The sequence below is a fragment of the Hyla sarda genome, chromosome 7 (genome assembly GCF_029499605.1).
Source record: "Hyla sarda isolate aHylSar1 chromosome 7, aHylSar1.hap1, whole genome shotgun sequence".
Lineage (NCBI taxonomy): Eukaryota > Metazoa > Chordata > Amphibia > Anura > Hylidae > Hyla > Hyla sarda.
This window is the reverse complement of record NC_079195.1, coordinates 105,116,192-105,183,788: the sequence shown is the minus strand read 5'-3', so window position 1 is coordinate 105,183,788 and position 67,597 is coordinate 105,116,192. Positions and strand designations below refer to the sequence as shown.

The following is a 67,597-nucleotide window of genomic DNA, read 5'->3' as shown; positions in this document are numbered from 1 at the left end:
GTATGTCCCCCTTTAGCCCGTACAGTATGTCCCCCTTTAGCCCGTACAGTATGTCCCCCTTTAGCCCGTACACTATGTCCCCCTTTAGCCCGTACACTATGTCCCCCTTTAGCCCGTACAGTATGTCCCTCTTTACACATAGAGCTCATTGGGAGCTTTAGCCCATGCAGCATGTCCCCCATTAGCCCGTACAGTATGTCCCCCTTTAGCCCGTACAGTATGTCCCCCTTTAGCCCGTGCAGCATATCCCCCTTTAGCCCGTACAGTATGTCCCCCTTTAGCCCGTACAGTATGTCCCCCTTTAGCCCGTGCAGTATGTGCCCCTTTAGACCGTACAGCATGTCCCCCTTTAGCCCGTGCAGTATGTCCCCCTTTAGCCCGTACAGTATGTCCCCCTTTACACATAGAGCTCATTGGGAGCTTTAGCCCGTACAGTATGTCCCCCTTTAGCCCGTACAGTATGTCACCCTTTAGCCCGTACACTATGTCCCCCTTTAGCCCGTACAGTATGTCCCCCTTTAGCCCGTACACTATGTCCCCCTTGAGCCCCTACAGTATGTCCCCCTTTAGCCCGTACAGTATGTCCCCCTTTACACATAGAGCTCATTGGGGGCTTTAGCCCGTACAGTATGTCCCCCTTTACCCCGTACAGTATGTCCCCCTTTACCCCGTACAGTATGTCCCCCTTTAGCCCGTGCAGTATGTCCCCCTTTAGCCCGTGCAGTATGTCCCCCTTTAGCCCGTACATTATGTCCCCCTTTACACATAGAGCTCATTGGGAGCTTTAGCCCGTGCAGCATGTCCCCCTTTAGCCCGTACAGTATGTCCCCCTTTAGCCCGTACACTATGTCCCCCTTTAGCCCGTACAGTATTTCCCCTTTTAGCCCGTACACTATGTCCCCCTTGAGCCACTACAGTATGTCCCCCTTTAGCCCGTACAGTATGTCCCCCTTTACACATAGAGCTCATTGGGAGCTTTAGCCCGTACAGTATGTCCCCCTTTAGCCCCTGCAGTATGTCCCCCTTTAGCCCGTGCAGCATGTCCCCCTTTAGCCCGTACAGTATGTCCCCCTTTAGCCCGTACACTATGTCCCCCTTTAGCCCGTACAGTATGTCTCCTTTTAGCCTGTACACTATGTCCCCCTTGAGCCCCTACAGTATGTCCCCCTTTAGCCCGTACAGTATGTCCCCCTTTACACATAGAGCTCATTGGGAGCTTTAGCCCGTACAGTATGTCCCCCTTTAGCCCGTACAGTATGTCCCCCTTTAGCCCGTGCAGTATGTGCCCCGTTAGCCCGTACAGTATGTCCCCCTTTAGCCCGTGCAGTATGTCCCCCTTTAGCCCGTACAGTATGTCCCCCTTTACACATAGAGCTCATTGGGAGCTTTAGCCCATGCAGCATGTCCCCCTTTAGCCCGTACAGTATGTCCCCCTTTAGCCCGTACAGTATGTCCCCCTTTAGCCCGTGCAGTATGTGCCCCTTTAGCCCGTGCAGCATGTCCCCCTTTAGCCCGTGCAGTATGTCCCCCTTTAGCCTGTACAGTATGTCCCCCTTTACACATAGAGCTTATTGGGAGCTTTAGCCCATACAGTATGTCCCCCTTTAGCCCGTGCAGCATGTCCCCCTTTAGCCCGTACAGTATGTCCCCCTTTAGCCCGTACACTATGTCCCCCTTTATCCCGTACAGTATGTCCCCCTTTAGCCCGTACACTATGTCCCCCTTTAGCCCGTACAGTATGTCCCCCTTTAGCCCGTACAGTATGTCCCCCTTTAGCCCGTACAGTATGTCCCCCTTTAGCCCGTACACTGTCCCCCTTTAGCCCGTACAGTATGTCCCCCTTTAGCCCGTACAGTATGTCCCCCTTTAGCCCGTACAGTATGTCCCCCTCTAGCCCGTACACTATGTCCCCCTTTAGCCCGTACAGTATGTCCCCCTCTAGCCTGAACAGTATGTCCCCCTTTAGCCCGTACAGTATGTCCCCCTTTAGCCCATACAGTATGTCCCCCTCTAGCCCGTACACTATGTCCCCCTTTAGCCCGTACAGTATGTCCACCTTTAGCCCGTACAGTATGTCCCCCTTTAGCCCGTGCAGTATTTGCCCCTTTAGCCCGTGCAGCATGTCCCCCTTTAGCCCGTGCAGTATGTCCCCCTTTAGCCCGTACAGTATGTCCCCCTTTACACATAGAGCTCATTGGGAGCTTTAGCCCGTACAGTATGTCCCCCTTTAGCCCATGCAGCATGTCCCCCTTTAGCCCGTACAGTATGTCCCCCTTTAGCCCGTACAGTATGTCCCCCTTTAGCCCGTACAGTATGTCCCCCTTTAGCCCGTACACTATGTCCCCCTTTAGCCCGTACAGTATGTCCCCCTTTAGCCCGTACAGTATGTCCCCCTTTAGCCCATACACTGTACCCCTTTAGCCCGTACAGTATGTCCCCCTTTAGCCCGTACACTATGTCCCCCTTTAGCCCGTACAGTATGTCCCCCTTTAGCCCGTACAGTATGTCCCCCTTTAGCCTATACAGTATGTCCCCCTCTAGCCCGTACACTATGTCCCCCTTTAGCCCGTACAGTATGTCCCCCTCTAGCCCGTACACTATGTCCCCCTTTAGCCCGTACAGTATGTCCCCCTTTAGCCCGTACTGTATGTCCCCCTTTACCCCGTACAGTATGTCCCCCTTTACCCCGTACAGTATGTCCCCCTTTAGCCCGTACAGTATGTCCCCCTTTAGCCCGTGCAGTATGTCCCCCTTTAGCCCGTTCAGTATGTCCCCCTTTACACATAGAGCTCATTGGGAGCTTTAGCCCGTGCAGCATGTCCCCCTTTAGCCCGTACAGTATGTCCCCCTTTAGCCCGTACACTATGTCCCCCTTTAGCCCGTACAGTATTTCCCCTTTTAGCCCGTACACTATGTCCCCCTTGAGCCACTACAGTATGTCCCCCTTTAGCCCGTACAGTATGTCCCCCTTTACACATAGAGCTCATTGGGAGCTTTAGCCCGTACAGTATGTCCCCCTTTAGCCCCTGCAGTATGTCCCCCTTTAGCCCGTGCAGCATGTCCCCCTTTAGCCCGTACAGTATGTCCCCCTTTAGCCCGTACACTATGTCCCCCTTTAGCCCGTACAGTATGTCTCCTTTTAGCCTGTACACTATGTCCCCCTTGAGCCCCTACAGTATGTCCCCCTTTAGCCCGTACAGTATGTCCCCCTTTACACATAGAGCTCATTGGGAGCTTTAGCCCGTACAGTATGTCCCCCTTTAGCCCGTACAGTATGTCCCCCTTTAGCCCGTGCAGTATGTGCCCCGTTAGCCCGTACAGTATGTCCCCCTTTAGCCCGTGCAGTATGTCCCCCTTTAGCCCGTACAGTATGTCCCCCTTTACACATAGAGCTCATTGGGAGCTTTAGCCCATGCAGCATGTCCCCCTTTAGCCCGTACAGTATGTCCCCCTTTAGCCCGTACAGTATGTCCCCCTTTAGCCCGTGCAGTATGTGCCCCTTTAGCCCGTGCAGCATGTCCCCCTTTAGCCCGTGCAGTATGTCCCCCTTTAGCCTGTACAGTATGTCCCCCTTTACACATAGAGCTTATTGGGAGCTTTAGCCCATACAGTATGTCCCCCTTTAGCCCGTGCAGCATGTCCCCCTTTAGCCCGTACAGTATGTCCCCCTTTAGCCCGTACACTATGTCCCCCTTTATCCCGTACAGTATGTCCCCCTTTAGCCCGTACACTATGTCCCCCTTTAGCCCGTACAGTATGTCCCCCTTTAGCCCGTACAGTATGTCCCCCTTTAGCCCGTACACTGTCCCCCTTTAGCCCGTACAGTATGTCCCCCTTTAGCCCGTACAGTATGTCCCCCTTTAGCCCGTACAGTATGTCCCCCTCTAGCCCGTACACTATGTCCCCCTTTAGCCCGTACAGTATGTCCCCCTCTAGCCTGAACAGTATGTCCCCCTTTAGCCCGTACAGTATGTCCCCCTTTAGCCCATACAGTATGTCCCCCTCTAGCCCGTACACTATGTCCCCCTTTAGCCCGTACAGTATGTCCACCTTTAGCCCGTACAGTATGTCCCCCTTTAGCCCGTGCAGTATTTGCCCCTTTAGCCCGTGCAGCATGTCCCCCTTTAGCCCGTGCAGTATGTCCCCCTTTAGCCCGTACAGTATGTCCCCCTTTACACATAGAGCTCATTGGGAGCTTTAGCCCGTACAGTATGTCCCCCTTTAGCCCATGCAGCATGTCCCCCTTTAGCCCGTACAGTATGTCCCCCTTTAGCCCGTACAGTATGTCCCCCTTTAGCCCGTACAGTATGTCCCCCTTTAGCCCGTACACTATGTCCCCCTTTAGCCCGTACAGTATGTCCCCCTTTAGCCCGTACAGTATGTCCCCCTTTAGCCCATACACTGTACCCCTTTAGCCCGTACAGTATGTCCCCCTTTAGCCCGTACACTATGTCCCCCTTTAGCCCGTACAGTATGTCCCCCTTTAGCCCGTACAGTATGTCCCCCTTTAGCCTATACAGTATGTCCCCCTCTAGCCCGTACACTATGTCCCCCTTTAGCCCGTACAGTATGTCCCCCTCTAGCCCGTACACTATGTCCCCCTTTAGCCCGTACAGTATGTCCCCCTTTAGCCCGTACTGTATGTCCCCCTTTACCCCGTACAGTATGTCCCCCTTTACCCCGTACAGTATGTCCCCCTTTAGCCCGTACAGTATGTCCCCCTTTAGCCCGTGCAGTATGTCCCCCTTTAGCCCGTACAGTATGTCCCCCTTTACACATAGAGCTCATTGGGAGCTTTAGCCCGTGCAGCATGTCCCCCTTTAGCCCGTACAGTATGTCCCCCTTTAGCCCGTACACTATGTCCCCCTTTAGCCCGTACAGTATTTCCCCTTTTAGCCCGTACACTATGTCCCCCTTGAGCCACTACAGTATGTCCCCCTTTAGCCCGTACAGTATGTCCCCCTTTACACATAGAGCTCATTGGGAGCTTTAGCCCGTACAGTATGTCCCCCTTTAGCCCCTGCAGTATGTCCCCCTTTAGCCCGTGCAGCATGTCCCCCTTTAGCCCGTACAGTATGTCCCCCTTTAGCCCGTACACTATGTCCCCCTTTAGCCCGTACAGTATGTCTCCTTTTAGCCTGTACACTATGTCCCCCTTGAGCCCCTACAGTATGTCCCCCTTTAGCCCGTACAGTATGTCCCCCTTTACACATAGAGCTCATTGGGAGCTTTAGCCCGTACAGTATGTCCCCCTTTAGCCCGTACAGTATGTCCCCCTTTAGCCCGTGCAGTATGTGCCCCGTTAGCCCGTACAGTATGTCCCCCTTTAGCCCGTGCAGTATGTCCCCCTTTAGCCCGTACAGTATGTCCCCCTTTACACATAGAGCTCATTGGGAGCTTTAGCCCATGCAGCATGTCCCCCTTTAGCCCGTACAGTATGTCCACCTTTAGCCCGTACAGTATGTCCCCCTTTAGCCCGTGCAGTATGTGCCCCTTTAGCCCGTGCAGCATGTCCCCCTTTAGCCCGTGCAGTATGTCCCCCTTTAGCCTGTACAGTATGTCCCCCTTTACACATAGAGCTTATTGGGAGCTTTAGCCCATACAGTATGTCCCCCTTTAGCCCGTGCAGCATGTCCCCCTTTAGCCCGTACAGTATGTCCCCCTTTAGCCCGTACACTATGTCCCCCTTTATCCCGTACAGTATGTCCCCCTTTAGCCCGTACACTATGTCCCCCTTTAGCCCGTACAGTATGTCCCCCTTTAGCCCGTACAGTATGTCCCCCTTTAGCCCGTACAGTATGTCCCCCTTTAGCCCGTACACTGTCCCCCTTTAGCCCGTACAGTATGTCCCCCTTTAGCCCGTACAGTATGTCCCCCTTTAGCCCGTACAGTATGTCCCCCTCTAGCCCGTACACTATGTCCCCCTTTAGCCCGTACAGTATGTCCCCCTCTAGCCTGAACAGTATGTCCCCCTTTAGCCCGTACAGTATGTCCCCCTTTAGCCCATACAGTATGTCCCCCTCTAGCCCGTACACTATGTCCCCCTTTAGCCCGTACAGTATGTCCACCTTTAGCCCGTACAGTATGTCCCCCTTTAGCCCGTGCAGTATTTGCCCCTTTAGCCCGTGCAGCATGTCCCCCTTTAGCCCGTGCAGTATGTCCCCCTTTAGCCCGTACAGTATGTCCCCCTTTACACATAGAGCTCATTGGGAGCTTTAGCCCGTACAGTATGTCCCCCTTTAGCCCATGCAGTATGTCCCCCTTTAGCCCGTACAGTATGTCCCCCTTTAGCCCGTACACTATGTCCCCCTTTAGCCCGTACAGTATGTCCCCCTTTAGCCCGTACAGTATGTCCCCCTTTAGCCCATACACTGTACCCCTTTAGCCCGTACAGTATGTCCCCCTTTAGCCCGTACACTATGTCCCCCTTTAGCCCGTACAGTATGTCCCCCTTTAGCCCGTACAGTATGTCCCCCTTTAGCCTATACAGTATGTCCCCCTCTAGCCCGTACACTATGTCCCCCTTTAGCCCGTACAGTATGTCCCCCTCTAGCCTGTACAGTATGTCCCCCTCTAGCCCGTACGCTATGTCCCCCTCTAGCCCGTACAGTATGTCCCCATTTAGCCCATACAGTATGTCCCCCTTTAGCCCGTACAGTATGTCCCCCTTTACACATATAGTTCATTGGGAGCCCTGCCCTACGTCCTCAGGGAGGGGAGATGAGGGAGGGGACCTGCCGTGGAGATCTATGTCCTCAGGGAGGGGAGATGAGGGAGGGGACCTGCCGTGGAGATCTATGTCCTCAGGGAGGGGGCGTGCGGTAGAGATCTGTGTCCAGCCGAGCTCAGGGAGTGGAGATGAGGGAGGGGGCGTGAACCTCCTCCCTCCCCTTGCTCTGCCCTCCCCCAGCTCTAGCGTCGGAAATCTTCGGAGAGCTGGGGGAGGAGCGGACGCATGGATCTACGGGGGCGCAAAAAACCACCTCACACAGGACGTCTTGCATCTTGCTGAGAGAGGTGAGGAGCATCCGTGCATAGATCCGGGGCTATAGGGCAGTGTTTACCAACCAGGGTGCCTCGCACTGTTGCAAAACTACAAGTCCCAGCATGCCCGGACAGCCAAAGGCTGTCCGGGCATGCTGGGAGTTGTAGTTTTGCAACAGCTGGAGGCACCCTGGTTCAAAAACACTGCTATACGGTGTAGCAGGGCCTGTCACATATCACGTAGGAGCATGGACGTCAGGTTACTCCCGCAGAGCTTCTATATTCTTCATATCTGTTTTGTATGTGAAGATTATATGTCGGATTGGAGCTATTTTTTTTTTGTTAGTGTTTTAATACAAGATTATGTCAAGGTTGGATGAGGGATTGTGAAGAAGGACATTATACTTGTGCCGAGAAAATCCATTATCATTGGCAACAACAACCAATATAATATATTGTATAATAGATCATTGGCCATAACAACCAAAATAAATTATTTTGGTTGTTATGGCCAATGATCTATTATACAATATATTATTTTAAATAATACATTGTATAATGGATCATTGGCCTTAACAACCAATATAATATATTGTATAATAGATAAGTGGCCATAACAACCAAAATAATATATTGTATAATAGATAATTGGCTATAACAACCAATATAATATATTGTATAATAATAGATCAATGGGCATACAAACCAATATAATATATTTTATAATAGATCATTGACCATAGCAACCAATATAATATATTGTATAATAGATCATTGGCCATAACAACCAATATAATATATTGTATAATAGATAATTGGCCATAACAACCAATATAATATATTGTATAATAGATCATTGGCCATAACAACCAATATAATATATTGTATAATAGATCATTGGCCATAACAACCAAAATAATATATTGTATAATAGATAATTGGCCATAACAACCAATATAATATATTGTATAATAGATCATTGGCCATAACAACCAATATAATATATTGTATAATAGATCATTGGCCATAACAACCAATATAATATATAGTATAATAGATCATTGGCTATAAAAAACAATATAATATATTTTATAATAGATCATTGACCATAGCAACCAATGTAATATATTGTATAATAGATCATTGGCCATAACAACCAATATAATATATTGTATAATAGATCATTGGCTATAAAAACCAATATAATATATTATATAAAGATCATTGGCCATAACAACCAATATAATATATTGTATAATAGATCATTGGCCATAACAACCAATATTATATATTGTATAATAATAGATAATTTTCTATAAAAACTAATATAATATATTTTATAATAGATCATTACCATAGCAACCAATGTAATATATTGTATAATAGATTATTGGCTATAAAAACAAATATAATATACTATATAATAGATCATTGGCCATAACAACCAATATAATATATTGTATAATAATAGATCATTGGCCATAACAACCAATATAATATATTGTATAATAGATCATTGGCCATAATAACCAATATAATATATTGTATAATAGATCATTGGCCATAACAACCAATATAATATATTGTATAATAGATAATTGGCTATAAAAAACAATATAATATATTTTATAATAGATCATTGACCATAGCAACCAATTTAATATATTGTATAATAGATCATTGACCATAGCAACCAATGTAATATATTGTATAATAGATCATTGGCTATAAAAACCAATATAATATATTGTATAATAGATCATTGGCCATAACAACCAATATAATATATTGTATAATAGATCATTGGCCATAACAACCAATATAATATATTGTATAATAATAGATCATTGGCCATAACAACCAATGTAATATATTGTATAATAGATCATTGGCCATAATAACCAATATAATATATTGTATAATAATAGATCATTGGCCATAACAACCAATATAATATATTGTATAATAGATCATTGGCTATAAAAGCCAATATAATATATTGTATAATAGATCATTGGCCATAACAACCAATATAATATATTGTATAATAGATCATTGGCCATAACAACCAATATAATAAATTGTATAATAAATCATTGGCCATAACAACCAATATAATAAATTGTATAATAAATCATTGGCCATAACAACCAATATAATATATTGTAAAATAGATCATTGGCTATAAAAACCAATATAATATATTGTATGAAAAATAAAGAATTGGGTAGCTCTAAAACCAAAATAATGACTTATGGGTGCCAGGCGAGTACTAACGCGGAGGTTGTGTATTCCGTACAACCTAAACAATAATATAGGTAGGTATATACACAATCATGTGTATATAGACTACGTATTCCTCAAGGCTGGACTTGATTATAGTATATTTTTAAAAGCTTGTATATAAAAAATGAATATTTAAAGAAATGTGTGTATATATATATATATATATATATATATATATATACAATATGTATATGTGAAAATGTAAAAATAATAATAATAATACAATAGGATTTGGTCTGTATATATTGATTAGTTTTCATTTATAAAAATATTGGTTATTAGCTTGCTGCACCCTCTGCAGGGCCCTTGCTCGGGGCAGTATAGGCTATTTATTATAAAATAATGTAAAATATTGAGATAACAATTAAAAGAATAGGCCAAAACTGCCAACTGGTACTGGTATCTTCTTAGTACAATAGTGTATCGATATACAGTTAGTATACTAAAGTTCCTTTTGGCATAATGCAACAAAGTATAAAGTTAGTATAAAGCAACAAAGTTCCTTAGACACTCGTTGGTGATACAGTTGTAGTTTCTGTATCTTTTATGCATGTATGAGAAACGTTTTCCAAAATGGTAAAATAGTCTTGTATATTGTTGGTGCACAGCACCACTCACCGCCCTGTTCCTGTGAGGTCCCGATAGCTTGTAGACGGAGCTGGCACGGAAGCACTGGCCTTGGGGAAAAAGGCCCGCACGTTGCGTTCCGCTGTTCCCGATACTCTGACTGGCACGGCAAGGTTGCAAAAGTACAAGGTGTCATAGACATGGTCCCTATCTTACTGAAGTATTTTATTTTTTCAAATCTCATTTTATTGATTTTTTTTTAACATTTAGATAACAGATACAAGTGAGCTGCATGATACCATAGTCAAAGAAAGCAAAGTATGCAGCGGAATAAAACAGCCCGGCATGCAGGTCGCAATACACATATAACCTATAAGCAGATAATAGGCACACAATTCAGGAGCATGAAGAAAAAGGAGATCATGTGTTCACTTGGTGTAGGAAAGGGAACAGTAGAAGAAAAATAGTAGCAATGAAAGGGACAAAAAGGGGCAAGGAAAGTATTTTAAAATGTAGGGTTATCTTTATAAACTCTAATATTCTCTAATATTGTGGTTCTATAGAACACTGCTCTATATCATTAATATCCTGTAATTTTTAAGTCGATTCCAAACTGTTCTAAAACAGCCTATGGCTGCATTCACACTTCGTTTTCACTGTACGGGTGCCAGATCCGGCTGGGGGAGGGGAAAACCGTGCGCTTCCGTACCCCAGCCGGACCAGCGCTTAAATCCATTTACTTTAATGAGCCGACCAGAGTCAAACAGTAACTCCGGTCAGCTCATTTTTGATATGTATCCGGTTTCCTGACCGGACTTAAAACCGTAGTATACCGTACAGTGAAAATGACGTGTGGAGGCAGCCTATATCTGTTGGTGTCCTGTACTTGCTAGTAGTCTGTATTTCCTGGTAGCCTGTATCTGATGGTATCTGTTGGTAGCCTGTATCTGGTGGTATCTGTTGGTAGCCTGTATCTGGTGGTATCTGTTGGTAGCCTGTATCTGATGGTATCTGTTGGTAGCCTGTATCTGAGGTTATCTGTTGGTAGCCTGTATCTGATGGTATCTGTTGGTAGCCTGTGTCTGAGGTTATCTGTTGGTAGCCTGTATCTGATGGTATCTGTTGGTAGCCTGTATCTACTGTTATCTGCTGGTAGACTGTATCTGGTTGTATTTGTTGGTAGCCTGTATCTGAGGTTATCTGTTGGTAGCCTGTATCTGGTGTTATCTGTTGCCAGCCTGTATCTGATGGTATCTGTTGGCAGCCTGTATCTGGTGGTATCTGTTGGTAGCCTGTATCTGGTGTTATTTGTTGCCAGCCTGTATCTGGTGGTATCTGTTGGTATCCTGTATCTGATGGTATCTGTTGGCAGCCTGTATCTGGTTGTATCTGTTGGTAGCCTGTATCTGATGGTATCTGTTGGTAGCCTGTATCTAATGGTATCTGTTGGTAGCCTGTATCTGGTGGTATCTGTTGGTAGTCTGTATCTGTTGTATTCTGTTGGTAGTCTGTATTTGTTGGTAGCCTGTATCTGGTGGTAACTGTTGGTAGCCTGTATCTGGTTGTATCTGTTGGTAGCCTGTATCTGTTGGTAGTCTGTATCTGGTGGTATCTGTTGGTAGACTGTATCTGGTGTTATCTGTTGCCAGCCTGTATCTGTTGGTATCCTGTATCTGGTGTTATCTGTTGGTAGCCTGTATCTGGTTGTATCTGTTCGTAGCCTGTATCTGATGGTATCTGTTGGCAGCCTGTATCTGGTTGTATTTGTTGGTAGCCTGTATCTGATGGTATCTGTTTGCAGCCTGTATCTGATGGTATCTGTTGGTAGCCTGTATCTAATGGTATCTGTTGGTAGCCTGTATCTGGTGGTATCTGTTGGTAGCCTGTATCTGGTGGTATCTGTTGGTAGCCTGTATCTGGTGGTATCTGTTAGTAGTCTGTATCTGTTGGTAGCCTGTATCTGGTGGTATCTGTTGGTAGCCTGTATCTGGTTGTATCTGTTGGTAGCCTGTATCTGGGTGTATCTGTTGGTAGCCTGTATCTGGTGGTATCTGTTGGTAGCATGTATCTGGTGTTATCTGTTGGTAGCCTGTATCTGGTGGTATCTGTTGGCAGCCTGTATCTGATGTTATCTGTTGGTAGCCTGTATTTGGTTGTATCTCTTGGTAGCCTGTATCTGATGGTATCTGTTGGCAGCCTGTATCTGGTTGTATCTGTTGGTAGCCTGTATCTGATGGTATCTGTTGGTAGCCTGTATCTAATGATATCTGTTGGTAGCCTGTATCTGGTGGTATCTGTTGGTAGTCTGTATCTGTTGTATTCTGTTGGTAGTCTGTATCTGTTGGTAGCCTGTATCTGGTGGTAACTGTTGGTAGCCTGTATCTGGTTGTATCTGGTAGCCTGTATCTGTTGGTAGTCTGTATCTGGTGGTATCTGTTGGTAGACTGTATCTGGTGTTATCTGTTGCCAGCCTGTATCTGTTGGTATCCTGTATCTGGTGTTATCTGTTGGTAGCCTGTATCTGGTTGTATCTGTTGGTATCCTGTATCTGATGGTATCTGTTGGCAGCCTGTATCTGGTTGTATTTGTTGGTAGCCTGTATCTGATGGTATCTGTTTGCAGCCTGTATCTGATGGTATCTGTTGGTAGCCTGTATCTAATGGTATCTGTTGGTAGCCTGTATCTGGTGGTATCTGTTGGTAGCCTGTATCTGTTGGTAGCCTGTATCTGGTGGTATCTGTTGGTAGTCTGGATCTGTTGGTAGCCTGTATCTGGTGGTATCTGTTGGTAGCCTGTATCTGGTGGTATCTGTTGGTAGCATGTATCTGGTGTTATCTGTTGGTAGCCTGTATCTGGTTGTATCTGTTGGTAGCCTGTATCTGGTGGTATCTGTTGGCAGCCTGTATCTGGTTGTATCTGTTGGTAGCCTGTATCTGGTGGTATCTGTTGGCAGCCTGTATCTGGTTGTATCTGTTGGCAGTCTGTATCTGATGGTATCTGTTTGTAGCCTGTATCTGGTGGTATCTGTTGGTAGCATGTATCTGATGGTATCTGTTGGTAGCCTGTATCTGATGGTATCTGTTGGTATCCTGTATCTGGTGTTATCTGTTGGTAGCCTGTATCTGGTGGTATCTGTTGGTAGCCTGTATCTGGTTGTATCTGTTGGTAGCCTGTATCTGATGGTATCTGTTGGTAGCCTGTATCTGATGGTATCTGTTGGTAGTCTGTATCTGTTGTATTCTGTTGGTAGTCTGTATCTGTTGGTAGCCTGTATCTGGTGGTAACTGTTGGTAGCCTGTATCTGGTTGTATCTGTTGGTAGCCTGTATCTGTTGGTAGTCTGTATCTGGTGGTATCTGTTGGTAGACTGTATCTGGTGTTATCTGTTGCCAGCCTGTATCTGTTGGTATCCTGTATCTGGTGTTATCTGTTGGTAGCCTGTATCTGGTTGTATCTGTTGGTATCCTGTATCTGATGGTATCTGTTGGCAGCCTGTATCTGGTTGTATTTGTTGGTAGCCTGTATCTGATGGTATCTGTTTGCAGCCTGTATCTGATGGTATCTTTTGGTAGCCTGTATCTAATGGTATCTGTTGGTAGCCTGTATCTGGTGGTATCTGTTGGTAGCCTGTATCTGGTGGTATCTGTTGGTAGCCTGTATCTGGTGGTATCTGTTTGTAGCCTGTATCTGGTGGTATCTGTTGGTAGTCTGTATCTGTTGGTAGCCTGTATCTGGTGGTATCTGTTGGTAGCCTGTATCTGGTGGTATCTGTTGGTAGCATGTATCTGGTGTTATCTGTTGGTAGCCTGTATCTGATTGTATCTGTTGGTAGCCTGTATCTGGTGGTATCTGTTGGCAGCCTGTATCTGGTTGTATCTGTTGGTAGCCTGTATCTGGTGGTATCTGTTGGCAGCCTGTATCTGGTTGTATCTGTTGGCAGTCTGTATCTGATGGTATCTGTTTGTAGCCTGTATCTGGTGGTATCTGTTGGGAGCATGTATCTGATGGTATTTGTTGGTAGCCTGTATCTGATGGTATCTGTTGGTATCCTGTATCTGGTGGTATCTGTTGGTAGCCTGTATCTGATGGTATCTGTTGGTATCCTGTATCTGGTGGTATCTGTTGGTAGCCTGTATCTGGTGGTATCTGTTGGTAGCCTGTATCTGGTTGTATCTGTTGGTAGCCTGTATCTGATGGTATCTGTTGGTAGCCTGTATCTGATGGTATCTGTTGGTAGCCTGTATCTGATGGTATCTGTTGGTAGCCTGTATCTGGTGTTATCTGTTGGTAGCCTGTATCTGGTGTTATCTGTTGGTAGCCTGTATCTGGTTGTATCTGTTGGTAGCCTGTATCTGATGGTATCTGTTGGTAGCCTGTATCTGATGGTATCTGTTGGTAGCCTGTATCTGATGGTATCTGTTGGTATCCTGTATCTGGTTGTATCTGTTGGTAGCCTGTATCTACTATTATCTGCTGGTAGACTGTAGCTGCTGTAAAGGGATTGTCGGGCTCACCTAATAATTCCTCCACTGTTCCATTCAGAAACAATGGTCTAAAGAAAAGTAGTAACACATGACTACAGGATCTGGCTACACACGCCTTTCTAGCCATTCCAGTACAAGTTTCAATAATTGTGCCTTTTGCCTGCACACTATACTATAATAGGGAATATCAGTAGAGTACTAAGCATTGCTGATAATGCAGTATTAAAATGTATTATGGCAGTGTTTTCCAAACAGTGTGCTTCCAACTGTTGCAAAACTACATCTCCCAGCATGCCCAGACAGCCAAAGGCTGTTCAGGCATGCTGGAAGTTGTAGTTTTGGAACAGCTGGAGGCACATTGTTTAGAATATGCTTCCAGCAGTTTATGGTTTTTCATTGTATACTGAAAAGCTCTACCGATTTCCAGGATACTTTTTGCCTGAATTCCTTAGGGGTTTCAAGACCTCTGTATTCTGTCAATGAAGAAGAATCTTCACTGTATAAGAATAACATTTATTTGTTGAAAACCACTCAAATTATCCGAAACTTTCTTCATTATCACCACCGCCAAAAAAGGTTTAATCTTTGTTATTTTCAGGGAAGCAGAATACCTACAATGACTTTACATTACTTTTTCACAGGTCGCTGTAAAAGAAACAGAGTGACCACACTTTCCCATCATGACTCAGTACGGTGCACCAAGAAATCCTGTCAACTGGGTTTCCCACATCACAGCAGCTGTGGTATCCCAGCCAGGTTTGTCATTTTTGTTTTTCTAACATTAAACTTTTCCCGTCACATTACATAACATCATGGCGTCTCCCGCTCAGGACCATACTCCCTGACCCAGAGCGGGAAACCAGGAGGGGAATTTAAGATGCGAGGTGAAAGTCACAAGAAAACGTACCCTGTTGCCATATAAAAAAAACTGTGGTTAGATAACACGTATCTCCCAAAACATGTAAATATATATTGTAGTGGTCCACAAAAAATAAATATGAATAATGATAAAACAATTTTACACACTTCCACTACTACTAATAATAATAATAACAATAATTACACATAATTTATGAGATAGAGTCCATCAACATAATTGCATCATAATATACAACAAGTTCCCCATACAATAATATAGCGTAAATAGTAGTAACACATTCTAATACACTGACTGTAGAGGGGAACAGCCCATGCATTGCTTGTACATTAAAGTGTAAAGTACAGGAGCATTCAGGTGTAGTTGTTGAGGCATGGGCTGTGGTAAGCTACTCTGCCCAACATGTATCGCCAGACCACTTCCAGCTTTTTCAGAGGTTCATAGATAAAAGCTTAAAGAATTCCATTTATAGCATGTACAATCAATACAAAGTGATTAGATACACATAAATAATAGCCTGTAGTTAATGGGAGTGGCCTGCACATATTTATCATATTTCTGCACAAAGAAACAATATATTTGCATTCTGTAAGTATGTGAGTATACCGTAATTAAAAACCAATATATTTCATGAAAGGGAATAAAAAATGTTAGAGACCAAAAATGTAATAAATTGAATAAAAATGACACAAAACATTTTGTTTACAGCTTGTTTTAAAACATATATATATACAACAATATAACTCCACATTTGTGGCCTTTCCATAATCATTTCAACATGCACTATAAATGCAGAAGAACATTGTAAAAAAAAAAAAAAATACAGAATGGTGTTTTTTGCTATCCCCCTCAACCCTCCCAAAAACTGTATTAAAAAAAATACAAACACATAGGTACTGAAATCTAAAGACTGTACATGGTTTGGTCCTACAAGCGGACCTGTAAGCAGGAATTTTAGGCATACATTTTTTCTATATAGTCCATTTCCAGCCCTGATATTGAAATGTTTTAGTTTTTACACAAATGAAGCTCAAAAGGCCAGGGGACGTTTCCCAACATGGCAAGAGCCCAGGTAAGTCCATCCCATGTTCTCTTTATCTAGTGACTGTCGGTCAAATGGGATAAATCGATGAAAGAAGGCAAGTGGGCAGTAGTAAAGAGGACATGGGCTGGACTTACCTGGGCCCTACTGCCCTATTGCAACATCACAATGCTTGATTGTGACATCACAGTGCCCCGTTGTGACATTAAATGTTTGAATGTGACATCACTGTGCCCTATTTTTACATCACCTGATTGTGACGTTACAACAAGACATCACAATTGTGACATCACAATGTGACAATGCCAATTGTGACATCACAAAGACTAAATAAAAATTCATATTTTGTCTCAGTTTGTTGTGTGTTTGTCTTTGTGCCCCCTTTGTTTGTACCCCCACCCCTCCCCTTCCCGTGTTTGTGGCCCTTTGGGTCTACCTGCCCATGTAGGTTGGTGCGTAGACTTACGCTTGTTTAAGCTTTTAAATGGTTAAAGTTTATGGTCTTATTGTTTTAGCATCTTGGTACTGGGGGCCTTTGCTGGAATTTCTATGGCTTTATTGCCCTACTATGGCCCTCCCATTTGCCTGGTCTCGGCCCTCTGTGATGTTAATTACCGTATATACTCGAGTATAAGCCGACCCGAGTATAAGCCGAGGCCCCTAATTTCAACCCAAAATCCCAGGAAAAGTTATTGACTTGAGTATAAGCCTAGGGTGGGAAATACATCATCCCCCCTGTCATCATCCAGACCCCCGTCATTAACATCCTCATCATCATCACCGCCTGTCATCATCCAGACCCTCATCATCATCACCTGTCATCATCCCACGCCCCCCCCTTCATCATCCCCTTGTCATCATCCCACACCCCCCCCCCTTCATCATCCCTTGTCATCATCCCACACCCCCACCCCTTCATCATCCCCTTGTCATCATACCACACCCCCCCCTTCATCATCCCCTTGTAATCATCCCACACCCCCCCCTTCATCATCCCCTTGTCATCATCCCCACCCCCCTTCATCATCCTCTTGTCATCATCCCACACCCCCCCTTCATCCTCCTCTTATCATCCGCCCTCAGTGGTCTTCAACCTGCGGACCTCCAGAGGTTTCAAAACTACAACTCCCAGCAAGCCCGGGCAGCCATCGGCTGTCCGGGCTTGCTGGGAGTTGTAGTTTTGAAACCTCCGGAGGTCCGCAGGTTGAAGACCACTGCGGCCTTCGACATCATCCAGCCCCCTCTCACCCCCTTTAGTTCTGTACAGTACTCACCTCCGCTCGGCGCTGGTCAGGTGCTGCTGGACTGTCCGGTGGGGAGGTCGTCCGGTTGGATAGTGGTTCCGGGCTGCTATCTTCACCGGGGGCGCCTCTTCTTCGCGCTTCGGGCCCAGAATAGAGGCGTTGCCTGGACGATGACGCAGACGTACGTTGGTAATGAACGTACCTCTGCGTCGTTGTCAAGGCAACGTGACTATTCTGGGGCCGGGCCCGAATTGCTTAGAAGAGGCCTCCCCGGTGAAGATAGCAGCCCGGAACCACTATCCCACCGGACGACCTCCTCACCGGACAGTCCTGCAGCACTGGACCAGCGCCGAGCGGAGGTGAGTACTGTACAGAACTAAAGGGGGTGAGAGGGGGCTGGATGATGTCGAAGGCCGCAGTGGTCTTCAACCTGCGGACCTCCGGAGGTTTCAAAATTACAACTCCCAGCAAGCCCGGACAGCCGATGGCTGCCCGGGCTTGCTGGGAGTTGTAGTTTTGAAACCTCTGGAGGTCCGCAGGTTGAAGACCACTGCGGGTGGAGAGTTCACTCGAGTATAAGCCGAGGGGGGTGTTTTCAGCACGAAAAATCGTGCTGAAAAACTCGGCTTATACTCGAGTATATACGGTATATGTTTTTTTCTCCTTTATTTGGATTTGTATCCATGAAAAATTCCTTAATAAAAATTACAGTTTAAAAAAAAAAGCATATTTTGTATTCTACACTGTTATCACTAAAGTCTCTCAAAGAAACGATTTTACTGGTGAAAATCGTGCAGCCATTCAGGTGATATTCAGCTATATTAGCAACAAGATGAATAGCTCCTGAACAGCTGCACCGATTTTCACTCAACAAGAAGTGTAGCATCACCTGCACTATATACCTGTATATTCAGGGAAGTTCGCGTGACCCTGCTGTCACCTTCCCTTTAATTTGGTCATAAATTGGCTTAGAAATTGGCTCCAGAGAGAGAAAAGCTTACAAGAAGCCTGTCATATAATTGATTCTCTCATAAACTTTACTAATAACACAAACTAAATTTTTTTTAATAAAGACCTATGGAGAAAAAGGTAAATGCTTTTCAAAGTTGTCGATAGCCTTTTATTTTTTTTCTTTCATGACATTTCAGATTACTATATTTTTCCTGAATATATAGTCTATTAATATATTCTTTTTTACTCGGAAAGGTGACACTACATAGTCAATAGTCAGCAAGCACACATCTTCACACCCTGATGTCTTGTTCTGTATGAAGGAAGGTTGGCAGTAAAAGAAATGTAATACCATGATATTGAAAAATGTTATTATGATATTTTTTTTCCTGTGCCAGTAGCCCACACAACCCTCATGGTATTGTTCCCACCTTCTCATTCTCTGTGCCTGATGTGGATTCTAATGATATATTCACATTTGTGAAGATAATTGTATTCTCTTAGACAACCACATTACAGATCACAAAGTAGAGACCATTTAGCCCATCAACTACAATTGCTATTGATTTCTAGCTGTGTTTTGGGTATATGCATAATTCATACTTGGTAATATGATGGCTTTTAAATTCTATCATTATCCTGTGTACTAGCAGCAAGAGATCCAGCTGTTGTCGAGCGGACGAATTTGCTGAATATGGCTAAACTCAGTATAAAAGGACTCATTGAATCAGCTCTGAGTTATGGCCGGACTCTGGATTCAGATTACCCTCCTCTTCAGCAGTTCTTTGTTGTGATGGAACACTGCCTCAAGCATGGTCTTAAAGGTACAGTAAATAACTAAAAGCAGTATATAATATTGTCCTGAAAGCAATTGATAGTCAGCATACCAATGTATAGTGAAATGGCAAGTGAATTAATTTTATTAATTTATGTTGTGAAGACAAATGACTGGTTACATAAACTGAAAACGTTTCGGGCTGCTGCCCTTCATCAGGCTGGCATCTAGTAGTCCTGGGTCTGGAGTACATGTCATACCCTTAGTGTGGCACAGTAGAACACAGAGGAGAGTAATATGCTGTCAAACGAATGCAGTGGTGCAGTGTTAAAGGATTATTTCCAGCTCATGAAGTTAACCCCATCCACAGGATGAGAATAAGAAGCTGATTGTGTGGGGGTCCATCCACTGGGATCTCCACCAATCCCAAGAATAGGTATGGATCCCCTCTGACCAGCCTGTTATCCTCTATTCTGTGTATAGGGCATAGCTTCATGAACTAGGAGTACCCCTATAAGCTTCGGATCTGTGGCATGAATTGATGGTGTTCATTGACCACAGAGGTAAAATTATTAAAATGTACAACTACAATAAATTCATTAAATTAATCTGTCTCTCAGTGGTTCAGAAATCCTAATAATCAGTCTCACAAAAGGACTGTATGTTCTTTCATGACAGTGAGAAAATCCTTCCTTAGCTTTAATAGAACAATATGGGGTCCTCTGGAGATGGTGGAGAAAATATGTCCTGAAGCAGAAGATGTTGCAGCCAGTGTGAGGGATTTACCAGGACTCAGGTGTGCTTATATTATTTCTTGGCAGCCTGTTACTACCGTATTTCCTATGTCCTGCATTGGCCTAATATTAACAATTTCTTTCTTAGGACCCCCCTTGGTCGAGCTAGAGCTTGGCTGCGGTTATCGATGATGCAGAAGAAGCTAGCAGACTACCTGCGTTGCCTGATCATGCGCAGGGATATTTTAAGGTAAGTAGCATAGCTCCTGTGGCTATTTTACAGTTATCAAATTTAAGACACAAGAGCAATAAATAATTCTGCAAAAAAATTTCACTAGAGCTATATGATAAAAGAATGGCATTAAAGTGTCATCAGAAAATGAACTACTATTTATTTCACTATTCAGTATTAAAGTCATCCTAAAATCTTGCAGTTTTAATTCTGGCCAGTAAGCCTCATAATAAGCTGAGACTTCCGGTTCTACAGAGATCACTTCTCAACAGTCTTCTCATACAGGATAACAGTGAAAGGTGGCACCAATATATAGATAAGACAGCAAAACACCATTCACAATAGGTGATCAGTGCTCATTCTCTTCCCCTCCCTGCACAATGACCTCTGCACAGCTCACAAAACATTCCTCTTAAATAGAAGACAATTAAGTTATTTCCAGTTTGTTATTTCCTAAGTCTGTGAATCTTGCTGTGGAGCCTAAGGCTAGGTTCACACTACGGTTTGTAATTACGGTTCCAGTATACGGCTGGGAGGAGGGGTGGGCGGGGCTTAATCGCAGCGCCCGCACTCAGCCGTATAGGGAACCGTAGTTAATGTATGTCTATGAGCCGACCGGAGTGAACCGCAGCCTCCGGTCGGCTGCTTTTTCGGCCGTATGCGGTTTCCCGACCGCAGGCAAAAACGTGGTTGACCACGTTTTTGCCTGCGGTCGGGAAAACGCATACGGCCGAAAAAGCAGCCGACCGGAGGCTGCAGTTCAATCCGGTCGGCTCATAGACATACATTAACTACGGTTTCCGAATACGGCTCAGTGCGGGCGCCGCAATTAAGCCCTGCCCACCCCTCCTCCCAGCCATATACGGGAACCGTAATTACAAACTGTAGTGTGAACCCAGCCTAACTCTGTGCTTGAAACTCAAGCAATATGGCTTCCCCCAATAACAATTATAAATTGTAAACGCTCACAATATAGAAAGCTTTTATGGAGCATTATAGCTGCTTTGTAGAGTCCAATGCTTATTATATCAATGACTATATATAGATGAAGCAGAGCTCAACTTATGTTTAAATCTTTGGGCTGCATAGTTTTCATATCTCAGTTTTAGTTAAACTTTTTTATATATATATATATATATATATATATATATATATACCAACTGGCTCCAGAAAGTTAAACAGATTTGTAAATTAACTTAAATAAAGTAGAAAAAGATAAAAGTGGTGGCACCTAACGGTCTGAAAAATGCAATACTTCAACACAGTCTATACATTGGGTCCAAAATTCTAAAGACTATAGTGGTAGTCCATGTTCATAGTAAATTCCATGCGCTGCGGTGGTGCCAGGACTGAGATATGCAGAAGAATCAATAATTCTAATAAAGAAAGGGGTCCGGCAACTCACCGTCTCGGCGCTTACTGCTAGGAGGCTTGGATTCCGTCCATGGGGCAGAGGTTTGTGCGGGAAGCGGAAGCTTCCCGCACAAACCTCTGCCCCATGGACGGAATCCAAGCCTCCTAGCAGTAAGCGCCGAGACGGTGAGTTGCCGGACCCCTTTCTTTGTTACAAGATTTGTAAATTACTTCTATTAAAAAATCTTTATACTTTCAGCACTTATGAGCTGCTGAAGCTGATGACTCTCTGATGACACCTGTCTCGGGAACTGTCCAGAGTAGAAGCAAATCCCCATAGCAAACCTCTTCTGCTCTGTGCAGTTCCCGAGATAAGCAGAGATGTCAGCAGAGAGCACTGTTACCAGACAGAAAAGAACAACTTGACTTTAGCAGCTGATAATTATTGGAAGGATTAAGATTTATTTTATAGAAGTAATTTACAAAGCCCAACACGGCTAATAATTTATCAACAAAACCTACAAAATTAGCCCAAAGATATAATCAAAGTTTCATCTTTATTAATGTATACAAAACAGGTAGAAAAAACACCCATAAAATGACCCACCCTTAAAAAAAAAACCAACACAAAGCTAAGCAGGATATCACTGGGATATCTACAGAAATCACGGTATTACCAATATACAGTCTTACAGTATTAGTTTAGTCAGCACATAGGAGAACAATATCTCAAATAAAAAACTGTACCTAATTGTGACATGCTGAAGGCTTCCCAGTGATGATCCTGCAACCTCGACACGTGTTTCGGATGATTCCGTTCTCAAGAGGCGCTCCTTGAGAAAGGAATCATCCGAAACTCATGTCGAGGTTGCAGGATCATCACTGGGAAGCCGTCAGCATGTCACAATTACCGTATTTATCGGGGTATACCACGCACCGGCCTATAACACGCACCCTCATTTTACCAAGGATATTTGGGTAAAAAAAGTTTTTTACCCAAATATCCATGGTAAAATGACGGTGCGTGTGTGCGCGTGTATACCCCGATATACCCCCAGGAAAGGCAGGGGGAGAGAGGCCGTCGCTGCCCGCTTCTCTCCCCCTGCCTTTCCTGGGGTCTAGAGCGCTGCTGCCGGCCCTTCTCTCCCCCTAGCTATCGGCGCCGCTGCCCGTTCTGTCCCCCTGACTATCGATGCCGGCGCCCCATTGCCGGCGCCGATAGCCAGGGGGAGAGAAGGGGCAGCGGCACCGATTGCCGGCGCCGCTGCCCCGTTGCCTCCCCCCATCCCCGGTGGCATAATTACCTGGTTCGGGTCCGCGCTGCTGCAGGCCTCCGACGTGCGTCCCCAACGTCGTTGCTATGCGCTGCACGGCGCGGCGCATGACGTCAGTGCGCCGCGCCGTGCATAGCAACGACGAAGGGGACGCACGCCGGAGGCCTGCAGCAGCACGGACCCGAACCAGGTAATTATGCCACCGGGGATGGGGAGTGGCAACGGGGCAGCGGCGCCGGCAATGGGTGCCGCTGCCCCTTCTCTCCCCCTGGCTGTTGGCTCCGCTTCTCTCCCCCTGGCTATCGGTGCCGGCAATGGGGCGCCGGTACCGATAGTCAGGGGGACAGAACGGGCAGCGGCGCCGATAGCTAGGGGGAGAGAAGGGCCGGCAGCAGGGCTCTTAGACCCCAGGAAAGGCAGGGGGAGAGAAGCGAGCAGCGACGGCCTCTCTCCCCCTGCCTTTCCTGGGAGTGTATCGGCGTATAACACGCACATAGACTTTAGGCTAAAAATTTTAGCCTAAAAAGTGCGTGTTATACGCCGATAAATACGGTAGGTACAGTTTTTTATTTGAGATATTGTTCTCCTATGTGCTGACTAAACTAATACTGTAAGACTGTATATTGGTAATACCGTGATTTCTGTAGATATCCCAGTGATATCCTGCTTAGCTTTGTGTTGTTTTTTTTTTAAGGGTGGGTCATTTTATGGGTGTTTTTTTCTACCTGTTTTGTATACATTAATAAAGATGAAACTTTGATTATATGTTTGGGCTAATTTACAAATCTGTTTAACTTTCTGGAGCCAGTTGATATAAAAAAAAAAGGTTTTTTCCTGGAATTCCCCTTTAACTCTATTAAATAGTACAGGAAGTATATCTGCAAATTACATATAATGTGTTATCGTGACTAGTTTCAAAGTTTCTGTTATGATACATCTGTAGTAACAAAATAATATATGCTGGCCAAACATCTTCTTAAAGGGGTACTCCGCCCCTAGACATCTTATCCCCTATCCTTTGGATGTCTGACCCCTATCCTGTGGATAAAGGATAAGTTGTTTTTGATACAAATTTTCTTTAAAGGGGTTATCCAGGAATAGAAAAACAGAACTTATTTCTTTCAAAAAACCCTCCCTTTTTCTCTCCAGGTTGGGTGTGGTTCTGCAGCTCAGTTCCATTGAAGTGAATGGAGCCAAGTTGTAATACCACATCCAACCTAAAGACAGGCGTAGAGTTGTTTTTTAAAGAAATTAGCTCTGTTTTTCTGAACTAACATGCTCTCTTTAGGGGAGATTTATCAAAATCTGTGTAGGGGAAAAGTGACACAGTTGCCCATAGCAACCAATCAGAGTCCTTCTTCCATTTTTAAAACGACCTCTACAAAACGGAGGAAGCTATCTGATTGGTTGCTATGGGCAACTGCACCACTCTTCCCCTACACATATTTTGCGCCAGAATTGAAAAAAACCCTAACTCTCCATTTTGCTAAGAAAACCCGAAAAAGGGGTATGGCCGCTGGGAAAAGGATGTGTGGTCTCTGAAAAGGGGCGTGTTCACAACATTTTCACAAAAAAAGCTACATATTTACTAAGGTTTCCACATAAAATTTGGTGGATTTGAGCTGAGGAAAACCCGACAGATCAGAACATGTGTAAAAAAAGCAAATTGTTGGGAAAGTGGAAATTGTACGGTATTTACTAAAATACCGTAGGAAATAAATTGTAGGGAATTAAAACCCATTGTTGTTACTTAGTACACTTTGCCCTTTTCAGTGAGTTTTATGAAAATCATGCGGTTATGATGGAAGAGGAAGGAACTGTTATCGTCGGCCTTCTGGTTGGATTGAATGTAATTGATGCCAATCTCTGTGTCAAAGGCGAAGACTTAGACTCACAAGTATGTTACATAACTATATACATATATTTCCATGTCCTTTATCAGTTTCTTCCCAATAAATAATATTATTCTTTTAGGCAAAGTCTTTTAACATTTTATTTTTAAAAATAAAAAATGTAAATAAATATGTACACTAGGGCTGAGCGGTATGACCAAATATGTCTATCACGGTATTTTTGTAACTTTTGGCGGTTCCACAGTATATAAGGGTATTTCCTCCTCCTCCCCCCCCCCCCAAAATTAATTATCAGCCCAGTGCTGTCCCCATCGAGGTAAATACTCACGTCACCCGCAAGCGCTGTCCTCCTCGTCCTGTTTGTATACTGTGCGGTATCCCTATGCCCAAGCTGCAAAAGGTAAACAAAATAAACTAACGCACGTTCCTACATCGGCATTATGCTGGGGACGGGAACGTTGGATAGCCGTCAGCCTATCACCGGCCGCAGCGATGTTCTGCCTCGGCCGGTGATAGGTTGAGCCCACTGTCATGTAAGAAGCTGGCCGGCTTCTTACATGACAGTGGGCTCAGCCTTTCACCGGCCGAGGCGGAACATCGCTGTGGTCGGTGATAGGCTGACGGCTGTCCAACATTCCCGGCCCCAAGAAGCAGGTGAGGCCGGCACCGGACCAACGGGAGGTGAGTTAAAGTTTATTTTGTTAATTTTTTGCAGCCCGGGCATAGGGATACCGCACAGTATAGAGCATTGGTCTTCAGCCTGCGGACCTCCAGATGTTGCACAACTACAACTCCCAGCATGCCTGGATAGTTGGCTGTCCGGGCATGCTGAGAGTTGTAGCTTTGCAACATCTGGAGGTCCGCAGGTTGAAGACCACTGGTATAGAGTGTCAGCCGCGGCGGCCGCAACAAACAGGAGGAAGAGGAGGGCAGCACTTTTACATGTGAGTATTTACCCCGATGGGGACAGCGCTGGGCTGATAATTAATTGGGGGGGGGGGGGGGGACAGCGCAGCGCTGGGCGGATAATTCATTCATTCCCGAGGGGGAGGAGCCGAACCGGTATTGCGGCATGGGTTAAAATTCATATCGTGCAGCACAAAAATTTCGGTATTCGGTATGAACCGGTATACCGCCCAGCCCTAACGTACACCTATGTTAGCCGGAGAAGATAGTTGCTACAGATGCAATAATGGTCTCCACATTCTATCAAGCAATCAGTCTCTACAGAAGAGGGAGGGAAGAGTGGCAAGTGCAATTTCAGCTACCAAAGCAACCCCCCAGCTGATAATGTTATTTCATAAGGGGCAAAAGCATTGGGAGGCTGAACAGGCGCCCTGCTTTCCGACTTACTGTGCTGCTCTCTTACCCTAATAATAGCCTGGTTTAGTCCCAGCATGCTGCATTGTGACTAGCTGTTTCAAACATAGATTTGTGTGTGAAACAAAAGTCACTTTCTCTATGAAATTCATAGAGGTTTATCGGGGCACTGTAAAGCATATCCTAAATGCCTGATAGATGTGAATCCCAAGACTGGGCCCATCACTTTCATGGAGAAAGTTTAAGATAGTGATCTACCGTAGTATGGTGATTTATCACCACTACAGACTCCACAGAGGTCAGTGGAGAGATGACCTTACTATTGTGTTGACCTCTCTCGGTTGAAGTAACTGAACTTTGAAAAAAATTTGGACGAGACACGGCGCCTTCTTGTAGTGGATGGGTGGAAATAAAGGATAAAAACTAGCCCAGGTGTATACCGAAAAAGGCTATTTTTATTCAGGATGCAACTTAAAAGTTTCGAACCCGGACCGGGTTCTTCATCAGGCAAGTGGATTACAAACAGAGGTGGTGGCAAATTAAAATATCCAGTCCAGCTGACTGCTACCGGGTCACGGGGTCACTGTCAGCTGGAGGTTACAACTTAAAATTAGCATACAACAATAAAATTGGCATAAAATAACAATAATCGTAGTGTTAAAAAGATCAAAACATTAAAACAGCTAGAAATATTAAGTTTTGAGTGCTTTAAGTAATTTTGAGTGCAGTGTTGATCTCGGGTTCTCTGTTTGATGCTTTTGAGTCAGGTGGGTATCGCAAGCAGTTCCAGGTGTGTATATTTGGAACGTTAGTTTAATTAAGGGATGCAGTTTTGTTACCTAGTATATGTAGCTTGTTGGAGTCGCATGATTGCACATTGGGAGATATAGATCGCATGGTTATACAATTATGTGCAATTCTGCTTGTATATATTTTTTATGGTTAGGCTTTTTCTTTGGTTTGTGGTTGAAAAGTAATTTATAGTTCATGTGTGGCTTGATAATTTGACGCATGGTTATACAATTATGTGCACTTATGCTTGTATATTTTTTCTTTTTTCCTGATATGGTTAAGTTTTTCTTTTTTGAAAAGTAATTTGTAGTTCATGGGTGGCTTGATAATTTATTGGCAGCACTGGAGACACATGAGTTTGGTCCCACTCTGGTCCGCAACCATCCGTAGCACAGGTAACCCGTAGCGGCCTGTTAATTTTCAGCAGCGCTGGAGACACAGAGATTCTGTCCCGCTTTGGTTCGCAGCCATCCATAGCAACGGTAACCCGGTTGACAGGCGGATAGTATCCCTAATTACTGGTTTCCGTAGAGTGCTTGAGCGTATTGGTTGGTAGAGACTTCTTTCCTTCATACGGGGATGCCAGTGTTATGAAACGGATTTAAGAAGGTTTGTATAATCTTCTGTGTCATATTTTGCTTAATCTTTGTAGATGTCTTGAAACCGGTGGACACTTACATTTTCATACAGGGATGTCAGTATATGTTATTGATGAGCTAATTTTTGAGATAGTGTCTCCTTATTGCTTAGTCCCTCTGTGGTATCTTGTGTCCGGTGGAGACTTTCTTTCCTGGTGGAGATACCGGTGTCAGACGTTGGTGGACAGAATTTGTAAAGAATTGCGGACATGCCGTTGTTAGGCGTTGATAAGTGATAGGAAGGGGGGGGGGAGGGCAGGGGTTTGGGAGAGAGGAAGGGGGGAAGTAAGAGTAGATAAGATGAGTGGTACAATAATAATTAAATAATGGTTTCTACAATCTCATTAAGACCACGTGGGGAGACTCTCAAGCTTGTACATCCAATACACCTCAAGTTTTTTGAGTAACTCAAACCGGTTTGTGCATGTTTCTGAAATAATGTCGATGGGGGTTACTCTGAAGGGTTCAAGAATGGTGGGATGAAATATAGAGCAATGTCCAGAGAGACCATGTAATTGGAATTTTTTTCTTGATGTTTTGCCTGTGCTTATTAATTCTGCAGTGGAGAGGTTGGATTGTTCTGCCTACATATTGTAGACCACAGCTGCAATCTATAAGATAGATGATGTATGATGACTGACAGGTGAGCCTGTGTTTCAGTTGATGTTTTTCTTTTGTCGAATTGGACGTGATTTCTTTGATATTGTGTTTTATTTCTCTGCAGCATTTACATCTCCTCTGACCACATCTGAAGCTTCCAGCAGGTAAGACATCTTTAGTGTTTTTTTCTTTGTGCTGGCGGATCTGGCTGGGGGCTAAAAGGTTTTTGAGAGTAGGGGCTCTACGGAAAGTGATCCGTGGCTGTACGGAATTTTACCTTTCAGGTGGATATCATTCATTAAGATATGCCAGTTCTTTTTCAGAGCTGCCCGGATTTTACCTGCAGAGTCGCTAAAAGTGGTAATAAAATTGGTCTTCTGCATTTCTTCAACCATTGCTTATAGTGTCCACTGTTGAATTCCAAGTAACTATTTACATCGACTGTTTTGAAAAATGTTGAAGTGACAAATTTATTTGCACTGTGGGAGATGGATAGATCCAGGAAATTGATTTTCTCTGAGCTGGCTTCCAGTGTAAATTTTAAACCCCAATTATTGTTGTTGAGGATGGTGAGGAGGGTATCCGTTGATTTGTCAGGGCCGTCCCAGATGAAAAATAGGTCATCAATGTACCTGCGGTACATGATGATATGTGGTGTGAAGGCGGGATTGTTTGTGATGAATTGGGACTCTAAGGCGCCCATGAAAAGGTTTGCATAGGCAGGTGCGACCTTCGAGCGCATCGTGGTTCCTTTACACTGTTGATAGATTTTTTTATTGTATGTGAAGTAGTTATTGTGAAGTATAAAATCCAGACCTTTGATCAGAATGTTTTTTTGTTCAGGTGGTATTGTTTCATCCAGATCCAAATTTTTTTTAACACAGTCGAGGCCCAGTTTGTGCGGGATATTGGTATAGAGGGATGTAGAGATGAGCGAACTTACAGTAAATTCGATTCGTCACAAACTTCTCGGCCCGGCAGTTGATGACTTTTCCTGCATAAATTAGTTCAGCTTTCAGGTGCTCCGGTGGGCTGGAAAAGGTGGATACAGTCCTAGGAGACTCTTTTCTAGGACTGTATCGCCCTTTTCCAGCCCACAGGAGCACCTGAAAGCTGAACTAATTTATGCAGGATAAGTCATCAACTGCCGAGCCGAGAAGTTCATGATGAATCGAATTTACTGTAAATTCGCTCATCTCTAGAGGGATGTTACATCGTTTGTGACTAACTGATAGCCAGGTTTCCATGGTATGTTGAGTAGTGCTTGTATTAGCTGTGTGGAGTCCCGAAGGTAAATAGGGAGAGCGGTCACATATGGTTGAAGAAATAAATCGATATAATGTGCTAGGTTACTGTTAGATGAATTGGTGTTGCATATGATGGGGAACCGCGATGGGCTCGAAGGTCGCACCTGCATATGCAAACCTTTTCATGGGCGCCTTCGAGTCCCAATTCATCACAAACAATTCCGCCTTCACACCACATATCATGATGTTCCGCAGGTACATTGATGACCTATTTTTCATCTGGGACGGCCCTGACAAATCAATGGATACCCTCCTCACCATCCTCAACAGCAATAATTGGTTTTAAAATTTACACTGGAAGCTAGCTCAAAGAAAATTAATTTCCTGGATCTATCCATCTCCCACAGTGCAAATAAATTTGTCACTTCAAAATTTTTCAAAACAGTCGATGTAAATAGTTACTTGGAATTCAACAGTGGACACTATAAGCAATGGTTGAAAAACATACCTTATAGCCAATTTCAGCGCATCAGAAAAAACTGCACAAAAAACCATACATTCATATAAGAAGTCAAAATCCTGGAAAAGCGATTCAAAGAAAAGAAATACCCTAAACCCATCATCAAACAAGCATTCAAAAAAGTCTGCAGCAAATCCCAAAAAAACTGTCTGGTTTCGACCAAATCCATCAACAAAGAAGAACACATAGAAATGCAGAAGACCAATTTTATTACCACTTTTTGCGACTCTGCAGGTAAAATCCGGGCAGCTCTGAAAAAGAACTGGCATATCTTAATGAATGATATCCACCTGAAAGGTAAAATTCCGAATCAGCCACGGATCACTTTCTGTAGAGCCCCTACCCTCAAAAATCTTTTAGCCCCCAGCCAGATCCGCCAGCACAAAGAAAAAAAACACTAAAGATGTCTTACCTGCTGGAAGCTTCAGATGTGGTCAGAGGAGATGTAAATGCTGCAGAGAAATAAAACACAATATCAAAGAAATCATGTCCAATTCAACAAAAGAAAAACATCAACTGAAACACAGGCTCACCTGTCAGTCATCATACATCATCTATCTTATAGATTGCAGCTGTGGTCTACAATATGTAGGCAGAACAATCCAACCTCTCCACTGCAGAATTAATAAGCACAGGCCTCTCTCGACATTGCTCTATATTTCATCCCACCATTCTTGAACCCATCAGAGTAACCCCCATCGACATTATTTCAGAAACATGCACAAACCGGTTTGAGTTACTCAAAAAACGTGAGGTGTATTGGATGCACAAGCTTGCGACAGTCTCCCCACGTGGTCTTAATGAGATTGTAGAAACCATTATTTAATTATTATTGTACCACTCATCTTATCTACTCTTACTTCCCCCCCCCCCTTCTCTCCCAAACCCCTGCCCCCCCCCCCCTTCCTATCACTTATCAACGCCTGACAACGGCATGTCCGCAATTCTTTACAAATTCTGTCCACCAACGCCTGACACCGGTATCTCCACAAGGAAAGAAAGATACCACAGCGGGACTAAGCAATAAGGAAACACTATCTCAAAAATTAGCTCATCAATAACATATACTGACATCCCTGTATGAAAATGTAAGTGTCCACCGGTTTCAAGACACCTACAAGGATTAAGCAAAATATGACACAGAAGATAATACAAACCTTCTTAAATCCGTTTCATAAACGCCATACACTGGCATCCCCGTATGAAGGAAAGAAGTCTCTACCAACCACGATACGCTCAAGCATTCTACGGAAACCAGTAATTAGGGATACTATCCGCCCTCACTGTCAACCGGGTTACCGTTGCTATGGATGGCTGCGAACCAAAGCGGGACAGAATCTATGTGTCTCCAGCGCTGCCGAAAATTAACAGGCCACCCTTGCTACGGGTTACCTGTGCTACGGATGGTTGCGGACCAGAGTGGGACCAAACTCATGTGTCTCCAGTGCTGCCAATAAATTATCAAGCCACCCATGAACTACAAATTACTTTTCAACAAAGAAAAACTTAACCATATCAGGAAAAAAAAAAAAAAAAAAAAAAAAAAATATATATATATATATATATATATATATATAAACAAGCATAAGTATGCATGATTGTATAACCTTGCGTCAAATTATCAAGCCACACATGAACTATAAATTACTTTTCAACCACAAACCAAAGAAAAAGCCTAACCATATCAAAAATATATACAAGCAGAATTGCGCATAATTGTAATCATGCGACTCCAACAAGCTACATATGTACAAGGTAACAAAACTGCATCCCTTAATTAAACTAACTAGCGTTCCAAATATACACACCTGGAACCACTTGCGATACCCACCTGACTCAACAGCATCAAACAGAGAACCCGAGATCAACACTGCACTCAAAATTACTTAAAGCACTGATAACTTAATATTTCTAGCTGTTTTAATGTTTGGATTTTTTTAACACTACGATTATTGTTATTTTATGCCAATTTTATTATTGTATGCTAATTTTAAGTTGTAACCTTTAGCTGGTCGTGACCCCGTGACCCGGTAGCAGTCAGCTGGACTGGATATTTTAATTTGCCGCCACCTCTGTTTGTAATCCACTTGCCTGATGAAGAACCCGGTCCGGGTTCGAAACTTTTAAGTTGCATCCTGAATAAAAATAGCCTTTATTTCCACCCATCCACTACAAGAAGGCGCCGTGTCTCGTCCAAATTTTCTTCAAAGTTCAGTTACGTTTTACCGGACCTGTCAGTCACGGTCAAGGACATAGAGGCAGCCACTTACCTATCAGCACCGGTGATACCGCTCGGAGTTCGGCTTCGTGCGAGCCTGCATGCACATCGAGGTGTTGTGCCCTCAGCACAACAGGACACGGTAAGGTGCATTAACTTGCACTTGCTCATCATAATTATCAACAGTATCACACTAGGAGCGCGCCTCTTTCCTTTTCTTTACAGTCTCTCGGTTGAAGGGTCTACAGGAAAAGCGTATGTGTTTTCTATCTGTTCGGCTAATGAGATATATAGGCCTCTTGGGTCTCTTGCATTGGGGATCATGGCTAGTTAATCTTATGACAAACAAGCGGGCCAGGATGTAGTAAAACAGTCCTAGATAGTGATACTAACTCTAGATAAGGGAATTTTTTGAAAGCAGTTTTCTAACATTGTGTTTTATTTGTATATATTCTTTTATAGGTTGGAGTGATTGATTTCTCTATATATCTAAAGTCAGAAGAAGATGATCGTAACAGAGAGGGAAGGTAATAAATGTTAAAATATACTTTAGTTAAAGAGGATTCCTGTGTAAAACAACCACTTGTTAGTGAACTATAGATTATGGATTAAAGGACTGGTCTGTGGGACCGCCAACTTTTAATGGGCACAGTATAATGAGCACTTATACGCAGGTTCTCCTAGTGACCACAGTTGCTGACCATGAAGAACTCGAGCTCCAGAATAGCTGGGAAACCACCTTCAGATCTTTTGGTACTCTCTTGGTACTTACTCTTTCTTCCATTTAACAATTATGGAGGCCGATGTGCTCTTGGAAGCTTTAGTGTAGTAGGAACGTTTTGTACCCTTCTCCAGATCTGTGCCTCCACATAATCCTGTCTCCGATCTGTACAGGCAGTTCTTTCAACCTCATGGCTTTGTCGTTGCTCTGCTATTATCAGCTGTGAGACAGAGATGTGTCTTTCCAAATCATGTGGAACAAATTGAACCTACCACAGGAGACTCCAATGAAGGTGTAGGAACACCTCAGAGATGCGCAAGAGAAATAGATCCCAGAGATAAATTTGGGTCATAGCAAAGGGTCTGAATACTTATATACAATATGAAATGTTTAACTGACATATATACTGACATATTGCTAGGGCTTGTCTATTGCACCACCACTTATCAGATTTATTGGTGTCCTTATAATGGGTATATTTCTTCCCTAATATTAAAGATACAGCCTTTAAAGGGGTACTCAGGTGGAAAACAATATACTTCATATTAACTGGCTTCAGAAAGTTAAACAGATTTGTAAATTACTTCTATTAAAAATCTTAATCCTTCCTGTACTTATCAGCTGCTGTAGACTACAGAGAAAGTTGAGTTGTTCTTTTCTGTCTGACCACAGTGCTCTCTGCTGACACCTCTGTTTGTGTCAGGAACTGTCCAGAGCGGGAGCAAATCTCTATAGAAAACCTCTCCTTCTCCGGACAGTTCCTGACTGTAGTCAGACAGAAAAAAATGACTCAATGTCCTCTGGAACATACAGCAGCTGATAAGTACTGGCTGGAAGGATTAAGATTTTTTAATAGAAGCAATTTACAAATGAGTTTAACTTTCTGGAACCAGTTGGAATTGTTTTCCACCGAAGTGCCACTTTAATGGCACATGTCACCATCAATGAAATTTGAAATATTATAGCTTAGCCAATTCAAATTACTTTTCTAATATACTTTTTAATAAAATTTAGTAACTTTATGTGTTAAAATAACCTCTAAAAATGTGGCCACCAGGGGTCCTCCATGTGGCCCTGCCTGCAACCAGATTGTCTCCTGCAGCAGCTTGGCAGAAACAAAAGTCAGGAAATGCAGGTGGGACCCAGGGCTGGCGCTACATATAGGCAAGGTAGGCATCTGCCTATAGCGCCCTCTTGATGGGGGTGCCACTCTGTCTGCTGGAAAAAAGTTAATGGGCTGGTAGAAGAGCGTAGCGATATGTCATTCAGGTCCCGCTCCTCTTCCTGATAGCGTGCGCAAGACATCCATCTGTCCTGGCTGGTATAAGAGTGCTCCTCATTCAGGTCATGCTTCCTGATAACCTCCCCACCCAATGTTAGTGGGGTGCAGCCCTTACCCTATACAGGAGCAGAGTGCTGACAACATCCCCCCCACCCCACTACTGTTAGTAATGGTCCAGACCTATTCACAAGCACAGGTCCAGACCTATTCACAAGCACAGTGCCGACAATCTCCCCCCCCCCCCAGCAGGCTTCCTGATAACGTGCAGGACCCCAATTACGACATGGTATCAAGTTCCCGGTCAACATTTTGGTCATTACTGATGATGCGTTTTGCCCTAATCATCCTGCAGGTGGGTAGGGAGTGGATCATGCTCCATGGGTGATTGCTGTCGAATCTAAGTGTAGAGTTACAGTCGGTCAGTTTAGTAAAAATGTCAGTCTCCTGATTATGTCCAGAGATGGTGACCTTAGTGTCCAAAAAATGAACTGCAGTAAAAGAAAAGGTCAGAGTGAATTTAATACTGTCAATCATAGGATTGAGAAAGTTGTGAAAGTCATGTAATTGTTCTGTCACAGTCCAGATTAGGAAAATAGTCTCCTCAATGTACGTGACGTAAATATTGTCATATGTGGGTGCCACATTGGTCCCAATAGCCGTCCCCACTAGCTGAATATAGTGGGTATCATTAAACATAAAATTATTATTTTTTTAACACCAAATGCAAATGACGTTCTGTAAGAAAGGAATTTTTTTCAGGAGAAAATTCCGTAGTGATCATGGAAGATACAGCCTGTACACCCCCATTATGTGGTATGGAGGTGTACAGGCTGACAATGTCAAAGGATGCCAAAATGGCACCCTCCAGTACAACAACATCACCAAGTTTGGTCAGAAAGTCTCCGGTATCTCTTATATATGACTTAGCTCCATAGAGTCTCAGTATTTTATCTAAGAATATGGAGATATGACTTGTTGAAGATTCCTGTCCTGAGACTATAGGTCTTCCAGGACGGTCAATAAATGTCTTATGTATTTTTGGCATTACATATAGCATAAGTGTAATTGGATGACTGACAAGCAAATAGTTATACAATGGTTCATCAATAAGACCTCTTCCCATTGAATTAACGGCTTTCCGGCAACGCAGACTGCTTCAACTGTTGCCAGATAGCCGTATAAGGTGCCCCGTGTGCTCCGGTGATGATCACTCACCTGTCCCCGGCGCTCTGGACCGTTCTCTTCGGAATCCCCTGCATCGCCTTCGCTCTCCTTCATCGTCATCACATCACCGCACACGCCGTCCCGTCATCCAATAGGAGCAGCGTGCGCAGTGACGTGATGACGGCAATGAAGAACAACAATCCCGGGCCGCAGAGATGGGCCCGAGCGGTGGGGACGCCCTGGGGACGCAGCGACAGCGACGGAGGGCGACATCCAGGGCAGCGGTGACGGTCCGGAGCGATGGGGACAGGTGAGTATAACTTCCTATTCTTTTCGTTGCATGGATCCCTAAACATACGATGGTTTCAACAAACGATGGTTCATTTGGAATGAATTACCATCGTATGTTGAGGGACCACTGTACCTAAGTGGAGTTTACAACCTTACTATGGAGTGATTGCTGCATGATTGTATCTGAAACCAGTAATGCTGTTAGGAGGATAGACATTGAATTGGAAGTATAAATAATGTGACAAGGTGAAAGTTATCGTGGTGGTTCATTCAGTGTCTGTGCTGCGATGCAGTCTGACACTATGGCCGTAGTATGGCTGGAAGGCCAATCCGGGACTGCTCTTACTGGGAATGACCAAGTGCAGGGTGGGGGTTATTCCCCACAATCCAGGCCGCTTTTGTTGGCCTTAAAGGCAACCTGTTTCACCAGCTGAGGGGGATTTGCTAGTTGCAGCTCACACTGCCCGTGAGAGCTGAGAGTGGAGTTCTTCCCTACATTTGCTCCAAGATTGGAAGCTGGTGAGCAGCCTGCCTGGAGGCCTGAAAAAGACTTGCTTGATGCTGCATGGCATAGTCTGAGGTGTGCACAAACACCTAAGAAATACAACTGGACTTTTGTTACATTCTCCTTTGTTCTGCATTCAAAGACAGTTTGCTGTATGACAAGTGTGAATAAAACACTGAACTTTGATTTGGAAAATACTGCTTCCTTGCCTCTATACTGCAACCGCACCTATTTGCAAGAGCAAGTCATCACAATAAGCATTAGCCCTGATTCTTCTGTACTTTATGGCACATGATAGTAACCAGTAGATGGTGAATATATAGGGATATGTGCAATTGATCTGATTTATGTGGTGATGTGTCTTCTTACAACTGGTGATTTTCTCTGAAGCATTTTAGCTACTCCATAGATTATACTGTGTACGAGAATTAAACTATTTTAATCAGTCTTAATAACATGTAATTATTTTAAAGGGGTACTCCACCCCTAGACATCTTATCCCCTATCCAAAGGATAGGGGATAAGATGTCTGATCGCGGAGGTCCCGCCGCTGGGAACCCCGGCAATATATCACGCAGCACCCACCTGTTACTGCTCCGGAAGAGCTGGAGGGTCTGGCTCCCGACCACGGGGATGGAAGATCGTGACGTCACGACTCCACCTCCGTATGACGTCTACGAGCCCCACTTTTCCTCAATGTACAGAGCTCCGCTTATCCTCAGTGCACAGAACCCTGCTTGTCTTCAGTGTACAGAGCCCTGCTTGTCCTCGGTGTATAAAGTCCTGCTTGTCCTCACTGCACAGAGCCCTGCTTGTCCTCACTGCACAGAGCCCTGCTTGTCCTCACTGCACAGAGCCCTGCTTGTCTTCAGTGTACAGAGCCCTGCTTGTCTTCGGTGCACAGAGCCCTGCTTGTCCTCAGTGTAGAGAGCCCTGCTTGTCCTCAGTGTGCAAGGCCCCGCTTCTCCTCAGTGTGCAGGGCCCACTTCTCCTCAGTATACAGGGCCCCACTTCTCCTCGGTGTACAGGGCCCCGCTTATCTTCGGTGGACAGAGACCTGCTTGTCCTCGGTATACAGAGTCCTGCTTGTCCTAAGGGTACAGAGCCCTGCTTGTCCTCAGTGTACAGATCCCCGCTTGTCTTCAGTGTACAGATCCCTGATTGTCCTCAGTATACAGATCCCTGCTTGTCCTCAGTGCACAGAGCGCTGCTTGTCCTGAGTGTACAGAGCCCTGCTTGTCCTGAGTGTACAGAGCCCCGCTTGTCCTCTGTGTACAGAGCCCCGCTTGTCCTCAGTATACAGAGCCCTGCTTGTCCTCAGTGTACAGAGCCCTGCTTGTCCTCAGTGTACAGAGCCCTGCTTGTCCTCAGTGTACAGATCCCTGCTTGTCCTCAGTGTACAGAGCCCTGCTTGTCCTCAGGGTACAGAGCCCTGCTTGTCCTCAGTGTACAGATCCCTGCTTGTCTTCAGTGTACAGATCCCTGCTTGTCCTCAGTATACAGATCCCTGCTTGTCCTCAGTGCACAGAGCGCTGCTTGTCCTGAGTGTACAGAGCCCTGCTTGTCCTCAGTGTACAGAGCCCTGCTTGTCCTCAGTGTACAGAGCCCTGCTTGTCCTCAGTGTACAGAACCCTGCTTGTCCTCAGTGTACGGAGCCCTGCTTGTCCTCAGTGCACGGAGCCCTGCTTGTCCTCAGTGTACGGAGCCCTGCTTGTCCTCAGTGTACGGAGCCCTGCTTGTCCTCAGTGTACGGAGCCCTGCTTGTCCTCAGTGTACGGAGCCCTGCTTGTCCTCAGTGTACGGAGCCCTGCTTGTCCTCAGTGTACGGAGCCCCGCTTGTCCTCAGTGTACGGAGCCCTGCTTGTCCTCCGTGTACGGAGCCCTGCCGAAGAAGTTCCCTGATCTCTCTGCCAGCGTTCTCAGTCGGCATCTGCATGGACCCAAAAACATGCTGGCCTGGCCAGGTGGGTGGGTGGCAATGTATAGTTGTATATATCTTCTACCTGCCTTTCACCGCTCCCTACATGATGGCACAGTCTGAGATGTAAGTTATGTATGAAATATAACTTATATTTCTGACTGTGCTATCGTGTAGAGGGCGGTGAAAGGCAGGTAGAAGATGGAGCAGGCTTCCCAGCAGCACAGAGTATTTCTGTCAGGAACTGTAGTGAAGCAGATAGTCTGCCTCACTACAGTTCCCTCCAGAAATACTCTGCGCTGCTGTGCTGTTCTGTAATAAATCTAAGAGGCTTCAGCCTCACCTAAGCAGGGGGCAGAAAAGGTAAAGTTTGTGGCTTATGAATGGACTAGTTGCTATTTTCTACCTCCCTATAACCGCTCACTATATGATGGCACAGTCAGACATATGAGTTATATATCTGACTGTGCCATCATGTAGTGAGCGGAAACCTTTTTTTTTTTTTTTTTTTTAATCCACTGATGCCAGAAAGTTAAACAGATTTGTTAATTACAATGTGCAAGGACTTTGTGCGAAAGGGGAGAGAGGATCACATGGAGGGGGGTATTCACTGTCTGGCGACAGAATCTGTTTCACTCGGTAATCGAGCTTCTTCTGGCCATGATTGTTAGGAACACTGTGCTGCTTCTTATACAGGTGGGTACTCAGCTTCAATCACTTAGAACCTCCCATCTGTCTTGACGTAAGACTTCAAGGCGTTGGCTTTTAATCCAGCCCTATAACGCCTTTACTATGTCAACGTCATAAGAATCCAGCGTATAATAATATCAATGGAAGGGATGGGGGAAAAAGTGCATTAAAAACAAAGTACATTAAAAACAAGGTGCTCCTCGTTTTATATCCCATATGGTGGAAGTTCACGGAGGGAAGTCTGATGTATTAACTTTCTCCGGCGTGGAGAGAGTTAAACCCAGACCGGGGATAGATACAGATCGCTTACTGTTGCAGCGAGAAACTCACTGGATAATTCATACATCAGCAACAGGCCCTATAGGCCTGAATGATAAGATAGATTATGCACCTTGTTTTTAATGTACTTTGTTTTTAATGCACTTTTTCCCCCATCCCTTCCATTGATATTATTATACGCTGGATTCTTATGACGTTGACATAGTAAAGGCGTTATAGGGCTGGATTAAAAGCCAACGCCTTGAAGTCTTACGTCAAGACAGATGGGAGGTTCTAAGTGATTGAACCTGAGTACCCACCTGTATAAGAAGCAGCACAGTGTTCCTAACAATCATGGCCAGAAGAAGCTCGATTACCGAGTGAAACAGATTCTGTCGCCAGACAGTGAATACCCCCCTCCATGTGATCCTCTCTCCCCTTTCGCACAAAGTTTTGTATGTGAGTATTTAATAAAGAAGCAACCCTGAAAAAAGAAGCCTTGGTGAGTCTGCCGACTTTTTCACCTTCTCCTTGCACATTGTATTTGACTCGTCTCACAAGTCAGAGCACTACCTCAGCTTCGGGGATTACTCCTATTCATCCTAGATCCAGGTCCTTTTCGGTGGTCAGCAGCAGTGCCGGACATTGATATCTCTGTTTTTTGCCTGTATTGTCTTTGAGAACTTGCCTTTGTTCTTGTGCACGCTACACATGACTGACACCACGCCACAAAACATGGACACAGATACGGATGGGATGATAAGAAAAATGGAGGATATATTACTCACAGGGAGAGAGGACCCAGGGGGGTATTTTTTGGAATGCAATCATAAAGAGGATGTGGAGCTCATTGAAGTGAAATCATTAGAGCAACGTATTCTTAATCTATCTGATAAAGAAATTAACATCTTTTGGACCATTAACTCACTCCAGTCCTACCTGCACAGTGAGAGATCTCCACGAGGACTCAGAGCGTACAAAGCACCAGCTCAGTTCCAGGAGGACCTCACGTTTGTCACCCTGTGGAAACAGGCGCACCACGAGCATTCTATCAAGCTATTACAGATCGTGCTAACTAGGAATAGAATAGAGCACGACAAAATCAGCTAAAATCTTAATAAAGCAAAAGCAGAGTACACAAAAAGAGCTACAGATGAACAGAAACAAGCGTTTTTTCCTAAATTAGAAAATAGAATTCTGTTACTGCAGGAAGACGTGAAAAGAAAGAAACGGGAAAAATTTCTCAGAGATAAAACTGACTATGACCAAGAAAAAGAATTTCAGTGGCATGGAAAAGCGACTACACTTACTAGCAAGAACTATCGTCAATCACGTCGACCCGCTTCATACTACTCTAATAATTGCACTGAAACCGCATATAATGTGAATATAGCCAAAGATTCAAAAGATGTAAGACAAGAAAAAAACGACCTCTCCCACCCTTTAGGACAAAGTCCACACGGCGCGGACGGAGGACGAGATCAAAAAGAACCAAAGAAAAGAAGAACAGAATTATAGGATGTATTAACGAGGAGGACGCTTCCAGATCCCCCATATCTAATGTTATCAATCTCACTTCAGAGACACTGAATGAAGCAACACTGACCCTGTTATCTAGAGGTCTGAACTATGGTTTGACAGAACGTTTTGACCCAGTCATATTTGAGATAGACCTAGCCAAGTCTTTACGGGACATTAACCTATTTAAGTTTTTCCTGAATAAAAAGTATAATGAGCAGAGTAAATGTGAAGCAGATTCGCCAGCTACAATAGATAGTTTAGGTTTTTTTCCCACAGAATGTACATTAATGGAAAAGAAATGTATTGAAATGTTAGCCTATGATTTTGAAGACCCTGCGAACAGAGCCCAGCCTGGGCACTGTCGGAGTGCCTTCACCAAGGGTAAAAAGTCCAAATTTAACCCCCCGATACCCCCGGGAGGACAACTGGATTTATTTCAGAATTCAGTATTACAAGACCTCAGGTCTATATTGTACAGAGAAACCCCTGTCAATTTGTCAACTGCAGAACAAATAGCTCTCAACGCTCTAAAAAAGAGAGAAGACCTAGTTATTATTAGGGCTGATAAAGGAGGGAGTGTCGTATTAATGTATAAGACCATGTATACACTAGAAGCCGAAAGGCAATTGAGTGATAGGTCTACTTACACCCCCCTTAAAACGGACCCAACACCAAAAATTTTAAAAGGTCTTACTACACTTTTACACAAATTTGTAGAGCAAGGGATGCTATCAAAAAAGAATGCAGAACGATTAATACCTGATTCACCTAAACCGGCAACATGGTACCATCTTCCAAAAGTACATAAAGAGCAGACCCCAACCCCCGGACGTCCGATAGTCTCGGGAATGGGGTCTGTAACCGAATATTTATCCCACTATCTAGAATGGTTACTATCTCCACTTCTTCCATCTATACCAGCTTACATTAAGGACACTCTCCATCTTTTACAGAATATTCAAACAATGACTTGGGAACCGGGTTGGAGCTTATGCTCCATTGATGTTGTTAGCTTATATACCCGCATCCCGTCGGAGGCGGGTATAGGAGCTATGAAAGACTTCCTAAGATGGTCGAATAAATCTAACGAATTTATTCTGTTCATAGAGGAAGCCCTTTCCTTCCTTCTATCAAACAGCACATTCAAGTTTGCTGATCAGTGGTACAAGCAGGACACCGGGACCCCGATGGGTACCCCGGTGTCCTGCACGTACGCAAACATATTTTTGGCCGTTTTGGAAAGCCAGATCGTCTATTCTTCCAATAATACATATATCGCATGTATCAAATTATACATGCGATATGTGGATGACATTCTTATAGCATGGTCAGGTTCAGAGGTACAATTTCATGACTTTGTCACATATCTAAACACAACTAACTCTGTGAATATGTCCTTCACCTCGCAATATGGGGGGACATCATTAGAGTTCCTAGACCTAAAACTTAGGGTTCATGGAGAGAGGCTCACCAGCGAAGGCTATAGAAAACCTATTTCAAGGAACACCCTTCTTCACTATGGTAGTTCTCACCCAGACTCAGTGAAGAGGGGTGTCCCTTACGGACAATTTGTGAGATTACGAAGAAACAATGAATCGGATGAGATTTATGGGGAACAGGCAGATGATCTAGAAAAGCGCCTGTTGGAACGGTCCTATCCGAGGACCTTAATAAAAGAAGGTCGCAAACGAGCAGATAAGTGCCAGAGAAAAACCCTTCTGAACACCAAAAAAGAAAAAGAATCAGTACCCACTAAAAAACGCTTTGCATTCACCTTTCAAAATTCACCACTCAATCAAGTCATAGAACAGGCAGTCAGACGTAACTGGCATATAATAGAAGGAGACCCAGATCTGAAAGAAGTAGCTAGTCGTAAACCGCTTATCTCATATAGAAAGAATAAATCGTTAGGAGATATACTACAAAAAAGTAGAATGATGCCTCCTAAGAAAGAGACACAGTGGCTAGAACAATTGACACCAAAGGGGAACTACGCCTGTAGAACATGTAATTTTTGTAAATATAATGCTGAGTTGAAAACGATGCGCATGGGATCCATAACACACACTGTTACAGATCTAATAACTTGTCGAACAAAATATGTAGTCTATGTTATGTTCTGCCCCTGTGGCTACCACTATATTGGGAAAACGATTCGTCAGCTCTGTGCGAGAATAAGGGAACATATGTTTTCTCTTCGCACACTAAAAGGAGCTCCTCGTTTTATATCCCATATGGTGGAAGTTCACGGAGGGAAGTCTGATGTATTAACTTTCTCCGGCGTGGAGAGAGTTAAACCCAGACCGGGGATAGATACAGATCGCTTACTGTTGCAGCGAGAAACTCACTGGATAATTCGTACATCAGCAACAGGCCCTATAGGCCTGAATGATAAGATAGATTATGCACCTTGTTTTTAATGCACTTTTTCCCCCTTCCATTGATATTATTATACGCTGGATTCTTATGACGTTGACATAGTAAAGGCGTTATAGGGCTGGATTAAAAGCCAACGCCTTGAAGTCTTACGTCAAGACAGATGGGAGGTTCTAAGTGATTGAACCTGAGTACCCACCTGTATAAGAAGCAGCACAGTGTTCCTAACAATCATGGCCAGAAGAAGCTCGATTACCGAGTGAAACAGATTCTGTCGCCAGACAGTGAATACCCCCCTCCATGTGATCCTCTCTCCCCTTTCGCACAAAGTTTTGTATGTGAGTATTTAATAAAGAAGCAACCCTGAAAAAAGAAGCCTTGGTGAGTCTGCCGACTTTTTCACCTTCTCCTTGCACATTGTATTTGACTCGTCTCACAAGTCAGAGCACTACCTCAGCTTCGGGGATTACTCCTATTCATCCTAGATCCAGGTCCTTTTCGGTGGTCAGCAGCAGTGCCGGACATTGATATCTCTGTTTTTTGCCAGATTTGTTAATTACTTCTATTAAAAAATCTTAATCCTTCCAGTACTTATTAGCGGCTGTATACTACAGAGGAAATTCTTTTATTTTTGGATTTCTTTTCTGTCATGTCCACAATGCTCTCTTCTGACACCATATGTCCATTTTAGGAACTGTACAGAGAAGGAGAAATTCCCCATAGCAAACCTGTGTGTGTGGTTGAGACAGAAAAGAAATCCAAATAAAAAAGAATTTCCTCTGTAGTATACAGCTGCTAATAATTACTGGAAGGATTAGGAATTTTTAATAGAAGTAATTTACTGTTTATCTTTCTGGCACCAGTTGATTTAAAAAAAAAAAAAAAAAGTTTTCCACCGGAGTACCCCTTTAAGGTGAGTGGAGGCTGGAGCCTAGTTGGACTGGGTATCACAGGCAGAGATCCCAAATTGGCATAAAAAGGAAGAGGATAGTTCAGTGTTTTTAAGCGCTTGGTGTAGTTACGGTGATTGGCATTGCCATCCCTCAAAGGGCACCATAGCCTCAAGCACACTGCACCCCCTATTCCTTTGTATGGCAAATATTCATATACATACTGGGCGGGAATAAGGGTGGGGCAGAGGTGGGGCCAGGGGTGGAGTCTTGCTAGGGGCCCTTGCTTTATTTGATCCAGGGCCCTAAGTGGTGTCAGTCCGCCCCTGGAACCGAAATTCTTCCTTTCACCATTGCATCTTTTTAGTATTTTGGATGAATAAACACTACTGATTTAATTCTCTTTCCATGTCAGGGATGTGCACATTTCTGCAATACTGGATCAAAAGAACTATGTTGAAGAACTTAACAGACAACTAAAGTAAGTGTTCAACTGTCATCCTTATTTCAATTTTTTCAATTCATGCATGGTGACACATTTTGCCTTAGTGTAGTCGGACCATAAAAGACAGTCATTAACAGGATTCTTTATGTCTACGGTGTGGAACATTTAGAAATAAACAGTGGGGGGGATTTATCAAAACCTAACAAGGCCTCCTAAAAATTAAAGAAGCCATCTGATTGGTTGTTATGGGCAACTGAACAGCTTTTCCTTTGCACAGGTTTTGATAAATCTCCCCCAGTATCTTGTAATGGTATGAAATGAATTTTTTTTTCAAAATAGTTTTTTCTCCCTACTCAGGACTGTTACTAGCCATCATATGTAGTATACACCATTATAAACACACACCAATATGTGCATACAACTGTGGAATAAATAGCCAAAGAAATGTATAATACAATATGAATTTTATTTGGATTTAATTGCGCTGCCTAAAATATGTAGTTAAGACAATATTTAATTTTCTGAAGAGCAGGAGACAGGAGTGAAGCAGCTAATCAGCAACCTGTATAACAGAAAAAGGGGGTGGGGTTAGGATAAGAGTGGGAGGGGACAGGCCAGGGTAGTCCACAAATGTCTAGGTGCAGGCAGAAGGGCTGCACAACAGTCGGTCTCTGGCAGAGAAGTAGTCGGCAATTCACCATTGTAAAGTACGGGTGAGAAATCAGAAAAGAACATCACAGTGGTGTTGTCATGACGTTTAGTTTTCTCTTTACGAGTCAATTGCAGAAGAAGATCTCTATCTTTCCAGTTGAGGAAACAGGCCAGCAGGGGTCTGGGTGGTGCATTGGAAGGAGGAGCCTTGGCCGGCACACGGTGAGCTCTGTCATATAGAGGAGAATTGAGCAGTAGGGAAAAGGTCCTTGAGCCATCTTACCAGGAACTCCATAGTTGTGGACCCCTCATCCTTTCTGGCAGGCTGATGAGTCTGACATTGTTGCAGGACTTTATGGTTACTTTTTATTCCTGTTTTTGGCAGTCAGTTTTTTTTAAGGTCAATTGCTTTGCATAATAAATAATGAGTTATGTTTAAAAGAGGACCCCCACCTCCCTTTAAAATCACTTAGGTTAACTGTTTCAACAGGGTGTCAGCTGTATATTAAAGGAGAACTCCGGCAAAAGTCAACTTATCCCCTATCCGCAGGATAAGGGGATAAGCAGCTGATTGCGGGGGTTCCTACCGCAGGAACCCCCGTGATCTCCGGGATGGGACTCCGGCTCTTTCCATTCATTTCTATTGATTCATTTCTATGAGAGTGCCAATGATGCCCGAGTGCTGGGACCCCCCGTGACCAGCTACTTATCAGCTACTATCCCTTATCCTGTAGATAGGGGATAAGTTTATTTTTGCCAAATTTCTCCTTAAGGGTGCGTTCACACTGTGTAATCTCCGTCTGGCGGCCGCCGCTCAAAATACGGGGCACTGAGTCGTCACCATTGATGGCTGTGCAGTTCTTCCGCGGAGACCCATTCACAGTAATGTTAAGTTCACACCATGGAATTACGCTTGCGGAATTCAGAGCGCTGAATTATGTGGTAATTCCGTAGTATGAACGCACCCTTAAGCTAACACTGTCTACAGATGGCACAAGCACATTTCCTTTGCCATCCCCATGCCAGAATTGTACATTGTGGTACAGAAGCTACCTACTCGCTACAATGTGCTAATATGGAATGGGGTGGGAAGGGGTATAATCAACTGAGCATTTATAGGTAATCTGTCAACTCTAGATCATGCTCAAAGCTCCTTCCCTCACCCTCCCTGCCTTGACTAAATGACATGCACACTTCAGTGCTGGAAGATAAGCCCTGTATATCCATAAGGCAAAGCAGGAAGGGGTGGGGGAGTGTAGACGCTCAGCAGAGCCTCTTAGACATTTGAGCACTGAATGTTATCTACAGCTGACATATTCCCTTTAATCTATGGCCTAACAATATAACAAATTAATATGTGTCGTTTCCTTTGTTGCTTGTAGTGGCACTGTGAGCACTCTCCACGTGCGAATTGACACACTGGAGAAGTCAAATGCAAAACTCATTGAAGAGGTAAAGTAACTAAAAAAGAAATTAACAAAACATGGGCCACATAGGGTAAGATTGCTGATAAATGAAATTTATAATATAAAGCTAGGTTTACATTGCCATTGTGCTCCGTCCTGTTCTGGTTCTAGCTGTTTTTTTTTTCACCAAACGGCCCCAAAACGGGTCAGAGGACAACTGACACCACCGGGTCCTGACAGATCCCATTGACTTGAATGAGGTCCATTGGGGATCCGGTAGTTTACAGAAGAAAAAAAATTGTGTATCCACAATTTTTTTTCTTTGCTAAACTCCCGTTGTTATGACAAACTTGCCGACTGAGCTCCATATAGTGGAGCATGAGGGTAATGTGAACCTAGTCTTACCTGTAGAGAAGTAATGCTTACCTGAGGGAGTTGTGGAAAAGCCAATCAAATCACAAATAAATCCCACTCCTGGGAGAGAACGGGTCCTAACACTTGCAGAAATGAGGAGAAACAGAAGGACACCTTCACCGGGAGATGCCACTTCAAAGAATAAGCTGGCCCAAATTGCACTAGAGAGATAGGGACCTGGAGGCCTGGACTAAATATAATAAATGTGGATTTATTGTTGAGTCCAGTATAATCGCATTTTAAGAGACATTCATCTCTTTCCTCAGATTATCACATTATCACAACACTTTCACCGACCTGTCATTGTACCACTGCACCTGAGGCACCGTCACAATGACATAAACTTACAGCGAGGGGAAGAGCTAGCTGGAGCGTAGCCAGGCGTTGGACACTAGAGACTGCACACAGCATGACTCTAATGTCCGACGCCTCCCAATGAGCTTTGCTGTGCACCAGAAGTCGACTGAGATGAATTTTAGTGAGTGACTACAGGTTCAAGGACGTTTTTGCTGGGACATATAAAAAGCAGGGGGCTGGGGTATGCTGAGTACTCTGTGGCACAGGAGTGTCCAGGATTTGCTGTACCTGCAGGTATAGCACATGACCACCTGCAACATACATAATATCGCCTGCGCCCACAGGCTTTTCAACAGGTCCCGCAGGATCCCAATGAATTCCATGTCTCTTTAGAGATGTTCCATTGGGTTCAAATAAGGACTCTGGTGGGGCCACTCATTTACAGACATGTCCCTTAGCTATTCCTGTGTTTTCTTGACTGTGTGCATATGGTCATTGGGGTAGATTAATAAAAACCTCTGTAGAGGAGGAGTGGTGCAGTTGCCCATAGCAACCAATCAGAATGCATTTTTCAGAAGGCTTTTTAAAAATGAATGAACCAATTGAATTGGTTGCTATGGGCAACTTCACTCTTGCTCTACACAGATTTTGATAAATCTCCCCCATTGTCTTGTTGAAAAGTGAACCTTCAGCCAAGTCCGAGGTAAGAGCACTCTGGATCATGTTTTCATTAAAGGGGTACCCCACTGCCCCAGCATTCAGAATATTTTGTTCAAAATGTTCCGAACGCTGGGTGCTGGCTGTGGTGGTTGTGACGTCATGGCCACGCTCCTCGTGACGTCTTAATCCCCGCAGCCTGCACCCAGCGTTTGGAACAAAATGTTCTGAACGCTGGGGCAGTGGAATATTGCTTTTAAGATATCGCAGTACTTTTTTATATTCAGCCTTCCCTCAACTCTGACCAGTTTTCTTGTCCCAGCCACTGAGAAGCACCCTCACAGCATAATGCTGCCACCACAATGCTTCGCTGTAGGGATGGTATTGGGCCAAAAATTTCAATCAGATGAGATAATCTTGCGTCTTACAGTCTGAGAGTCCTTTAGGGGCTTATTTGCAAACTCCACTCTGCCTTAAAGCCCAGAATTGTGCTGGCAAGTGCTGGGTCCTGAGTATCTGGATTATCAGTGAACCTAATAGAAAATATCGCTGTACCCTTATGTTAAAGGGGTTAAGAAAAGCAGACCAAATTTATTTTAAAGACCGCTCCATGTCTATTTCCAGGTTGGGTACGGTTCTGCAGCTCAGTTCTATTGAAGTGAATGGAGCCAAGTAGTAATACCACACACAACCTGGGGACAGACGTGAAGCTGTTTTTAAAGGAAATTAGCTCTGTTTTTCTATTCCTGGATAACCCCTTTAAAATAGTAATAATACACTGTCAGTGTCCCACAAAATGGACAAAATGCCCATCAGACTGTAGTAGAAAAATGTTATATAGGGAGGAGAACTTTTATATATGGCCCCCTCTATGGTCACTTTTTTCCAGCAGTTTTTTCTTGTTGTCTTTCAGTTGGCTATAGCTCAGAATAATATAATCAAACTTCAGGAAGAAAATCATCAGTTAAGGAATGAGAACGCAATGATTTTCATGAGAGCGCAACATCTTGAGGTAAAGATATTTGAAGATTAGAATTGCACTTTACTGCAAGCAGTATTACTTCATGCCTTAAGATCATTATGTATTTGCCATATCTGAAAAAATGACCCATTATATGCTTTGCATATAGGCAGTCAAAGCTGAAATTGAAGCTGAACAGATGTACAGACAACATTCAAGACATGGAATGGGTGAAATCTTTACTGACATATGTACTCATCACGATGAATCACAGCTGGCACAGGTACCATTGAGACATTGTGGGGTGAAATGTTAACAACACATTCTTAGGGTATGTTCACACTAGGGATGTAAGAAAAAATCGATTCGCGCGATTATCACGATTTTTTTCATTTGCCGATACTGAATTGATTCAAAATATTTTTGTATCGATTCTTTTAGTGATGTGGAATTTTTATCTCCTGACGCCCGGAACAGCATGTCCCGGGCATCAGGAGATACAAGTTCCACATTTGTGGAGCCGGGCAGGCTGGATATGACACGGTGGCGCTCTGGGTGTGTACGGAGTGGGCTCCGACTCGTGCCCGCTCCGTACTCTGCGACCCCCGGCTGATTTCAGTAGCCGGGGGCCGCCGCTAATAGCCAGAATGCGGCGATCGCCGCGGCTGGCTATTAAAGGAGTAGTCCGGCGCACACTTTTCTCATTTTATCCCGTCCGGGCTGCAAAATAAAAGAACTTTCTCTTACCTGCCTACGCTCCCCCGGTGCTCCAGTACAGGTGTTCGGTCCCCGGGCTGTATTCTTCTTACTTCCTGTTAGCCGGCACGTCACACGGAGCTTCAGCCTATCACCGGCCGCAGTGATGTCCCGCCTCGGCCAGTGATAGGCTGAAGCTCCGTGTGACGTGCCGGGCAAACAGGAAGTAAGAGGAATACAGCCCGGGAGCAAACACCTGTACCGGAGCTCGGGGGGCTCGTTGGCAGGTAAGAGAAAGTGCATTTTCTTTTATTTTGCAGCCCGGACGGGATAAAATGAGAAAAGTGTGCGCCGGAGTACTAGATCGCCGCTGTCAAAGCTGACAGCAGCGTCTATTGGGATCTATGAATGCTCCCAGGTGGGCGATGTATCGGGATATATCGTGATGTATCGTCACCTAGACGGTATCGCGATATATCGGGATATATCGAATCGCCACACTGGTATCGCGATTCAAATCGTATCGCCAAATTCTTGGCGATTCACACCCCTAGTTCACACGGCGGATCTTCGGCAAGCTTTGCTGAACAGAATTGTGGAATTCCGTCAGAACTGCAGTTGAATTTCTGTGTTCTCGGAACACAGAATTTGGCAGAATTTCAAGACCCACTGAATTTAATAGGATTCTGACGCATATTTCCGCAAAATATAAGGCAAGACTTATATTTTTGTGAAATGCGGAAAGCAGAATCTTCGCGGCATAACATAATTCTAAGTCTGAATTGGACAGCAGAACCCCATTAAATCAATAGGCATTAATTTGAATTTCCGGTGGAATACTTCCACGGAATTCCGCACAGAAATTCCGCCATGTGACAATTGGTGCACAAATTTACCAGTAAGTTTCCTGCTTGCAGCCAACAGCCCTTCAATTTTCAGCTGTAGGCTATGTTCACACGGTGGAATGTCTCATAGACTGCAGTGCATTTCTGAGCAGAATCCGCAAAAATATTGAACAGGTTAATAGAGTCGAAAACCATGTGCCATTCATTTTATAGCGGTAGTGCTTCCGGCTCTATTCACCATATAGTAAGGGGTCATGTAATCCCTTTGTTTATCACCAATACAGGAATCTGACACTGATCTTGTGCCAAGGGTGCAACGTGAAATTGAATTTGCAGTAAACCTCTTGGAGAAAGATATTCATGACAAGCAAGGTACTCTCATTGGGCTTAAAGAACAGCTAAAAGAAGTGAAAGCAATTACTTATGAGATGTATCAGAAAAAGCAGGTATGTGATCCATAGCAAATATATACATAACCTTTTGTACTTTCTACCTTTAAAGTATTTTCCAGGAAAATACAAATTGAATTCTATGGTCCTATAAGTAGAAAAAAGTTTTCAGTATACTGTAGTTATCTTAAAGGGACAGTTTGCAATTCAGAAAACAGTGCTACTTTAATAGTATGTTCATATTTACCATACTTGCTGCAGAAAATGTCCATAGAAAGCCGCAGGGAAATTCACAGCAGGAAATCCAAACCAAATCATGGAAATTTACTTCAGTCATTCCCATGGCAATGCATCCCTGGTCCTTGAACAATCTTCTTCTTCTGGCTATGATGTGCAACACATGCTTGCCACCATTTGGATTGGCTACAAGCTTTATGTGTCGACATGACGTGTCATCAATGACAGCCAGGTAACCAGGAAAGCATAGCCACAGGAACACCTAAGTAAATGGTAAGGTGAATGTAGTCATTTTTATCTGCACTTGTGGATTTTCGTCTACTGGTATGCTGCGGATTTTGGATTTGAAATCGATCGGGAAAATCCATAACAAATCTTTGCCCTTTCTGTAGTGAAATTGATGTATAAAATGTAAAGGGAACCTGTTCCTCTGTAAAGGGAACCTGTCACTTTCATGCTGCCTAAACTATAAGTCATCAGGGAGGTCCCCTGTGGCTTTGGCCTGTCACTCAATATACACAAACAGGAAGAGATCTGGTGGTGAGAAGCTGCCAGTTTGCTCCCTGATGACTTGTGGTTTGGACACCATGAAAGTGATGACAGGTTCCTTTTAATCTTTGCTGGTCAGTTGTCTTTCAGAGAATATGTCATGGAATGTGGATAAGCTATGTAAACCGTCCTCATGTTTCCTACTACTTTTGTACATTGTAAATATTCTGGATTCTATTCCATGAACCTACATCTAGTATTGCAGCTCTGCCCTATATACAGTGGGGCAAAAAAGTTTTTAGTTAGCCACCAATTGTGCAAGTTCTCCCACTTAAAAAGATGAGAGAGGCCTGTAATTTTCATCATAGGTATACCTCAACTATGAGAGACATAAAGAGAAAAAAAATCCATAAAATCACATTGTCTGATTTTTAAAGAATTTATTTGCACATTATGGTGGAAAATAAGCAAGATTTCTGGCTCTCACAGACCTGTAACTTCTTCTTTAAGAGTATCCTCTGTCCTCCACTCATTACCTGTATTAATGGCACCTGTTTGAACTTGTTATCAGGATAAAAGACACCTGTTCACAACCTCAAACAGTCACACTCCAAACTCCACTATGGCCAAGGCCAAAGAGCTGTCGAAGGACACCAGAAACAAAATTGTAGACCTGCACCAGGCTGGGAAGACTGAATCTGCAATTGTCAAGCAGCTTGTTGTGAAGAAATCAAATGTCGGAGCAATTATTAAAAAATGGAAGACATACAAGACCACAGATAATCTCCCTCGATCTGGGGCTCCTTGCAAGATCTCACCCTGTGGTGTCAAAATGGACACAAGAACGGTGAGCAAAAATCCCAGAACCACACGAGGAGACCTAATGAATGACCCGCAGAGAGCTGGGACCACAATAACAAAGGCTACCATCAATAACACACTACGCCGCCTGGGACTCAAATCATGCAGTGCCAGACCTGTCCCCCTGCTTAAGCCAGTACATGTCCAGGCCCGTCTGAAGTTTGCTAGAGAGCATTTGGATGATCCAGAAGAGTATTGGGAGAATGTCATATGGTCAGATGAAACCAAAGTAGAACTTGTTGGTAAAAACCCAGCTTGTCATGTTTGGAAGAGAAAGAATGCTGAGTTGCATCCAAAGAACACCATACCTACTGTGAAGCATGGGGTGGAAACATCATGCTTTGGGGCTCTTTTTCTGCTAAGGGACTAGGAAGACTGATCCGTGTAAAGGAAAGAATGAATGGGGCATTGAAGATGAAACGTGGCTGGGTCTTTCAGCATGACAATGATCCCAAACACACCGCCCGGGCAACAAAGGAGTGGCTTCGTACGAAGCATTTCAAGATCCTGGAGTGGGCTAGCCAGTCTCCAGATCTCAATTCCATAGAAAACCTTTGGAGGGAGTTGAAAGTCTGTGTTGCCCAGCGACAGCCGCAAAACATTACTGCCCTAGAGGAGATCTACCTGGAGGAATGGGCCAAAATACCAGCAACAGTGTGTGAAAACCTTGTGAAGACTTACAGAAAACATTTTACCTCTGTCATTGCCAATACAGGGTATATAACAAAGTATTAAGATGAACTTTTGTTATTGACCAAATACTTATTTTCAACCATAATCTGCAAATAAATTGTTTAAAAATCAGACAATGTGATTTTATGGATTTTTATTTTCATTATGTCTCTCATAGTTGAGGTATACCTATGATGAAAATTACAGGCCTCTCATCTTTTTAAGTGGGAGAACTTGCACAATTGGTGGCTGACTGAATACTTTTTTGCCCCACTGTATGTATAGTAGACCAGACATACTATCAGCCAGTGGCACTTCAACTCTTCACAAAAGACTATAGGGAATAAATCCTAGTGAAGGGGTGAATGTTTTTTCTTAATACTTTGCTACTTTGCTTTATGGGATCTATTTACGCATCTCTGAGGAAGAAAGTGAAATGTTCAAAATCCTACAGTTCAGAGCATGTGTAAACAAAGCAAAACATAGGAAAAAGTGCAAAAATATAGGGAAACCTTAGTAAATACCGTGGAAAAATATCTTTTGGGGAAAAAAAACCCACAAAGAAAACTAAACTCCACTCTTAGTAAATCAGGGCCATTATGTTATATGTCCTTATATTTGATCAAAGTAAATATATGCATTGATATTGGGGTCTGTAAACTAATATAGAGGTAGTTATTCACCTGGATAATGCTGCGGTGGTGGTGATGGAGCTCTTTATGCTGTTATTGTGGATCCTTTATACTAGCACAGGCACTTGTGATCCTCTCCCATAATATTTTACATTGGAATATTGTTTTAAATTGACTGTAATTTAAAATAAAGTTGGTATATTTTTTATAATATAGGGATACTATGACTCCTTTTACATATGAAGGGTGTTGACATGTGGATATGCATTGTAAATTGGTACAGATTTTAGGTGCAGGATCTGCAGCAGTTCCTCAATATGTGAATACACCCAAAGGCTTTTTGTGGTCACAACTCACAAAGCTGGGCTTGAAGGGGAACCATAGCCCGCTGTTTCTCAGCCTTGTCAAGTCAAGTACCTGTTAATTTCAAGTTGCTGTTACTGAGTACCCCAAGGAAGCAAACAATTGTACATGTGACTGATCACAACTGTTGTGATCAAACCACAGAAAAAACACACACTGTGGAGATATATTGTTTATCCAAAAATAATACAAAATGTTATTGAATCATCAGATAAATAAAGCACACATTAAAAATCAACTAAAACAACTCATATAAGAGTACACTACAAGTATCAAGGGGGCAAGACACTGTCCCTCCAGGAGCAAAGGATAAATATTATACAATATGGTGACACTGACTGGCCCACATATTCAATACCCTATATGTGCTGGAGGACTGTGGTACAAACGTGTAAACAGTCTGCAATATCTCCAGTGTCCTATAAATAAATGTACAATATTACCATGAAATGGGAAAACCAAAAATAATTACACAAAATAAATAACACTAATCCAAATTCTTAATCCTTCCAGTACTTATCAGCTGCTCTATGCTCCACAGGAAGTTATTTCATTTTTTAATTTATTTTCTGTCTGACCACAGTGCTCTCTGCTGACCTCTGTCTATGTCAGGAACTGTATATTGCTTTGGGGATTTGTTCCTGCTCTGGACCTACTAGAAACATAGTTGAACTGGTGTGAAAGGGGTTATCTAAGAATAGAAAAACAGACCACATTTCTTTTAAAGACCGCTCCTTGTTTGTCTCCAGGTTGGGTGTGGTACTGCAGCTCAGTTTCATTGAAGTGAATGGAGCCAAATTGTAATACCACACACAACCTGGGGACAAACGTGGAGCTGTTTTTAAAAGAAATTAGCTCTGTTTTTCTATTCCTGGTTAACCCCTTTAAAATAGCAATAATACACTGTCATTGTCCCACAAAATGGACAATACTCCATATGTGTTGGTATAAGTGCTTATTGTTAGACCTGAGGAAGGAGTGAGTGAGCGCCGAAACGCTTTGTCCATTTTCCTTTTATCTTGAATAAATCTTTATGTCCTGTGTAACGCAGTAGCCTAAAAATTCCTTGTGCAGACCCAGCAGAATTGCTCGTATCAGACCCTTCTTTTTCTTATATTGCTTATGACCCCATCTTCAATTAGCATTTTCTATAAACCCCAAAGTTATTATTAAAATAATTGTTGATTGGCACTTCAGGACATTGCTGAATGCCAGCAATACTAGCTTCAACATTCCAGTGTAGGGTGCTTTTTTTTTTGTTGTTCTTTTTTTTATTTTCTGAAGGCATGGTGCATACCCCCCTGCGGAACCTACCATCTGGGGTACACTTACCACCCCATGAAAACCACTTCCATAGCCTACACACAGGGAGGGTGGTCAGATGCATTTTGTACAGTTTCTCAGGTAGCATGGGGAGAACAGAGGTAAAGAAAATAAGAAAAAAGTGAACCTATATGCACAGTCTAGATAACTCATTATCTTTGTGATAATTGTAAATGTATTGCCTCTGTCATGAAACCATTGTACAGAATTCAGAAGATGATGGCAAAGAAAAAGATGTGAAAGAAAGACTAGAAGGGAAATCCAGTCAGATTGCATCTGCTATGAAACCACAAGAACCAGGGTAAGTTACATGTATATCAATAAGCAAACATAGTGACTGGTTCAACTGCAGCGGAACTCTGAGGTGATATGAAGCACAGTGAAACACAGAGTAGTAAACTAAAATAGGAATTAGCTGGTGATTTAAAGAATGATATTGACAACTTTATCCTGAACAGTTTAAAGGTGCACTCCACTGCTTCCACCCCCTCATGACGTCACATCCCGCCCCCTCAATGCAAGTCTATGGGAGGGGGCGTGACAGCCGTCACGCCCCCTCCCATAGACTTGCATTGAAGGGTCAGGAGGTGATGTCATGAGGGAGCAGGGCTATGACGTCACAAGCTCCCGGCGCGGGCTCCCGCATTCGGAACAGTTTGTTCCAAACGCTGAGCAGCGGAGTACTCCTTTAAGAGAACCTATCAGGCCTCGGGCCTCACACACCAGCTTCTCCCTGCACTTGGGCTGTCAATCAAGCCAGTCAGGGCAGGAGGAGGACACAGAGAGCGTAACTGCTGTGGTCTCTGCCCAATATCTGGCCACAAGTCATAGCGAGCACCATATACAGTAACAGTAGTTTATGTTGTATTAAAGTAGTTCTCAGAGATATGAAAAAATGTATATTTAAAAGCACATTCATATGTGTTAAATAAATAAAGGTTTTACTAAATGTATTTTGTTATTTATTCTTGTGCGATTTATCTAAGGGGTGATATCACTTTACAGACGCAACCCATCCTAGCACACAGCAGGATCGATTGCGTCATGGCAGAGGAGACTGATGTCAGCCGTCCTTTCTGCTCTGTCACTGATGAGGGCAGACACAATTCTATTGGGATAAATGTAGGATGCTGGATGTTGCCTACATTTATCCTAATATTCCATCATACATTAATTGCCCCATATAACCCTGTACAGACCAATGACAGGAGAGACTCACTTTAACTATGTCTGAGTGGAGCTTTGTTCATGCATAACATCAGAAGCACAGACATAGCAGGTAAAAAAAAACAATAAGGTGAAGGCTCTTAGGGGTCATATAGCTTTTTTACAGCGGGCACCTCATCCTCCTTTACTTCACCTGTGTCTGTGCCTTGAAGCTACGTTACTCCTGCATAATGCTGGAACAGAACAATGGACTATATTGGACATATAGTCTATAATGTAATATTGGGGGAAATGCATTATATTAATGAAGTGTACAGTGCATTCAGAAAGTTTTCAGACCCTTTAACTTTTTCACATTTTGTTATGTTGGTGCTAAAATAAAAATAACTATAATAGCAGAACCAAAAAGATATCCTGCACTCACCGCAGCAGTATAGGTCATATGGCTCCTCTTCGGGACCTCCAACAGACGAGCGGACAAGGCTGGCGTGGGGCGCTCAGAGGCGACTACCGGTGGTTTCGCACAGCGTAGTGCACTTCTTCCGGCCTCGAGGCCTCTGAGTGCCCCAGGACAGCCTTGTCTGCCCGTCTGTTGGAGGTCCCGAAGAGGAGCCGTATGACCTATACTGCTGCGGTGAGTGCAGGATATCTTATTGGTCCTGCTATTATAGTTACTTATGGATGCTGTTTGTTACCGTCCTAGCACCACCGTTGCCCTGAGTACCTGCATTGTACATCCATGTTCCAAAGTTTGGTACTGCTATATTGAGTGGTTGCGGTGCCGCTCTGATTTCTACTGAGCCGTCTGCTAAAAATAAAAATCAAGTGTCTGCTTTCATTCTGCACTCAATGCCCAATAATGTATTCAGTCCCTTAACTCCATACATTGTTATAGTTGAAGCACCTTTGGCAGTGATTACAGCCTTCAGTCTTCTTAGGTATGATGCAACAAGGTTTGCACATCTGGATTTGGGGATTTTATCACAGTCTTTTCTGAAGATCCTTTAAAGCAATGTCAGATTGGATGGGGATCATTGGTGGAAGTCATTTAAGGTCTTTCTAGAGATGTTTGATTGGGTTTCAGTCAGGTCTTTGGCTGGGCCACTCAAGGACATTTACAGAGTTGTCCTTAAAGGAATACGGTCACCCGTTCACCCGCACTATAACCCAAAACACTGGGTTATAGTGCGGGTGAACAGGAGATCAATGTGGGGTCTCGGACTGCTATACCTACCTGCAGTCCAGAGCCCCGATCCCCCAAAGGTCCCCCTCTTCCAGCGCTGACTTGCGATTTGAGGCGGGCCCGGCGGCTGGATTTAAATATTCATAAGTGCTGGTCACCTGAGCGTTCGTGCCTACTGAGCGATGTGACCGGTGCTTATGAATATTATAATCTAGCCAACGGGCCCGCCTCAAAGCGCAAGTCAGCGCTGGAAGAGGGTGACCTTTGGGGGATTGGGGCTCCGGACTGTAGGTAGGTATAGCAGTCCGAGACCCCACATTGGTCTCCTGTTCAACTGCACTATAACCCGGTGTATTGGATTATAGTGCGGGTGAACGGGTGACCGTTTTCCTTTAAGCCACTTCTGTGTTGTGTTGGCTGTGTATTTAGGGTTGGAAGGTGAACCTGTAGCCCAGTCTGAGATCCAAAGCACCCGGAATAAGGTTTCCATTAAGAATCTTGTTTCTCAAAGTCTGAGAATCATTTTGGTACTTTGGGGGAGATTTATCAAAACCCGTCCAGAGGAAAAGTTGCCCATACCAATCAATCAGCTCGCTTCTTTAATTTTTAACGAGGCCTCTGCAAAATGAAAGAAGCAATTCAATTGGTTGCTATGGGCAACTTTTCTTTGTACAGGTTTTGATAAATGTCCCCCTTTGTTTGCAAACCCCAGGCAGGCTTCTATGTGTCTGTAACTGAGCAGAGGCTTCTTTCTGGCCTCTCAGCTATAAAGCCCAGATTGATGGAGGGCTGTAGTGAGGGTTGACCTTCTGGATGTTTCTCCCATCTGCAAACAGGATCTTTGGAGCTTAGCCAGAGTGATTAGGTTCTTTGTCACCTCTCTTACCAATGCCCTTCTCCATCAGATACTTATTCTGGTGGGTCTGAAAACTTTCTAAATGCATTGTATACCCAAAGCAGGGAGGATGGCCTTTTTAAAACATTTTTTAACATGCACTAAAGTATTTTTTATTATGCTATTCGTTAAGTCTCAAAAACCCACTTAACATTATTCTAGGTGGTTTCTGTTGTTCTCACCACCTTTCAAATTTGTTACAATTTTACTGTAGGTCTCTCTCGTTCTGCAGTTTATACCAAAATAGTTATTACTTACTGGTATGAAGGGGACCTCCCCCAGGACAGGAAACCTGGATATAAAATAAGCATCTCCTCTGTACCCAGTGGTTTGCCAAGACTTGACCTGAAGGGCTTTTACTTTAATATGCAACAAAACTGAATAAAGTAGAATTGCAAAATAGAATAATTTATACCACTCCTATTTAAATATGCAATCTTTTATACACCTAAAAATGTGCATAAATGCTGAAGGTTGTTCCATTTTGTACACATGGGGGGAGATTTATCAAAACGTGTCTAGAAGAAAAGTTGCCCATGACAACCAATCAGATCATTTTACAGAGGCCTTTAAAAAAAATAATAATAATAATAATAATAATTACATCAGCAATCTGATGCTGTTTCTATGGGCAACTCAGCAACTTTTCCTCTGGACAGGTTTTGATAAATTTCCCCCATGGTCTGCTGAACCAGAAGTTATCTCGAGACCAATACCATAAGGTTAGGTTTCCACTTGTTTTGTTTTTTTTACACCTAAAAAAAACGCCAGAAAAACTGCCACAGCTTTTCCTGTGTTTTGGCAGTTTTTCTGGCATTTTTCCTGGTGTGTGGAAACAGCCAAATTTGTACCCTGAGGCAGTTTTTTCACCGTCTTCAGGGACCACTCTGTGTGTCTGAAGCGGTTCGCCTGGTCCACAGAGTGTAAGGAGATGAGGAGTGATGTACAGCATCACTACTCACCTCCCCAGGCCGTATAGTATACAGGGGTGCATAGTGTACCCGTGTATACTATACAGGAGCTGGGAATCCTGTCACCAGACTGACAGGACTCCCTGCTCCTATAGCCTCTTTGGGTGGTATACATTATATACAGCTATCTATAGATAGCTGTATATATGGTGTATTCAGAAGACGAGGTCCGCTTGCCTCCCTCGGTCCCTGTCCCCGCTGGGTCCATGTAGCTCCGCCCCTGGTGATGACATCGTTAGGGGCGGAGGATCTGCCGATGAACTGTATTTTTTTTCTTTTAATAAAATGGTTAACGAGGGCTGTGGGGGAGTGTTTTTTAAAATAAAATAAATTTTCCAATGTGGCGTTTTTTTTTTTTTTATTGAATTTTCAGGATTAGTAGTGGAAGCTGTCTAATAGACAGAATCCATTACTATGCCAGGGCTTAGCATTAGCCCCCCAAAACAGCTAGTGCTAACCCCAAATTATTACCCCGGTACCCACCACCACAGGGGTGCCGGGAAGAGCAGATACCAACAGGCCCGGAGCGTCAAAAATGGTGCTCCTGGGTCTAGGCAGTAACAGGCTGGCGTTATTTAGGCTGAGGAGGGCCAGTAACAATGGTCCTCGCCCACCCTGGTAACGTCAAGCTGTTGCTGCTTGGTTGGTATCTGGCTGAGAATAAAAATACGGGGAACTCTATATGTTTTTTTTATTTATTTATTTAAAAAAAAAAAAAAACACGCATAGGGTTCCCCGTATTTTTATTCTCAGCCAGGTACCAACCAAGCAGCAACAGCCTGACGTTATCAGGGTGGGTGGGGACCATTGCTACTGGCCCTCCCCAGCCTAAATAATGCCAGCCTGTTACCAACTAGGCCCTGGAGCACCATTTTTGACGCTCCGGGACTGCTGGTACCGGCTCTTCCCAGCACCCCTATGGCGGTGGGTATCGGAGTAATAATTGGGGGTTAGCACTAGCTGTTTATGAGACTAACGCTAAGCCCCGGCTTAGTAATGGATTCCGTCTATTAGACAGCTTCCACTACTAAGCCTGAAAATTCAATTTAAAAATAAAAGTCAAAACAAAATTATTTTATTTAAAAAAACACTCCCCCACAGCCCTCGTTAACCATTTTATTAAAAGGAAGAAAATAAATCCAGGTCATCCGCAGTAGTCCGTCAAATCCGCTGTAATCTTCTGCATACACGGATCTGAAACGAGAAGAAAAAAAAAACACAAAAAATTGGTTAGTACATTTTTGGCGCTCTTCACTGGGGAGAGTGCCCATATTGCAATATCTTTCCAAACAGGGAGCCTCCAATTGTTACAAAACTACAACTCCCAGCATGCCCAGATACATTTTACAAAATGTACAATGTGAACAGAGCGTCACACCCTTACCAGCCTGGCTCCCGTCTGAAGCTACGCCCCCTAATGATGTCACTAGGGGGCAGAGCTACACTAACCCGGCCGGGACTGGAGGGAAGTAAGCAGACTTTGTCTTCTGAATACACTATATGCAGCTATCTATAGATAGCTGTATATGTGTATACCACCCAAAGGGTTAACCTATACTGTCACGCAGTGTAAGTTAACTCTTTCCTTGCTGGGCTGGCACAGCTCATCAGGGGGTTAAGTGAACCACCAAAGTCTCAACAAGAGGTCATTTTTGAAAAACTGCCAAGGAGCCCAAAATATCAGAAAAATGCCAAAAGGATAAAAAAAAAAAAAAAAACGCCAAACTGAAAAACGCCAGGTGAATATGGCATTTTGCAGTTCCCTATTGACTTGCAGCTAACATCTGGCTGCAGCGTTTTTATTGGCGTTTTTGCAAAAAGAAAAACAAGTGGAAACCTAGCCTAAAGCCTTGCTGATCTGGCTTCCAGCCCTTTAGATAGAATCGGGTAGCCAAAGAGCATTGATAATGGACAGGAATTTCTTGCTGTTTGAGAAAAGGCTGTTGGGGTTTCTTTTTTACCTTAGGACTCCTGTTAAATTGGATCACACAACTGCACCCCAAACCTTGAAAGGAATGCCTCTCCTTTCTTCCTCCTTTTCCGTCTTCCAACTCAGAGCCCTGACTGACAAACAAGATGTGACATGGCAGGGAAGGGGGTTTTATCATTTTGCATTAGAACAAAAACCAAAATATTAAAATGCGTGTAACATAGAGAGGTGCAGCAAGGTATGCTAACCTTAAGCAGTCAGACAAAACACTGTCAGCTTTCAAATTCCAGAAGAACATGGGACAATTGTTCATTAGGTATCAGGTAAAAGTCCAAGAGACTTTAGAGCCGGTATCAGGGGATTAAAGGCAGTACTTCAGTACACACAGCACAAATAAAAACAGGGACTATGGGCCCCAAATACAATGCCAAAAATACAAACACACACACCACATACCAGCGCCCCCTTACCACATCTGCCATAAGTACAGAGGACAAAAGAAAAAGATGAAAAGAGAAAAGGAACTCTTACTACTCACTACTCTTACTTATTCAATAGAAACCACGGTTTCCATACCTGTGGGAGCTGCACACAGCGCTGCAGACTCCGAGTCTGTCGGGTCACGACTACGGGGCAGGAGTATCTTGACGTCACTAGTCCGCCCCCATGTGATATCACGCCGCGCCATGCAAGTCTATGGGACTTGCAATGCGGGGGTGGGGCGTGACATCACAATACTCCGGCCCCGTAGTTGTGACCCGGCAGACTCGGAGGTGGCAGCGCTGCGTGCAGCTCCCACAAGTGGGTGCTACATGCGACATTGTGGGGGTCCCCAGCAACTGGACACCCGCAATCAGACATCTTATCCCCTATCCTTTGGATATGGGATAAGATGTCTTAGGGCCAAAGTACCCCTTTAAGGAAGCTGTTTATTAAATTACAAACTATGTGGAAGGAGGGGCCCCAACCATCTCTGCCTTGTAGGTCCCCACACTCCCAATGACACATCTACGTATATTCTTACAGCACTGCAACCTATGCCATGATGTAAACAGAGGCAGTTTTACCGAATTTATGCTACTGAAACATCTGATAGTAGAACAGCCTCCTCTCCCATGCATCCTTAGAGTCCTAAGACCACTAATAAAAAGGTCTTCATAAAAAAAAGAAATCACTAAACCAAGCTCTGCCACTTCTTGAAAGCGACACTGTGCTTATTTTTAGATCCAGGTTTCCTTACCATACTTTGAGGTCCCTCTCTTCTTGTTCTTTTGTGGGAATTGGAGGAAAACTACATACTACTGTGCAAATGGCCTGTTTATTGACCACTTGTGTTTCGTTACGTGTTCTCATTGACTAACACGGTTGATTTACAATATATTATAAAAGTCCTGTGCTGCTTTATAACTAGTTTGTTTTGGCATTATAAAAAAAAGCTCAATGACATTTTGGATTATGTATACTGTAATGTGTTAAGTAAACAATTGTAATAACAATGCTAGCATACATCTGAATGACAGTAATTGATATTTTCTGTTCTCTTTCTCTTTTTTGCCATCTTGGATTTTTTTTTTTTTTTTTACCATTACTTGTCACATACTACACATTTTATTCCCAAATAGTGATAAACAAGTTTTAACCAAGCCTAGAAATATTGACATATCCTACATGAAAGACTCAGGAGTAGAATCTGCTCCACAATATAAGCTTATTAAAGATATATCATTCTAGCACTGCATATAGTGACGTCAATAAGAATTGATAAAGAAACATATACTTTACTATATAAATCAGTAAAATGTAAGTAGAATTTGTTTTTATCTATATACATTTGTAATACATTAATATACCTGTAACACATGAATGTTAGAGATTTGTATATGTACACACCTAAAAATTATGAATTACCTGGTAATAACTAATACATAACATTAAAGAGTATTTTCATACTGTAGTTTGTCTTTTTTTTATTACATCACTTGCATAATTTTTTTTTTTTTTAAAGGGGTATTCCATGAAAAAAAAAAAACAATTTTATATCAACTGGCTCCAGAAAGTTAAACAGATTTGTAAATTACTTCTATTAAAAAATCGTAATCCTTCCAATAATTATCAGCTGCTGAAGTTGAGTTGTTCTTTTCTGTCTGGCAACAGTGCTCTCTGCTGACATCTCTGCTTGTCTCGGGAACTGCACAAAGTAGAAGAGGTTTGCTATGGGGATTTGCTTCTAAACTGGGCGGTTCCCGAGACAGGTGTCATCAGAGAGCTCTTAGACAGAGAAGAACAACTCAACTTCAACAGTTTATAAGTACTGAAAGGATTAAGATTTTTTAATAGAAGTAATTTACAAATCTGTTCAACTTTCTGGTGCCAGTTGATATATAAAAAAAAAGTTTTTTCCTGGACAACCCCTTTAAGCATTTGTGGAATGCGGGAAGACAATGAGTACTGTGTAAGCAGAGTCAATGGAAGTAAGTTGACCAAGCTGTGATACTTTGAAGGTGTATGTAAATGAATCACTACATGCATGTAGAACTCATACTGTTTTAGTATGTTCATTCACACATACGGTAAGTGTTAAAACCTGCTGGTCAAAGAACTGTTTATTAAACATACAGTACGTTCTCCAAATCCTTTATGAACAGTTACAAATGTAATTATAAAAAAGGTCTCACAATAAGACCCTATTCAAGCAGAGACCTTTATATTTGCTTAAAGGGGTACTTTTAAAGGGGAACATTTAGTTCCGTACACTGTGTGCATGCTGCGGTGGTTGGCCACGCCTCCTTGTGATATCACACCACACCCCATCACTTCAAGTCTATAGGAGGGGCGTGGCAGCGGCCACGCCTCCCCCATGGACTTGCATTGAGGGGGCATGGCATGAAGCCACAAGGGGGTGTGGTCGACCCACGCAGCATGCACACAGCGTTCGGAACTAAATGTTCCAAACGCTGGCCAGTGGAGTACCCCTTTAATTGTGAGACTGAAACGCCGCACATGTAACACAGCTGGGTGAATAAAAACAGTTTGATTGGATTTCCCTGGAGTGCCGCTTCTCTACTTTTGGATTTTATGCTGTTATAAGGCCAGGAGTCAAGCCGTGGGACACAGAACACCCACTTTAAGGGACAACAAGTCCCAGCACTGTGTTGGCTTTCTAATTCATATTTACAAATGTCATTATAGTCTTCTTGATTCCCCATCGCATTCTGAACAGGGTGGCGTTCAGGAGATCGTGGGGCCTCCCAGCGGCAGGACACCCGTGATCAGACATCTTATCCCCAATCCTTTGGATAGGAGATAAGATGTCTAGGAGCTGAGTACCCCTTTAAGTTACGCATATGGCGTAGCTCTATGTTTTATGCACTTTACATAACTACCAGACATTATATAGTCACATTCTTCTTCATAGGGCACCATTATAGATGGGATTTCCATCCAATTGCAGTAGGCAGATGATTTGTAAATATGAAGTAGAAAAACCAACAGTCTCCTTGATTCCCCATCTGCCTAATGCAATTGGCAGATGGCACTCCTCTCCGGAGTGTCTGACCCCTGTCCTCCCTTGTCAGCCAGCACCATCTTCATGCAGGTTGAGCGTGGACCTGTTGGTGGATACCCTACGCACCCAAGAGCTTCAGTCCTTCCGGGAGTCGGTACACAAAACGGTTCACTCCCTACGCTCTGAATTGGATACCCATGTTCATCAACAACGCCTCCTGCACTCCCAGTTTGATGATGTGTAAAACAGGAATCGCCGGAATAATATTCAGTCTGCCCTCAAGATCTCCTCCCCGTCCTTACTGATATCTTCAATTCCATTCTGAACCGTCCGGCTCGCACCCCTATTGAGATGGACAGAGCATATAGGGCCTTGCGCCCACAAAGCACTGACCCGCTAAAACTGAGGGATGTGATCTGCCGCTTGCACTACTATACTGTCAAGGAAAGTATCATGCAGGAAGCTCGGAAACTAAGGGACTTTGAGTTTGATGGGGTCCAAGTGCAATTGTTTCCTGATCTTTACTGTCATACTCTTCGACAGTGGGCATCCCTGAAGCCTCTTCTTGCTACCCTACAGAACCGGAACATCCCCTACCTTTGGGGTTTTCCATTTGCCCTGTCTGTCCGTATGGATGACAAGCTGGTGACGCCCTTCTGACTTGCCTCCGTTACTGCAAACCCTGGGACTGCCCTGGGACTTTCCTGAATCCTGCTACTCCTTGCCGCCAGAGGCAGCCCCGTAGCTCCTCCCGCTCCAGACGGGGATCCCAACGTTCCCCTTGAACTTTCATCTGCTGTGTTGCTGTGAGCCCCATGTTATCATTGTCTTGGGCCCAGCTGTGCCTGCCCTGGCTGGTTGCTCCTTGCTTTGTTTGATTCTGCAACCTCCGTATCACCTGCTGCCGGGACTGATGAGTATACTTTTTTGTGTTTCTCCCCACCCCTCATTTTTCCTGCTGTTTAATGTTGCTTATACTGGCGGTCATACGGACTTCCTAGGCTTTTTGTTATCTCCTGCTAGACATGGCTTATGTTTTCCATATCTCCCTCCCATGCCCCATTTAGGTTGTTGGTAGTTATACTCTGCTACCACGGTATTGCCATTGGTTGTTTCATTAGTTTCTTATGCTCCTTGTTTTTGTGTGCTTTTGCCCGGTCTCTTCTTTTCCACTCCGGCTTCTTTTTTCCTCTCTCCCTTCTTACAGTGTTCGCATAGGAATTGGTCCGTCCCCCTTTTTCCCAGTGGTGTTCTGCTTTCATGCTTGTGGCTTCCCTTTTGTGATGGCGTCACTTAAGGTCTCCTCCCTGAATGTTCAGGTCATTAACATCCCTGGGAAATGGGCGAAACGGTTACATAGCTTTCATAAGCAGAGGTCCCATATAGTATGTCTGCTGGAGACGCATCTCCGCCAGGACCAATTGTTTGACCTTCTGGGAGCGAAAACTACTATGGAACCGATTACGGAACCCAAAGGGGTTAGGATCTTTCTTCATGAATCTTTAGCAGTGCATATAATTGATTTCTGTGTTTACCATGATGCTCATTATGTGTTTGTTATGCTCCATCCAGGGTTGTGAATATACTGTGGCCTGTATCAATGCCCCTAACCATGAGCAGTCTTTCATGGAAAGGACGCTGGAGGACCTTAATGCGTTTTTACAAGGTACGCTGATTGTCTATGGTGACCTTAATGTTGCTCTGAACCTCCTCTTGGATACATCCTCGGGCTCTATTGCACTCTCATTCGCAGCATTGAATGGTATTAAGAGGTGCCTGCATATGAACCAGCTGTGTGATGCCTGGCGCCTGCTTCATCCCACTAGTAGTGACTATACCTTCTTTTTGCATGCGAGGGGAGTGTACTCTAGACTCAACTATATCCTTGGCGCTCATCGTCTTATCCCCTCTCTCAGACTATTGATCCAATGGTTCACTGGACTCCTGTACACCAGCTTCCCGCACTTCCTCGGAGGGAATTCACTTGGCATCTGAACGAGACGCTTCTGCTGGATCCCCTCTCTTTGGCTGATCTCAAGGCAGCGGTTGCTACCTTTTCGTCCATGCATGCCTCTGACTCCACGCTGCCGCAGACCCAGAGGGAGGCACTTAAATGCCTCCTTTGAGGGATTCTGATCCAACATGGAGCTACACGTAAAAAGAAGCTTCCCATAAGCTTTCTGCCCTTATGTCATAACTACACTCCCTGGAAACCTGTCATAAACAGACATTCACTGAGGATGACCTTCGGGACCTCCTCAGAGTGCGGAAGGAGATCCAGGTCCTTATTGATAAGAAATATTATAGGTTCAATCAGCTGTGTTCCGCCTCCCATTTTGAGTGGGGTAATAAAGCAGGTAGGCTGTTAGCTAGAGCCATGAGGGATAAGAGGGCTGCTCTCTTTGTCCCGTCGGTCAAAGACCCCTCAGGTCGTTTGGAGCATCTTACTTCTCGCATACTTAGCTGTTTCCACTACTTGAGCTTGTATGATCTTGTGGGAGTGGGAGGCATTCCTGCCCCCTCTTCACAGGCTATCCTTTCCTACCGGATGCGTATTGCCCTGCCCCCCCTTGTCACCCCCCACCCTTGCGGATCTGGACCGACCCTTTACAGTGTAGGAACTAGACCTGGCCATCTCCTCCTTACTCCCCTGGTAAATCACCAGGACCTGATGGCTATACTGCCCGGTTCGATAAACTGCTTCAATCAGATCTTTCTCCTTTTCTTTTGTCTGCTTTCAATGCTATCTCCCCCACTACCAGTTTCCCTGACTCCTTTTTGGCTGCATATATTGCGTTTATCCCTACCTCTGCCAAAGATACCATCCCATTTCCCTCCTTAATGTGGACGCTAAGCTTTATCCAAAGCTGATTGCAATGCGCCTAACCCTACCACAACACCCACTCCCACCCCGCCCCTGAGTCCCTAGTCCACCTAGAAAAAGTGGGTTTTGTCCCTTCTAGGGAGGCACACGATAAAACATTCTCCCTTATTCTTCATGC

The 67,597-nt window shown here is 43.9% G+C and overlaps 1 protein-coding gene across 2 annotated transcripts; it reads left to right on the top strand.

Moving 5' to 3' along the window:
- Positions 1–6,862: 6,862 nt before the first annotated feature.
- RUFY2 (RUN and FYVE domain containing 2) lies at positions 6,863–63,038 on the top strand. Of its 2 annotated transcripts, none has more exons than XM_056530294.1 (14): positions 6,863–7,017; positions 14,962–15,076; positions 19,088–19,258; positions 19,888–20,005; positions 20,092–20,193; positions 24,576–24,699; positions 32,453–32,517; positions 44,022–44,087; positions 46,085–46,154; positions 48,390–48,488; positions 48,607–48,720; positions 50,263–50,424; positions 55,151–55,245; positions 62,713–63,038. In XM_056530294.1, the coding sequence occupies exons 2-14, from the start codon at positions 15,001–15,003 to the stop codon at positions 62,819–62,821; spliced, it is 1,371 nt and encodes a 456-aa protein (XP_056386269.1). In that variant the 5' UTR covers positions 6,863–7,017; positions 14,962–15,000; the 3' UTR covers positions 62,822–63,038. The 2 variants fall into 2 exon arrangements, with proteins under 2 accessions (XP_056386269.1, XP_056386268.1); XM_056530293.1 differs by having other exon boundaries at positions 19,085–19,258.
- The last annotated feature ends 4,559 nt before the right edge of the window (positions 63,039–67,597 follow it).

Excerpts from the sequence above, each read along its gene's own strand:
- RUFY2 (XM_056530293.1), top strand. The coding sequence starts at position 15,001 with ATGACTCAGTACGGTGCACCAAGAAATCCTGTCAACTGGGTTTCCCAC. Across the intron at positions 20,006-20,091 it reads AGGGATTTACCAGGACTCAG|GACCCCCCTTGGTCGAGCTA; the intron begins GTGTGCTTATAT and ends TTTCTTTCTTAG. Across the intron at positions 24,700-32,452 it reads GCGAAGACTTAGACTCACAA|GTTGGAGTGATTGATTTCTC; the intron begins GTATGTTACATA and ends ATTCTTTTATAG.